At 51.1% G+C, this 69,916-nt stretch overlaps 4 long non-coding RNA genes across 11 annotated transcripts in view; all 4 read left to right on the top strand.

Annotated features, from left to right (window-relative positions):
- The window catches only part of LOC139826759 (uncharacterized), a 3,908-nt gene extending 207 nt beyond the window's left edge, over positions 1 to 3,701 (top strand). The window contains exons 2-3 of the long non-coding RNA XR_011736898.1: positions 805 to 1,047; positions 1,529 to 3,701. This is a non-coding gene — a long non-coding RNA (uncharacterized lncRNA). The remainder of the gene's footprint in view (positions 1 to 804; positions 1,048 to 1,528) is intronic.
- A 42,328-nt stretch (positions 3,702 to 46,029) lies between these two features.
- LOC139826754 (uncharacterized) lies at positions 46,030 to 49,538 on the top strand. Its single transcript, XR_011736884.1, has 3 exons — positions 46,030 to 46,981; positions 47,164 to 47,252; positions 48,172 to 49,538. It is a non-coding gene; the product is annotated as an uncharacterized lncRNA (long non-coding RNA).
- A 3,277-nt stretch (positions 49,539 to 52,815) lies between these two features.
- LOC139826755 (uncharacterized) lies at positions 52,816 to 55,783 on the top strand. The gene is made up of 3 exons (XR_011736885.1): positions 52,816 to 54,014; positions 54,197 to 54,285; positions 55,205 to 55,783. It is a non-coding gene; the product is annotated as an uncharacterized lncRNA (long non-coding RNA).
- A 12,417-nt stretch (positions 55,784 to 68,200) lies between these two features.
- LOC139826758 (uncharacterized) overlaps positions 68,201 to 69,916 on the top strand; it is a 9,001-nt gene continuing 7,285 nt past the window's right edge. For 5 of the 8 annotated variants that reach the window (XR_011736895.1, XR_011736894.1, XR_011736896.1 and 2 more), the window contains exons 1-2: positions 68,265 to 68,485; positions 69,889 to 69,916. The exon at positions 69,889 to 69,916 is cut by the window's right edge and continues 366 nt beyond it. This is a non-coding gene — a long non-coding RNA (uncharacterized lncRNA). Of the gene's footprint in view, positions 68,486 to 69,888 lie in introns of all 8 variants that reach the window. The other 3 variants (XR_011736890.1, XR_011736891.1, XR_011736892.1) reach the window with 3 other exon arrangements.

Genomic DNA, 69,916 nt, shown 5'->3' on the forward strand with positions numbered 1-69,916 from the left:
TGCCATATACGCATTTTTTTCTATAGTAAGCTGTCCCTCTGTCCCTGATGTATCAGTCCTGTATCCTGTATCTTAGTAGTCATAATTTTTCCCCAAGTAGATGAATATTTGCAAGCAGCTTTATCTCCAGTCGTTACCTGTTCATATAATTCTCATTCATCTTTGTGCCATGTCTCCAACTGAAATGTACCAGTTGTAGGAAAGTCTAGCACATGATTAGCAATCCATTGTAATAAACTCACCAATCAGACCCCTGATACATCCTGATTTTGCGTTTGTAGCGCATGTTGAAGGACATCCAGGGTTTGTCTTTGCTTAAGGGATAACTTCCCTCCCATGGTTCCCAATCGCTCACCTTTCGGTGGTGGTGGGCGCGCACTGTCCTGGTTCCCGGTCCTGTTTCCTGGTTCGATTGGGCTTCGCTACCAGAGCGGCTACTGCCTTTATAGGCACGCTGAAAGTCCCTGTTCCAGGGCGCCATTTGTAGCGAATGCGGTACGGACTCTCTTTTAAGGTGCAATGAGAGATGTTTATTACAAATTCAGGCTTGCGTTTATACTCGCTATGATGCTTGCTCAAGCATTTGTTGATTAGCTAAGTTAGTCATTACATAAGTGATGTGTTTTGTGTTCCCACCAAAGTCACTGCCATCAACACCTTTTTTGTCTATCACAAGCTGTCCCTCTGTCCTTGATGCATCAATCCTGTATCAACTCCTCTGTCCTTGATGTATCACATAGCATACAGTCCTTTGTTCTTGTATTTTTCCACTAATGCTTGTTCTCATGCTGTTGACTCTTGCAGTTTCTCATGTGCCCGGTCTTCCGTGTACTGACACAGAAGAGCGATCACGAAAGAGGATTGGAGCGCACCTGTGAGTCAAGCAGAGTCAAGAAAGAAGATGACAGTGGTGGACCTGTGAGTCAGGAGGGGACAAAAGAGGAGAAAGGTGATGGAGCTACGAGTCAAGAGTGAGGAGGAAGATGGGCAGCCTGAGCCAGCGAGAAGGAGAATGTATCCTTAAGCACAGGGAACGATCTGTGATAAGTGCGTCCCCCTCCCACCCCTAGAAACCGTGCTCGGGGGTAAAGTGGTAAAATGGGAGCAGGGGCTGTTGGCTGTGTTTTGGGAGGTGGGGGTGGTGAGCAGGGGCTGGGCTCTTGGACTTGGGAGCAGTTAAGGGAGCAGGGTGGTCATCCCTTGGGAGGTGTCTGTCTGCCAGCAGGTAAAGGAGGGGGAAGAGGATCCTGCCGGGGTGAGGGCCTGGCCAGCTCTCCACTCCCAGGGCTCTTGATGCTGATGTGGTGTGTTGCTGTAAGTGCCAGGGGTGACTGGCAAAGAAAGTCTTTGTGGGGTGCATGCTGGGAAACTGTGCTGCTACGGAGGGGCTGGGTTGGTGGGAAGGCCTGTGCGGGGGGCCGGGGCCAAGGCAAGGTGGGCTTGCTGTGGGATGTGGGGATGCGTCAGCGACCGGACTCACCCCCTATGTGACTGTACGGGCCTGGGGTGGGTGTATTTCTGTCTTCAGGGCATTTCGGTTTGGGTGGAGCAGCTCACAAAGGCGAAAGCAAGAAAGGAAAGTAAGGTTGTGAACTTACGAGAAAGAGTGATCAAGAAAGAGGATTTGAGTTCATCCGGGAGTCGAGGGATCAAGAAAGAAGAGGAGGAAGGTGATGGACGTGCACATTGAAAATGAGAGGGAAGATGGGCAACCTGAAGCATGGAGCAAGGGAATGTCTCCTAGAACAAAGGGACCTTTCTGTAATCAGAGATCCCCCCTCCTACCCTACAAACTGAACAAAGAGGACTGCGAGAGGGAGCGCTCTGACAGGACAAGAGGTATCAGTAAATCTGGCAAGAGGACAGTGGGGGAAGCGCTCTGGCGGATCAACAAGTCTCAATATATGTGGCAAGAGGATGATGGGGGAGAGTTCACCAGTGGTTCAAAAGTCACCCAGAAAAAGGGGAAGAGGATGTCAAGGGGGGAGCGCTCTGGTCGATCACAAGACTCTCCTAAAAAACACAACAGGATGGTGGTGGGGGGGCATGTCCTATATGGGACAAGGGGTCCCGAGAAATCCAGCAAGAGGATGGTGGGGGGGAGCACTCTAGCAGACCAAGAATGTACTAAGGAAAGGCAAAAGGACGGCAGGAGGAGAGACCCAGTGGGTCAAGAGGTACCGAGAAATCCAGCAAGAGGACGACAGGGAGGAGCTCTTTAGCAGGCCAAAATCCCACTGAGGAAAGGCAAGAGGACAGCGGGGGAGAGCGCTCCAGTTCTTCAAGTGACTTCCCAGGCAGAAGGCAGGAGCATGGCGGGGCAGGACTGCGGCAGGTCAAGAATTCTCAGTCTGGCAATAGGATGGCGGGGAGGAGCGTTCCAGCGGGAGATGAGCGCCCTGACTAGAGGCAAGACGAGGGTGAGGGAGAGCACTCGGACGTGTCAAGAAGACTCCCCCAAAAAGTGCAAGAGGAAGGCCGGTGGGGAGAGCAATCCAGCAGATCAGGAAGTCTCGATAAATGCGGTAAGAAGGTGGCAGGTGGGAGCTCTCCAGTGGTTCAAGAGGTCCCAAGATATCCAGCAAGAGAACTGTGAGGGAGAGCGCTCCAACAGGTCAAGCGGTGTCAAGAAATCCAGCAAGACAATGGTGGAAAACGCTCCGGTGAGTCACAAGATTCCCCCAAAAAAAGGCAAGAGAATGGTTAGAGGATGGTAACAGGCAGCTTTGAGAGCACTCTGGTGGATCAAGAAGCACCCAGGAAAAGGGGAAGAAGATGGTGGGGGGGAGCACTCTGGTTGGTCACAAGACTCCCCCAGAAAACACAAGAGGGTGGCAGGGGGAACGCCCTAATGGGTCAAGAGGTTCCAAGAAATCCAGCAGGAGGACGGCGAGGGGGAGCGCTCCAGCAGGCTGAGATTGTACTAAAGAAAGGCAAAAGGACAGCAGGAGGAGAAACCCAGTGGGTCAAGAGGTCCCAAGAAATCCAGTGAGAGGACAACAGGGAGGAGTGCTCTGGCAGGCCAAAATCTCAGTGAAGAAAGGCAAGAGGACAGCAGGGGGGAGTGCTCCAGTTCTTCAAGTGACTTCCCAGGTAGAAGGCAGAAGGACGGTGGGGTAGCGCTGGGACAGGTCGAGAATTCTCAATCTGGCAATAGGACAGCAGGGAGGAGCATCCAGCGGGACAGGAGCGCCCTGAAAATAGGCAAGACAAGGGTGAGTGAGAGCACTCCGAGATGTCAAGAAGTGTCAAAAAATCTGGTAAAGGATGGCAGGGGGGAGTGCTGTGGATATTCAAGAGACTCCCCAGTAAAAGGCAAGAGGACGGCGCGGGGAAGTGCTCCAGCACGTCAAGATCGCACTGAAGAAAGGCAAGGTCACAGTGGGGGGGAGCATTCCCGTTGTTCCAATGGTTCAAAAGGTCCCAAGAAATCCAACAAGAGAACTGCGAGGGGGAGCGCTCTGGCAAGTCAAGCGGTGTCAATAACCCCAGCAAGGCAACGGCGGAGAGCGCTCTGGTGAGTCACGAGACTCCCCTACAAAGGACGAGAGGATGGTGGAGGGGAGCCCACCAGTGGTTCAAGCAGCACCCAGGAAAAGGGGAGGAGGCTGACGAGGGGCAGGCCTCTGGCGGGCCAAGATCCCTGAGGGAAGGTGCGGGGGAGCTTGCTGGTGGCTCAAGAGACCTCTAGAAAAAGGTAAGAGGGCGGCGGGGGGTGGGAGGGTGCCTCAGCTGGTGAAGAGGAACCCCGAAAACAAGGCAAGAGAATGTTGGTGGGGGGAGCGCTCTGGCGGTTCCAGAGGCTCCCCGAGATCCGCTCAGACGGCAGCGGGTAACGCGGCAGCTCAGCGTCAATCAAAGAAGAACAGGAAGGCGGTTGACCTGCAATTCCAGAGCGAGGAGGAAGACTGGCAACCCGAACGAGGAGCAGCAGAACTTGGCATGGCCTCTGAAATCCTCCTTTAATCTGGGCTCAGGTAAGCTGGAAGCAGGGGACATAGGCTGGGGTTTGGGAGGTGGGCAGGTGAGAAATGATCCGCATTTTTGATCTCCTGAGTGACTGAAGCGCCTGGGAGTTCATTTGGAGTCGTTGCCTTACTTGATTTTACACTGACTTTTGCATTATATTTTAATGACGTAGAATTTTCCGTTTTGACATCGAAACCTAAACTTCTTTGGAAATTCATCCTCTGTCCCTTCAGTCTCAGCTCGTGGCACTTCCACTGTCTCGTGGCCCGCGTTTCAATGTACATTAGATCGCTTCCTGGGCCTTGGATTTTAAGTAATGGTCCGTCACAAGTTTGTTTTTCTTGTCCTTAACAGGCAGCTTTGAGAGCTCTCTAAGGAAAAGTGATATCTTTTTACCTTGTTACTGCTCTTTCCATGTTACGAGCAGCCACCCTCTTTATGATCAGTCTCATGCTTTTCTTCCTTTCTTGCCCAGGTTCAGAATACCAGGAATTCCAAGCTTCAAGTTTCCTGTGGAACATTGCGGGAGACCTTGATAACGTGGCAATGAGGGAGGTGATGAAGAGAAACAATACCTGTTCCTTTCCCATTTCAAGACGTTGTTTTTTACCTTCCTGGTAGCTGTGAGATGATTTGCAATCTTGCGCTAGCATCTGCCTGAAAGAGAACACGGACCCTTTGGGTGCCTCCTCAAGAAATACTTGCTCTGTGGTTCTGGCGATGTCCAGGCTTCAAGGGTGGGGCATAGGGGAGTGTAAATCTTAGGGGGCCTCCCGGGATGTCTGCAGGTTTGGGTGACCCGTGGCTGGGACGGGGACGCCGAGGTTGTCAATCTTGCCCTGAATCTCTCGCTCCCTCTCTTGCAGCACCCGAGACCGAATGGAGGAGCAAGTGTACGGGAAGTTCCTGCGCCACGACACAGATCACATTTATCGCTCTCGCCCTGAGAGACCCAGAGAACCAAACCGTTCCCATCGTGCCTTGAAGCAGCCTCTGCTCACGCGCTTCTCCCAGGGAGAAGGCAGAATGGCAGTAGCTCGCCACGTTATACCACAGGGTGCACACTCTGCAGCTTTCAAGCCCAGCTCTGCGTTAGCTCACACCTGCGATTTTGCGCCACACACGCAAATTTGAGTTGTCGCTGGTTGTTGCAGCGTTTGGCTTTGGTGAGGACAGCGTGTTTGTCAGCAGTTGGTGTCGGGTGGAATCTTGAGGAGAAAGTGATATTTCCGTGCCAGAACTGGTTGGTGTTTGCATGGTATTGTGGTAGTTGTTCCCGCAGGTGATCAGTGCTGGAGTGTTATTGCAGGATGAGGGGATTTTGAAGGCTTGTCTGTGAGATGCACTAGAGGCAGCAGTTGCAAACGAAAGGCTGAGATTTGGAGAGTTTGTCGGTGGGTTTTGGACAGTTGTCAGTTGAAAGTTGGTTGTTTGCAGGTGAGGTGTAGAGCAGAGGGTGAAGCTGACTTTGCCTGGGCGGCGCAACTGGATGGGTGTGCAGAGCTGAGGAGAGCGGGCTTCTGCGGGTGACCCTAAAGCTGGAGAACCAGCCAGCGGCAGCTCCAGACACTCCCGCAGGGCCGGGCAGGGCCAGTGTCCTGGGGCACAGTGAGTGTGACCCTCCGCAAGCACCAAACAGCAGGTGAGGACTGTGGGGATTTGTACTGAGCTATGATATCTCTAACCCATGAAACTGGGGTCCAGCCTGAGCAGGGCATGTGCGGAAGCTGTGCTGCAGCGGAGGGGCAGAGCTGAGGATAAGGGCGGTGTGAGGGGCCGGGGCCAAGGCAAGGCGGGCACGCTGTGGGGTGTGGGGAGGTGTCATCCCCCAGATGCAGCCCCCGTCTGACTGTAGTGCCCTGGGGCTGATGTAGCTCAGTCCTCTGTGTGTTTCTCTTCAGGTGGAGCAGCGTGCAAAGGAAAAGCAAGGAAGGAGGCGAACCTGTGAGGAAGAGTGATCGAGAAAGAGGATTGGAGGGCACCTGTGAGTCAAGAGGGATCAAGAAAGAAGACAACGGTGGTGGAACCGCAGGTCAGGAGAGCTCAAGGAAGGAGAAAGGTGATTGTGGCAGTATTCTGACATTGGGCCTATGAGAAACTGTGGGAGTTGACAGCGTGAGAACAATCATTAGTGGAATAACACAAGAAGCAAGTACTGTATGCTACGTGATACATCGAGGACAGAGGGATTGGTACAGGAATGATACATCAAGGGGGATGACGGGGGTAGCTTGTGGTATAGACAACGGTGCTTTTATGGCAGTAACAATATATCACTTATGTTATGACGAACTTACCAAATCAGCAAATGCTTGAGCAAGCATCATAGCGAGTATAAATGCAAACCTGAGTTTGTAACAAATGTCTCTTGTCTCACCTTAAAAGAGAGTCGGTGCCACATTCGCTACAAATGGCACCCGAACAGGGACTTTGAGTGCGGCTGTAAAGGCAGCAGCCGTTCTGGTGGCAAAGCCCAATTGAACAAGGACAGGGAAACAGAGCCAGGAAACAGAAACCACAGCGTGCGCCCATCAGCAAGAAAAGATGAGCAATTTGGAACCATAGGAGGGAAGTTATCCCTTGAACCAAACAAACCCTAGATGTCCTTCAACTTTTATTAAGAAAGCAAAATCACAATGTACCAGTAGTCCGATTAATGACTTTATAAGAAAGGCTTGCTGATCATGTGCTGGACTTTCCTACAACTGGTACATTTTAGTTGGAGGCATGGCAGAAAGTTGAACGAGAATTATATGAACAGGCAGCAACTGGAGATAAAGCTGCTTGTGAATATTTATCTACTTGGGCAAAAATTATGTCTGCTTTAATAGCGACTCAGAAGGAAGTAGTTGCGCGGGTTGCAACTAATTGTGAACCTTCTGCTCCTCCCTTGCCAGGGAAGGAGGGGGATCCTGTAGATAGATTAGGCAAAAATGCACTGACCACAGATGTAGTAGTGGATAAAGGATTGGCTGATAACAAAGCCCCTGCATGTACACTACAGTGAACACTTTTGGCAAATGATGGTTTGTGGGAGTCGCCTGACAAGCCCCTTGATCCTGGCCCGACGGACCCAGAGTAAGAGCCTGATTTATTCCCCCCGGATGTTACTTTGCAACCGAAAGTGCACACTAATTAAACCATGTGGGATAAAGGTAGAGAAGAGGCTTTGAAAACAGGAGACTCGAAAGTGGTTACGGCATGGCCAGTGATCTGTTGTGAACAGCAATCTCCAGGCTTTCAGCAGCTACCGTATGATGTTGTAAAGGAATTACCAACATTAGCTAAAGAAAATGGGGTTACTTTATCATTTGTTATACATTTTTGAAGCATTAAGCTCCTCTTACGAACTTACTCCACATGACTGGCGTTCTTTGTTGAAAATGATCTTAACCGTACAGTATATTGACTAGTAGTTATCTGATTTTTGGGAGGACTGTACTACAGAGACCGTTGATAATGCATATCGGATGAGATGGATTGATTGCAGTCCTTTAGCTGGGGAATGTGCCCACGCTTTGCCAGATAATCAAGTTGCGTAACCCAGAGAGATATATATGTGGTGTAATAGCAAAACTAGCAATGAAAGTGGTTCGGAAGTTACTGGAGGTTGGGAGAGATGCCAATACGTCCTTTTCAAAAATCTTGCAAGGATCACAGGAACCTTATGCGCTGTTTTTAGACCGCTTGCAAACTGCTTTGGAGAGACAAATTGATAATGACACAGCGCATGAGTTGTTACTAAAATAATTGGCTTTTGAGAATGCTAATGCTGATTGTCAGCGTGTGTTGCAGGATTTGGGGAATAGGGAAAGGTGTACTATAGCAGATATGAGAGTGTGTCAAAACATAAGTCAACTGAACATTATACCAGCTCTCTAGCTGCTGCTTTAGCAGCACAGTTACAAGTATTGGGAACAGAACTGAAATCGAATTGTTTTTGTTGTGGGACACTGGGTCGTGTAAAGAAAGATTACACAAAGTATGCACGCCAGACTTCGAAGGCTGTACCTCCTAGAGGTCGTCCAAAATGGGGAAAGGGCAAGCACTGTGTGAGTGAACATCATTCAAGGATTAATGTAAAGGGGGAGCCAATTAACCCTTCCCAGGAGGTGGGGGACAGGACTTCCCCCGCCCCCATCAAATAAATTCAAGTCTAAACTCATGACCCGAGATCTCTTCCCTGGAACAGCTGGAAGTGCAGGGCTGGACTTGGCTGCCAGCCCGTCAGTGATGATAATTAATTACTGCTGTGGTATTGGTTATTCCCAGAGGAGTGTGGGGGCCTTTAGTGCCTAGTGTGCATGCTTTGTTAATAGGTTGATCATCTACTACCAAATTGGGTTTGTTTGTTTTACCTGGAGTAATTGACTCTGATTATCAAGGTGAAATCAAAATTATGGCATGGACACCTGTGCCACCTTGCTACATCCTGAGGATGCCCCCAGATTTGCATTTTGTGTTCCTTCACTTAATCAAGAGGAGCCTATGAAGAGATAGCATTGGGTGGTATCACCACAAGGGATGAGAAATAGTCCAACCATTTGCAAGACAGTAGTTGCAGCAGCTGTACAACCTGTGAGGAAGCTGTACCCCGCAGCTTGTATCTGTCGTTATATGGATGATATCTTGCTTGTCATAAGAGCAGGAACTACAACAAGTAATGCAAGTCCTATGTAACGCTATACAAAAGGCTAGATTACAAATTGCACAAGAAAAAATTCAGAAAACTGCTCCATGGAAATATTTGGGGTGGCAAATAACAGAACAAGAAATCATTCCTTAGCCAGTAACTCTTAAATTCCATAATATCATGACCTTAAATGACTTACAAAATTGCTAGGAGCCATAAATTGGCTCCGACCTATTTTGGGCATTGCCACAGAGGAACTGTGTCTACTTTTTACACTTTTGAAAGGAGACCTGAATTTATTGTCTACTCAGGTATTGGATGACAAAGCTCAGCAGGCCATATAGAAAGTATTCGATGCTGTTGAACAAAAATAGGGATGGGGACGCAATTTGCAGCTGCCAGTTTGGCTGGCACTCATAGCCAATACCGTCCAACCGTTTGCAGTACCGTTTCAATGGGACAAGTCATTAAGTGATTCTTTAAGAGTTGGAATGGGTTTTTCTAGCTCACACACCAATGAAAACAGTTTGGATAATAAAAGAAATGTATGCAAACCCAATAATTAAAGGCAGAGAATGTTTGTATGCTATGTATGGGACAGACTTTGAATGTATATTTATTCCTACAACAAAGGAGAATTTGCAATGGTAATTAACTGAAGATGTGAATTTCCAGATTGCATTGGCAACATATGCAGGGAACATATCAGTTTATTACCCCCAACATAAACTGTGGGCTGAAATTGGTAATTTACCGTTGTAGGGCAAATGCTGCTGTCAGCAACGACCAGTAAGTGACAAGACTGTATTTACTGATGCCTTTGGTCGCTCACGTAAAGTTGTAATTACGTGGCTAAACTCAGATACCCAGTGTTCCAAACACAAGGTAGAAAAAGGAGACCAGGGGTCAAACAAGTTCTTGAGCTGACAGCTGTTAGGATCACTTTTGAGTGTTCTGTAATGAGCCTTTGAATGTTGTAACTGACTCATATTATGCAGCTGGCATACTTAACCGCCTGGAAGCTTCTTTTCTGAAGGAAGAGGATAATCCTCTTTTGATGGCTGAATTGAGAATGCTATGGTTCCTAATAAATCATAGACGTCATGGTTTTTATGCAGCGCACATCCGCTCTCGCGCTGCCCTTCCAGGACCTCTTGCGGAAGGCAATAGGAGGGCCGATGCACGAGCTGTGCCGCTTACTGTGCCTAAAGCCTTGGAGCAAGCTAAATTATCACATAAACTCTTTCACCAGAATGCAAAGTCGTTAAAACGACAATTTCAAATTACAACGGATCAGGCCAGGAGCGTTCTTATGTCCTGCCCTGATTGCCAACAGTCGGCACCCGTGCCATCCAAAGAGGGTGTTAATCCAGGAGGGATTACTGACAAGTACGGCCAGCTGATGTAACGCGTTGTTCTGAAGTGGGTAAATACGTACGTGTTTCTGTAGACGCTCATTCCAGATTTCTCGTTGCGGCTGCACGCACTGGTGAAAGAGCACGGGACGTCTGTAAACAGTGGTTGGCGTGTTTTGCTGTTTCAGGAGTTCCAGGATATGTAAAACCAGAGGAAAGCGGAACGCACGCTGGATTAGAGGAGCGATCCCCCGAGTGCCCAGCGCGCCGTAATAAAAGTGCCTGCTTTTTAACACTTTCAAAACCATGTTAAAGAGTCTGTTTGCCGACTTTTCGGTATCGTTTTCTGGCGACGAGGATGGGATAATCTGCCTGACCTCCCGTGGACCCCAGGATCTCTGGGACCTTGTGCCGGCACCGGGGAATTCCCGGAAGGGATCACGGATCCTCGGGCCAGCTCGGGACGTGGGTAAAACCCCATCAATGAGATAAGGCACTTTCATTGTCTGGTTTGTTTGCAGGCTGCCTGCGCGAGACGTGGGCGACACCAGCGCGTTGGGTCTGCGCGTTTTGGTAAATTGGGTAAATTAAAAAGAAATAAAAAACTAAAGAGGAAAATGAGAAAACAATAAATAAAAGAGAAAAACAAGGGAACAGTAATTTGATAAAGGTACCTTTAGTGATTTTGCTGTTTGTGCCTTAGCAATTGTACAATTGTTTGTGTCTTTAGTGATCTGTTGTTACTTGTGTCTCGGGTGATTTTATAGTCCAATACTTACGGTTAACCAATTGTCTGTTATTGTGATTGTGAAATAGGTAGTGGACAATGGACAGGAGCGATTCGGAAGAAATCCCGCCCGGGCTGTATTTTGTGACAGTGGAAAAGGATCGTTTGACTCCCTGGGGAACAGCAACCAGGGAATATTGTAATTAATGGTGGCCACTGTAAATAATATTAATATGCTGCACAGGTCTGGGTGGGTATACCCGAGATGTGTAGTATAGTAATGCACTACATGTAATATATAATGAGATATGTTTTAAATCATATATTGTCTATTATATAATGCATATTACACAATACAAAATGTTACATACGCATTGTATTTGAAAAAGAATAATCAGGGAAAGAAATTGAAACCAGTAAAAGGTTTGTTGACGAACAGATATTGGTGTAGAATACACAGAGAACATTAGATCAGGATTGTCCCTTGGTGAATGCAGGGTGGCATCCTGATGTCCTTATATCGGGGGACAGGCTGAATTGGTATGGACAGTGCATTTTATACGGGATTGGACACGCTGTGCCTAAAGCTGTAAATACGCCAAAGCCTTCTGAGATAAAACAGGATCGTCTGTGCCTCATTTGCTACACCCCTTTACCTGTTTCCCAAATTGATTTAGACTGTATTTACCATTGTAAAAATAAAGCTTTCCCCCTTTAATTTTTGTCATGTATTGTAATTCATAGAGATATTGGAGCCTGTCCTACCTAAACTGTAGAAAAGACAGCAGCCATGTGTATTTTTAAGTAAAGATTAAATCAAGTCTGCTAGCTCATTATCTTTAAGCGTTCTACTGTGATCACCTCCCTCCCAAGGTTTTGTGTCTATTGTATCAGGGCCTGACACCCACGGCCACAGTGGATGAATCACCATGGGCACAGCACCAGGACCCGCTTGTTGGTGTCCAGGGTATCCACTCCAGCAGACACTGTTAGTAAAAGAGCACATCATGAAACTGGAAAACCATCAAATTGTGTCATTATACACATTCACTGCTCTTTTTTCTGCTTTATACCCCTGGTAGCTTTTTAAAATGGCACAGTTTGAAAAGGATTTCTGTTTTGGCCCTGCACACGGAGGCTGATTTTCCTTTTCTAGGGCCTTCCACCCGGTTCACCGCACCCGTGTGATCACTGCGCTGCACGTGGGCAAAATCAGCTGTGCCCTGTGTTTCTCCCGTAAAATAGTAAGAATGCTAATACAATCGTGCCAGGAACTACCTTCACTGTGAATATTTGAATGTATTGTTAATGGGTACTTGCATTGTGGATTAGATGCAACAAAAATCCATACTTTCTTTTATCCTTTGCTGTACAGGAGGTGGTTGAACTTTTCTATAGCAGATTCAATCACCTGTTGTAAAGCGAGATGGTTGTCTCCTGTGAGGAAGCAGGGTAGATTTACCCATGCTCTATAAGCACCATGGATGAGCTATATAGAGTAACAGCTTAAAAACAAACCAACCAACAACAAGAAGCTAACGATCAAAACAACAAAAGGAAAAAAACCCCAAACAAACCAACCCAAAAGCGCAGAGGCTCCTGAACGCCCCCTCTCAGTGCTGTGATGTCCGTTTCCAGGGAGCCCGTGGGGTGTCCCCACAACCGCAGACACAGGTGACCCGGCTGGGTGGTGCCGGCAGAGAACAGTTGGTGTGACCCAGCCCGCTGCGCTGCCCTGGGAAAGCCGGGGACAAAGGGCCGGGCCGGGGCATGGGGAGGTTGGTTCCAGCTCACGGATCAGCTCACAGCGACTGCGGAAACAGCCCCGAGCCGGGACGGGCCCGGCCGTGTGCTCCTGTCCCCCCGTCGCGGGGTCCTGGCTCTGGACATCGTTGCACAGGATCGTTTGAGAACCGTTCCTGAAGGATGCGCAGCGCCCAGAGCAGCAGCGCCTGCCCGGCTGCTGCTCAGCCGAGGGTAAGGGCTGGAACTGACCCTGTAGCAGCAGCAGAGCTGCCACAGCTGCGGGCGAGCCGAGTTACTGCTGCAGACAAGACACGGGGCACAGGGAGAGGCAATGTATTTTATTAGGACAGAAGGCATCTTTAGGAAAAAAACACATTTTAGCAATGTCGGGCTATTATCTTTTATCAGTGTGTCTGCCATGTGCGCGGCTCTGGGAAAGCGCGTTCGGGGAGCTCAGGCTGCCCACGGGTCAAGAAAAAGCGCCCGCGCTGCGGGGCCCGGGGGCGCTGCGTGACCGCGCTCGGTGCTGCCGTCTGGTGGCCACCGCCCGGAACTGCAGCTGGGGAGCGGCGCCCGGTGCCCGTGCCGCGGGTAAGAGGGGGGCGCTGCCGCTGCGACCGAGGTCGTGCCCGTCAGAAAGGGGGGGGCAGCGGTCGGACGAGCCGCCGGGAAAAAAAGAGGCGCCCGGCTCTCCCGGGGCAGCCCCGCTGCGAGAGGAACGGGCGAGGCGGCAGCAGGAGGCGGCGGCGTCTCCTCGGTCCCGGGCACAGGGGAGAGAAACCTGCCGGCCGGAGCTCCTTAGGGCTCTCTCTGTTCACAATGAATTTAAGGGTAGGTGACCACCCGCCCCGCTTGTCAGCGTAAAGCAAAGGAGCGCGGTTTGTTGTTTCCTTTCAAACGCGGCTGCTGGAAGCCGCGCGGGCAAAGGGCGTGTGGGTCCCGGCAGGGCGGAGAGCAGACGGGTGAGGGTGCAGAGCGGGCCAATCAGATGGCGCGGGAAGGCTGGGGGGGGGGGCGGATCGCTGATAGGCTACCAAGGCACGTCAATTGCCATTCTGTCCACCAATCAGATTGCCGGAGGGGCGGGTGTCGGACGCTCCGTACTGCGCATGCGCAAACTGCGAGTACTGATGGGCCAAGAGAATGATGATTGACTTGTCTTCGGCAGCCAATCGTGTTGCGGAAAGGGGCGGGTGCTGCTCTCTCCCTACTGCGCCTGCCCTCACTGCGAGCTCTGATAGGCGGAGAAAATGGTGATTGACGTGCCTAGGCAGGCTATCATTTTGCCGGAGGGGCGGGCGTTGCTGGCTCCTGGGCACCGGACGGAGCATCCAATAGGAGGACAGTGTGGGGGGGTGGAAAGCAGCCAATCAGCGCGGGTCCTGGCGAGCGGGTCCGTGGTGTCTCGGGGTGGGTACCGGGAATTAACGGGAACGGGGGTCGGGGCGGTTGCGGAGCGGTTGCTGCAACCGGCGCCCGGGGACCTGGAGGTAGGCGGCTCAGGGCAGCCCTTCGTGAGGTCCCCGGAGGCGGCAGAAAGGCAGAGGGGAAGGAGGCGACAGCCGGGGGCCTCCCGCCGCGGAGGTCTCCGGGGCGCGGCGGGTGTCGGTGCCCGCGGAGCCCGGCGGGACGGTGGGAGAGTGCGAGGGGAACGGAGCGGCGAAAGAGGCGGCAGGTGAGTGCGGCCGCGGCGAGGGTGACCGTGCCGTTGGAACGGGAGGAGCGGGAGGGGCCGGCGCGGTGAGGAGGCGTTCGGTTCGGTTTCCCCCCTGCCCTTACGGCCGAGTTGGCGAAGCCGGTGGGAGGTGTGTGACCCCGAGGGCAGGTCCGCCGAAGGCTTGCGGTCTGGAGCCGTGTGTCCCTCCGGGACAGCAGTCCCTCCGGGAGCGGCGCAGCCCCCGTTAGTCGGGGGAGACGTTTCAAACAAGAGCTAAGGCGCGGTGGCAGGCTCGGTGGCGTGGCGGGTCGGGCGCCGCTTCGGCGGGAGCTCGGGGCGAGGCCCGGCGGGTTCTGTGTCCTGTACGTGCGGCTTTCGTTCCGCGGCTCTCTGTGTGCTTTTTTGTTTTGTCGCGTTTGTTTTCTGGGGTTTATTTTGCGGAGTTCCCGCGAAACGCGGCACGACCGCTCGCCCGGGGCTGCCGCGGCGGTCTCAGTGCTGCCGCCCTGTGGCGAAACTCGGGTACTGCAGCGCACGGCCGGGGGAAGAGGCGCCGTTTGACCCGAAGCGGTCAGGAGTGCCAGAAACCAACGCCAGAACCGGCAGGAGCTGCGGCTTCGCAGTTCTGTCAGCATTGATCTTAGGACTCTGATTTTGATGCTAGTCGTTTTTACTTACATTACGCTACAGTGTTCTGTTTGGTACCGCTAGTGGGTAACAAATAATTGTGCTGTACCACAACCCGAGATGATAATATTTCGTAGATTTATACTGCCAAAGAGTTTGCAAGTATATTGAAAAGGGGGGAATTCAAGAGAAGCTACCAAGTTAATGTATACTGCGATGAAGTTATAGAAGATGTACCCTTCATTAACCGGTTCACGTGGGGTAAATGCTTTCTGACCGCCTGCACGATGAGGGGATGTTTTTCACCTTTTAGATCCTTCTGCATGACAAGAGGGAGACAGAAGATTGAATAACACATTGTTTAGAAGCTGAGAGCTTAGTTTATTTTTAACTAATAGATGTGTTGTCAGTGAGAAACTAAACACTTATAACTAACTTCATCAATTATTTCTTAGGCTAGATATATTGTATGTTTAAAATTTAAAACAATTGTAATTAATGTGTAGCAGCTGTGTGACTATAAGCAATGCAAGAGCATCCAGTCGTGGGAGCACTTACAGAGGACGACCCCCAGAGCTCCCCAGTGCAGATGAAAGAAACATTGCCTGCTTAACGGTGTAATTGACTCTGCTGTCAAGCTTATTTCTCCGTTTCAGTACGAGCCCGTCCTGTGGCCTCACAGGGCTGTGTCCTGTGGCGGTGCTGTGGGGAAGGGGCGAGATGCTTTCCTGCACCGGTGGATGTGTTTGCTTTTATGCTGAGCGTGTCCTAAACGGTGTCAGTTTGTCTTAATGCTGTCTGGCGTTGCTGCAGTTGCTCTGATTTTTTGAGGATGCCTTGTGTGTTGAGGTGGCCCGTTTCCCTCGAATCCTCCGTTAGCTCAGCTGCTCTCCTGTCCCTTATTCTGACTAATTCCTCTGCTTTCTCCTGCTCTATATTTTTCAGAGGCTGAACTCTAATTTGGAATTTCTGTGTTTCTGAGGGGGAGCTGTGAACGCCCGATGCTCAGCAGACCCGCCAGCCCAGGCGGGGAATGGAACCTGGGGAGCAGCGCCCGGGTGGGAGACGCGGCGCCGTCCTCCGTCCCCAGCGTGCAGCAGAGGAGCAGGAGGCGACAGCCGGCCGGGGGCAGACGCCGGGTGCGTCCCCAGCTCGCCAGAGCTCCCCCCGAGCCTCCTCCCGCGGCCCCGCTCGCCCCGTGCAGCCGCCCCCAGCTCCGGCAGCTCCTGCGAGCCCGTCCCGTGTTCCTGGGCCGCTCCCTAGCCCCGTCGTGAAGGCGGCAAGCCGGCCCTCGGCACCTCTCCGGTGGCCCCTGCGGAAGGAGCAGGCTGGGGCAGGGGTGAGCTACGGTGCTAACGGCCGCTGCTTCTTCTCTCCCTCTCCCAGAGGCCGCGCTGAGGATGTGGCCGTTCGCTCCCATCCTGGGGGATGCCGTTGGCTGCGCCCGCCTCGGGCTGGCGAGGCTCGTCTGGCAGCGTGGCGGGAGAAGGGACAGGGGAGCACGTCCCGTGCGTGGACGGGGGCTGCTGCTGCTGGAGCCAGAGAGGTTGGGGAGAGGTAAAGAGGAAGAAATGCGGGGCCGTCGGCCCAACGTCCGCTTCCTGCGGCGGGCGAGAGAGCGAGCCCCTCTCTCCGGGTGGCGAAGGCTCCCTCTGCGCGGCGTGCGGCGGGCCGGGGGCCAACGTGCGCGGCAGGGTCCGTGCGCGTATCCTGGAGCGGGACGGCTGCCTGGCGAGCGAGCCAGCGAGGCTCCATGTCCCCGAAGCCTCGTCTCGTAGGAGCCCTGACACCCCACCGTGTTCTCCTAGGCTGAGGACGGCCGAGCGCCCCAAGTTACCGGAGAGGAAGGGAGGAGAGAAGGAGACGGGAGCGTCTGAGCTGTTAGAAGCCTCCTGGCAGCCACCGAAAGCGAGAGCCGCTGTGAGTCCCTGGCCCTCGGGGCCTCGTCCCCCAATTGCACGTCCTAGTGCCTCCCTGCCCCTCCTTGGTGGTGGTTTTGGTTTATTATTATTATTTTAAAATTTTGCTTCCCTATACCTCTCCTTTTCTCTCTATTTTTGTGTCCTGCTCCATCTTCTATAGCTGTTTTTCCCTTTTCCATATCTTTGTCTTGATCTGCATCAGTCTCTTTTTTTCCCCACAGTTTCTCTGGCCTGTTCCCTGCTGTTCTTTTCTTCTCAGTACCTGTACGTGCAGGTCTTATCTCCCACCTTCCTATCTCTCTTCTTCCTGCCTTGCCCTTCTCTCTCTATTCGTTTGTCTCGCTCACTGTTGCTGGCGTTTTTTGTTCAGCATCTCGGCGTTCCATTCCTCCTTCCTGTTCATCTCTTATTCTTTCTGACCTTTAATGCTGCTCCCTGTCCCATTGTTTCTCGCTGTATCCCTGTGTCCTGCTCCCTACCCACAGTCATATTCTTCCCTGTCCTGTTGGCCATCCCAGGTTTCTTCCTCCATCTCCATCCTCGCCCCATCTCTTGGTCCTGCTCCCTACCCACCCCGGTTCCTGTTTCTCTGCCCTTCTCCTTGTCTTACTCCTGGTTTCTCTGTCCTCTTCCCTCTTTGTTTTTGTTTCTCTGTCGCTCTGCCCTGCTCCCTGTCACTGCGTTTCCTCCTTCCTGTCTCTGTCCCGCAGCCCGGCGCCCACTTCTCCTTTGTCTGTCTCTCCTACTGCCCATTCAAGGATTTTTCCCACCGTCTCTGTCTCCTGCTCCTTGTCTCTCATTTTGGCCTCTTCTTCCCTTTGCCCTGCTCCCTGGCCCTTTTGCCCCTCTCTCTGTGTCACCTTGTCTTGCTCCCTGTCGCTATCTTTCTCTGGCAAGCTTACCCTCCTTTTCAAAGGAATCACAAAATCACTTTGTTGGAAAAGATAACTGCAATTTAAAATATCTTTACCCTTTGAAGAAACAGCCTGGAAAAGATAATTTTTTTTTTTTTTCAGTGGGGCGGTTCACGAGGACGGATGGGCTGCTGGGCTCTTCAATGACAGCATCCAGGGCGAGGAAGGAAATCTTGGCTATACTTGGGTGATATCTGTGTCTGTGTTCTGTGTGTATCTGGGAAAATGTGTTCTAGGGAACTCAGACTGCCAATGAGTCAAAAATGGCCTGGTTATCCAAAAAACGCAAACGCTCCAGTGGCCGTATCAACAGCTGTACTGAAGATGGTGCAAAATACTTTTTTCTCCACTCAACTGTAGCCTTCACAAGAAAAAAGGAAGTGTCAGGTTCCTCTCCAGCTTTGTTCTGAAGGGCTTTTCCTCTTTCAGCTGGATGTCTGCTGCCACCGTTTCACCGCGGTTGCCCCGTCTTCTGCTACAGAAGTACCAGACAGACAGAAGGAATCCAGAGCGGTCTGCCCGTACAAGGTACGGCTAGGACGCGTGTCTGCACTTTTCCTGAGGTACTTGTAGAGTGGACTTTAAAGTTAACATTAAGAATGCACCGACTCTCCTTCTATATTTTTAATACGAAATATTTTACCAGGAGTACTAAAAATAAGGTCTGTTCTGGAGCACGGTACACCTGTGCAGAGCTCACCTCCCTCTGGTTATTTTCTCTTCCTGAAAGCGTAATCTTCTGTTTCTGTGGGCTTACTATTGAATGATACTATGGAAATGATTTTGTACTAAAAGAGGAAAGGAGGTGTTTGTAAGAGTTCAGATGTCCAGAAGAAACAACCTGATTCAATGACAAATGCTTTGTTCTTTTTCACTCAATAGGTTTTTAAAATATCTTAGAATAGTACTCAAAAAGCTGACAGAGATACAGGCACCTGGGCAAATCGGTTTTGTTCTGCGTGTTTGCCAGGTGATCCCAAGAAGCACTTTCAGCCTCGTAACTGGTGGCGGTGAGTCCATGTGTGGTTTGGATGAGTTATTGTTTCAATAGTGACTTTTTTCTCTTAACCTACAGTGTGTAGTTCTGACTTCAGTTGGTAAGAAATCTTCCAAAACGGCAGCATTCCTCATTCCAAGAAGCTGCATTTTATGAACCTGCCCTCCGAGTGGATCTTCCCAGGTGATGTAGTGGGCAGTGGCCGCATCAACAACAGGACTGTTCATTTTCTTTGAAACAACCAACCAAAGTCCATTTCCTTCCGCAGAGCCCAGCACGGCAGGCCTGGCAAAGGTTGGTGGCACCGCTGGGCTTTGGGTTCCCGGTTGCGACAGTCGAGCTGTCACGGTCACAGAAACGTGTTCCCCTGTGTGCTGCAGTGCAGCCAAAAGTGTTCGTGAGTCTGACGCTCCTTTTTCGTAGCCTTATGCTGCACTGCAGGAATGGGGATATTTATTTATTTTTTAAAGTAAACCCATGTCTTCTATCTCACTGATTTTCCTATCAATGAAACTTAAATTTACATGTTGACTTCCATAGTTAAGAGTAATTGTTGAGTAGGTGCAGCATATAATTTATTAGGTGTACTTAAGCAGATGGGTATTTGTTCTAAAAATTGAAAAAGAGAGGCAACTGGATGCTACGAGTGTTTCCCCAATATCTGACAGCGTGCTCTGACGTACTTTGTTTCTGTCTGGCTCTCAGTGGCGCTTTTCCCTGGCAGGTCGGGGTGTCCCTCGTGCTTGAGCCGTGCAGCTGGCCACGTGTCACTGCTCATCGTGCCACACGCCAAGTGTGAATCGATAGCTCTGTCTAAATATACATAAATGTAATAATATGATTGTAACAATATGCCAACATCTGCAAGTCTAGAAAGATATTTGTGTCCAAAGAGAAGGCTAAACAGGTGCGTAAGTATAAATGGATATTCTAGATAATAAGTGGTGATATATATAAGCATAAACAGATATTCTGTATAAGTTTAAGCAGATATATACATGTAAATGCATACGCAAGTGTGTAGATGTCTAAGTAGATATATATTACAGTGGAAATAGATGATATATATGAATCAAATATATTCCCTAAATACATACGTATGTGTAAAAAGAGACATAGGAGTCAATGTCAGTTATGTACAAGGTATTTAAAATGCAAAGAAATTCTGTTTATAGAAAGGATTAAAAAACTCATCCTTACCCGGAAATGTCTCTGGCGGGTGCACTTGAGGGAAAGGCCTGAGCTGCCCCCAGGGAGCAGAACGGCACCCGCACCTGCTCAGCGGTGGGAGCAGGGGCTGGGGGGCTCTGTGTGCGAGCCAGACGCTTCGTTCCATAACTGCGGCAGCCGGGGAGCTGCTGCGAGCTCTCTGCTGAGTGACTGACTGTGTGGTGATGGTTTTTACTACTCACAGGGCACTGGGCGAGCCCAATTTAGTTTTCTTGTAATCTAACTTAAGTAAAAGCGTACTGAATAGAATTAATCACCCGACTTACAAGGCTGTGTGTCGTCTTTGTGTTTGTGGTTTGTTTTTTTTTTTTTTGTTTGAGTACGCTCTCTGCTTCATGTTGCTGGGAAAACCGTGTGCTGTAAAGTTCTGCTCATATTTACCAAAAGCAGCTGCAGGTTACACTGGACATCTGTGAGATCAGGTGTGGTTTGTACTTCGCAGGGAAAGAAACAGAAAACAGGAAAAGAAATAGAACGAGAATTAATAGAAGTAGAAATAATAGAAATAGATGGGGTCGAATAGAAACAGAACAGAGCAGAGCGTTGTGCCGGATATGCAAATCTCCTCGGGGCTTGGGCAGGGAGGTGAGTAGGCGGGGAGAATGCAAATTGAGATTCGAAGCCTGCAAATCAGATTGCGAGAGATAAGAGGAGGGGCGGGGCGCGTGGGAACGACAGGCGAGGCGAGGATGGGGCGGAGAAATGCAAATCAGAGGCGTGGCTACGCAAATAGGGCACTAGAGAGCTCGAACGGGCCGCCGGGAGGTTCCGCCGAGGAGGGTTCTCTGGGTGGGGTGGTTCTCTAGAGCGGATTCTCTGTTCCGCGTTGTCCCGGGTGACTCGTTTGCTGTGGGTGATCCCGGGTGGTCACCCCGGTGCAGGTCACCCCCGCACGCACGCGGACGTTCAGCCCCGGTTCCGCGCATGCGCGGTGGCGCCCCGGTGCTCCCGCGGTGCACCGCCCGCCGGGTGTCGCTGGTGCTGCCGCCCGGTGGCCACAGCGCGGTACTGCAGCCCGGCGCGGGGAGTGCGGCATCGGGCTCAAACCAGAGCTCAAGCCCTGCGCTTGTGGGACGGCCTAGTAGAGCTGGGCTTCGGTTTGGAGGAGTTTTAATGCACGTGTTAAATTCCAGAGGAAAACTTTGTCTAGTCAGTTAATTGATACGGTTTTAGTGGCATGTATTACATGTTAATATACAAAGCAGAGTTACAGTGTTCTGTAACATGCATAGGAGGATGTATATTTAAGACAATTCTAGATGTAAACAAGCATTATGGTTCTTATTGGGATATTTTGGCATCTAAACTCTTAAATGGGGGAAAACGTGTGAAGCTCCTGCTAGAACCGCTGCAGGGTGGTGAAGAATGAATGTGGGACAGATCACGTTTAGATGCTTCACTCCTGTCACTTTCAGTCCATAAAGAAGCCAAATAACATGTTTGTGATTTATAAACGTTACTTTAATGTTCATGGTTTTTGCAGGTCACACATCCCAGGGTCTCAGCTGCTGCAGTTCACATCATGTACAGTGAACAGGAGGCGCTGGGTGTCCCCAAAGCGCGCTTCAAATCTGTAGGGTACTCTTACCTGGAACCCTCATTTGACATTTACCGTCTTTGGTTTTCTGAGTGTATTCAACTAAGTAGTAGTTTATTTTTAATGCATCATATTCAATTTATGTTAAAACACTTTCTTTCTAATCTGTGAAAGTATGCAACGTGACTCAATATGTTTGAATTGTAATTATTGGCCAGGTGACACGTAGTGGAAATAATCTTTATTATGATAGTGATGTTTTTCTCAAGGATTTTGCTAAGAAAAGCGAATTTCTCAGATTAAATGGGTAGAAGTCAGCCAATACCTTTTTCAAAGAATGTGAGTTTGTCTCTACCTCTGTGACTAGTTGGAAGTATTCGGGTGTACATAATGTATACATTAAAAACAAATAAAGGCATCACTGATGTTCTGTTGTTGTGTATGGGTGTTTTTTCCTGTTGCTTCATAGTGGTCCAGACAAACTAAACAGAACACAACAGCAGAGTATGAGTCAGTGCACCTGGAGCTGGATCGTGTCATCTTGATCTTTATCACAAGAGACGTGTGATTCAATCACACTAAAAGAATATTACCAAATTGATATATGTCCACCTGTAAAATAATCGCTACATGCTTCGGTACAGTCTGTGTAGTTATGACAACATAATTTAGATAGCAGCAATTTTTAACCTGTTTTTTCCCTGGTAAATAATTTGTGAAGATAGAATGGAAGACAAAGATTAACAAAAGTTCATAAAAAAAAAAATAGATTTTGTTATGATTTCCATTCAATTTCTGATCTGTTTACTTTTGTTTTACAGTTATCTCAAAATTCCTGGATACAGAGCAACTGCTTTCCATTTCGGCACAGGTTCCAAAGCAGGATAAGGTATGTTTCAAAATGCACCTTAGATGAGCAGTTACCTGGCTATATAGAAGTGTGGCACCTATGCATGATATGGTAGGAAAAAGACTGCGCCTTACAAAGACACGGACTAATGTTGTCATAGTCTGAGAGTGTATCTTATTGTACAGCAGCAGGAGATTCTATAGGAGAACGTTAGAAACATTTGGGTTTGCTTCAATATCACGTTTATCTTAATTTATACAAACTGACTGCAAAAGCTGTTGACTTTTTCATCACTCCCCACTCTCATTCTCTGTAAATGTTCATCCTGTTTGACAGTACCGGGATGAGAGAGGAATTTTCTTCACATCAGCATAAAAGGAAAAAGTGTTAACAGACATTTACTCTCTTATTTTTGGAGGTTAATACAATTTTTAATAGCCAAAAGAAAATTAGGCATCTTTCTTACTAGAAATTAAATACTTTCTTAGCTTTTAGGTAAGACAAATTAAGATAAATCAGTCTTTATTGTCTAGAAAGATCATTTTGAAAATGGTTCTTAAGAAGCACTCTTGACCTGGCTCGGCTGTGCTTGTAATGCAGATAAACCTGTATCGATCACTGAGTCAGCTGTGTGAACACGCGAGGTCAGCGATGGGACGTGGCTGTCGGTTCCCGTGACACAGACGCTGCACGAGCCAAGCGCAGGTTTTTCGTGCAGATGTTCCGTGTTCCCCCCGCACAGCACCGGACAGAAAACGAAGCACGTCCTGGCAGAGCATCAGCCAGAACAGTGTCTGGCAGCCCCTTCTGCGGGCGGTTCTCACCTCGGCCCGTGCTTTTCTGCTGGGCTGTGAATGCAAGGAGCAGCAATGTAGTGAAGAACTGATTCCTGTGAAGTTTTCCCAGGGTCCTGTCTTAGGGATTAAAAGAGTGCCCTGCTCTTATCTGTCACCTTCAATCACATGTCTTACCAGGTGCACCAAAATGAAATGTGGATAAAAGCGCTTATTGCTAAAAGCATAAATAGACAATAGAGCTATAAATGCTTATAACAAGATAGTTTCCTTGAAGGACAAGCAATAGTTGCTGTGTTGATGTTAAAGCTTCATCAGGAAGGCATTTTCTCCCTCAGCGCAGGTTCAGTCTGTGAGCGCGTTGTGCCCCGTGTTGTAGCCCCTGGAGCCTCAGGAGCTGGTGAACAGGGGAGGCTCCATCACAGAGCGCCCGGGAGAGCTACTGAATGTTCTTCAGGTTCATGTTCCTTACAACCCCCTCTTTCCCCCTCAGGATTTATAGAGAATTTCACCTCTGAAGTCTTCTGGGAGCTGGAGACAGACAGAATCTTTGCCTTGAAAATCACTCCAGTGATCACTTCAGGATCTTTCAGAGAGAGATTTTGTTCATCAGACCTTGTCTTGTATATTGATCTGTACGTTAACACATGCACTACAAATATCAAACCAAGATAAACACGTGTAGCTCACTACTGGATCTGGGTTAGACCACACACAGCAGTAACCGCTGTGCGCCTGAGGCAGCGGAACCTCAGCTTTTTTCTACCAAGCATATTGTAACCGTTCCATTATAAGTTGCATTTGCCTGCTGTACCTGAGTAGGATATTTCTGCCAATGCGTTGGAGGCTTCTGCTTGCCTGTGTTCGTGCTGGTGTGCCAGCATCCTAGGGACTTACAACTTTGTCACCTCTCCGTGTCTTCTCGCGGGCTGACTTGACTGCTTCCTCAATGACTTATCTAATGCCAGTTAAAGCAATCAGGTACAGGCTCGGTCAAGGTTGTAGTAAATGCAGAAAAATCTCTTTAATGACACATCAGAAAGCTGAATGTTTGTTGCTCCCAGCTTTCATTGCAGAGATCTGTAACACGAAGGAAAGATCAGGTGCGTGACTAAAGCTGGCTGGATGTCTTCGTGTATACAGAGGACCATGCACACCGAACTTTTAACTGCGCTGTTTCCAATCGCAACTGGCCACAATATAGCAGAGCATGTTATCAATGTTAATTCAAGAGCTAACTCCATTGCTTTTATTAAATGCTGGATTGACCTATTCAGTGTGTTCCCCTCTCCATACAAGTTTTCATTGCAGAACGTCCCCAGCTGTCCGTGTGTGGGGAGGTGACTCCGATTCAGGTCCCCTTAGTTAGAAAAGAGTATATGGGGTACTCAAGGACCATAAACAAAAAAACCCCAACACCTTTTATTTTGCAGCTTGGCCCAATTAGCAGGAAGATTTACGCTACTTAAGCCAAATTGGTGAACAGTTTAACAGCCAAAGGGTTTACACAAAGGAGTTTTGTGGCTCTAAGCCTTAGGTTATACTGCTCATAGAGGGAGAGGAGATGAAATAAGGGTGTAGGAAAGGAAAAGAGAAGCAAAGAAGAACGAAAGGCCCGTCCCCTCCCATGTCAGCCCGCGGCCTTTGTCTGCGGGCCTCGGCTGGTGTTGGGATGTAAATCGCGATTCACCTTCTCCTGAGTGCCCCATCTGCTGCTGGACACGGTGTCCATACGGGATTGTTTTCGCTCTGGGTCGTTTTCGCTCTGAGTGACCCATCGCTGCGGGATGAGCTGTTGTTGCCATAATGTCTGAGACATAATTCTGTTGAGTCTCTGGCGCAGGAGGCAGATGGTGCTTGTCTGAAAAACCCCCAGTTTCAATCACTACAAGTGTTCATGGTTTGTTCAACATGAACGTTCTCTCATCCTAAGGGGACTGTCAATTGGCAATCTTGGTGAGATGCGTTACTGGAGAAATCGTGTCATCGGTGAAATCAAGTGCTTCCTCTTATGAAATCTGTGTATATAAGCAAATTAAAGGTATCTGGACAAAACAAAACATCCTTAAGAGACCCTCCTGTCTCAGTCATTCTGGCCGGGGTCTGAGTGGCTGGAACATGAGGGTGGGCAGGATCAGGGCAGTGAGCAGCAGGGAACACCAAGAGTCACTCGTCCTTTCTTCTCAGGGCAGCACCGCACTGTGATCATCTGCAGTGCTCAGAATCCTGTGATTTAACAGCACAAATTCTTCTATCATGCAATAGTTCCCACATCTGGTATCTTCTCAGCCAGGAACAAGATGGGTTTAGGGAGGGGATTGCAGATGTAAAGCGTTACCCGCAGTGTGTGGAAAGAAGATGCTCAGAGCCATGAACTGGTTGAGAACTGGGGGTCCCCGGTCTGCAGTTGGTGTTTTGTCTGCTCATCAGACACTGGCGCTAAGCGCTCAAGCAAACTTTCCTTTCCACAGCCAGGCCCACCTGGGAGTTGGTTGAATGCATGAGCTGTCTTTAAAGAACACGTGAATTTATCTGATTCTCCGCTGGATTTTTTTCCCCCGTAGCTTTATGCCACCAGATTTGTTGCATTAATATGTTACTTAGAGAATTCCCTGCAGACCCACCTCTCAAGCCTCTTGTCATGTTACTTACCTGACACATTCAATGCCTATACATCTCAGTAACAGTGTGCATCTTTGTACAACACAAACATGTGCGTGTGTGTATGCACATAAAGGTATGTAATTTGGGTCAAATCTTTATTTGCTGTATGTAGGTATGATAACACAACTTGCAGAAAAACACAACCTACCAATGAAAACAAGTTTCAGCTCTGCCCATGGGTGTTTTACCCGGATGACTGTTGATTGTTCACCGTTACCCACCGGCGTCCTTTAAAACTCACAAAGGTATTGGGACTAGATTTGTTTTTTCATAACATGTTTGTATACTTAATGTATAACACATCAATAAAGTGCACATTATACAGTAATTTAAGAAACAAAATAATTTCAGTGGAGATTTCTGGAAGTAAATGAAGGTATAACTGACGTATTTTATAGCTGCCCAATTTGTAGTTAATATGGTCAAAAATGTGCGATTACATGCAGTTATGTTGTGTGTAAATGTGCAGTTGTATACCTTGCTGATAAGTGCATCCTATTGTGGGTATTTTCATAAGAATTGATATGGGAAAATGAATCCAGGTGGTGTTTCTTCCACTCCCCCCTCCCATATTGTTGTGTTTGCTCTTCAGAAACTGTTTCTGATAATACGGCAAGTTGTTATTGTTGGTTTGAATTCCCTGTAGATCACTGAAATGAAACACACACAGCTTCATTTCAGCAGGTTTAATAGAAATGAATGAGAGATATCAGGAGACCCTGAGGGAAATGTATCACATGAACTACTTGTGAGACCATTTAAAACTATTTATTATGTGCTAACTACACTTATTTTGTCCAATTAATAGCTAATTGCACGCTTTCTTAAAGCTATCTTTCTGTTGAGTTATGGCTCCTTACAGAAATAACCCAAAGCACACTGATCCAGTGTCCTTCTTGAGCCAAAAAACCCTCACAAAGTGTGTTTTATTAAACATGACTACAAACATATAGGCATTTATCAGTAAGGGTGGCCTTCATATTTACTGATTTTTATGGGTGAATTATCTACACAAAGTGACACAATGCATTAATTCTGTAATGCAGAATGGTTACTTTTAGTCCGTTCCCTGCGTTTCCAGCAGAACTGTCTGTTCTGTGTCGTCCTTGCTGCGGGTCGGTTGCTCTGCCGTCTGGTTCAGGAGACTCACTGAGGGTAATGTCGCATGTCAATTTTATGGACATTCTTTCTAGAAACTCTGTGGGGTTTCTATTAACGTGAGGGCCTAGGGGAATTAGAGTTGCATTTGATGTATTGATAAAACACACTTGATTCCATAGCTGTATGTTTAGTTCATTCTCTTGTGAAGCTTTCTTATGAGCTGTTGGCATTTGAGCTGTGTGTCCTGTGTCTGATAGCAGAATTTGACCTGAGATGACGGTATAAACTTGGAATTTGCTTCAAATAAATATGTGCATTTGCCTGTATCTGGCAGAGATGATTGCATTTTATGAGTAACCTCCTATCCTGATGTATGGAGTATGAACTTTATGAGCTTGCTTTGTTTCTCCAAGTTGTGTAAAGTGACAGTATGTGCTGTGCAACAGTTAAATCAGTGTCTCTTTTCAGAATAGTGTGTAAAGTATTGAACAAGACCCGTGAGCGTGTTCATTGTCTGTACAAACTCTGACACCGTGTCGGTGCTGGATTTGCTGCTCTCATTGCCCACGCCTGCACTCTGTCTGATGATGGTGAGTTTCTCCATTGATGACATGATCATGGCCAGATAAAGACCCTCCTGGTGGAGAATAACCAGGCTGTTTGGTCTGGTTCCCCAACTGCTAAGCCCACGCGACGACTTTTTTTGGTCTCCGTAGGCTTTAGGTGGGTGTCTCTGGTCTGTCATTGCTGCTTTTGTGCTGATCTTCTTTCTGTCTCCATTCACTGGAATCACATGCTCCATTCAACTGCTGCAAGTCTGCACAGCCAGTCTGTTCAAGACAGCCAGTTTAAGCGTATTCTATTCAAAAGAAAGAAGTCTTTGGACACTCTGAGTTTACAGCTCTGTTCCGAAAGGGCACAAGTTAATACAGGTGGATCAACATTATGTAAATGCCATAGGACAAAATGTGGCTACTGTTGTTTATCTGCTACAATTTCTGCAGCATTTTCAGACAATTTTAGAAGTAGACTCTTGTAAGGAATCCAGGATCTTGTGCTTACCTGCATATTGCTCATTCTGCACATTGTCTTCAATTAATGCTGACCTGAGGTATTTATCTGCAGTACAACACAGTGTAGATACTAAATCAGGTCTGGAAGCCATCTCAGGAGATGTATTAGCTCATAATTACATCAAAAATAGAAGGAATGCTACTTCCTTGTTTCCTGTGCTTATTGTAATAAGGCACATATGTGGTAGCAAGAGTTCGTGACCCCCATACTTCATATGCTTATAGCAGTGTACAAATAAGTTATTAAAATTAAACTGGCTTTCAGATCTTCTGTTTTAATTACTTTTCCAATTTGACTCTTTGTGTTTTTCTTTATCACTGGAGTCCAACCCCACTCACTGTCCCGCGACTGGGGACTCCAGACAAGGCGACACAGACGTGGGGGTGGCTGCACAGTGGAGCTCAGCGGACTTGAGAACCACTCAGCTGGTGTGAGGATCAGAGACGTACAAAGCAACTTTGCTTTTTAAATGATGAGGATGATGTGCTTTGTTTTGGAAGACATCAGATTTTGAATGTTTAAGGAAGCTGTAACTACCTCGATGTTTCCTTCTTACCGCAGTCGGATTTCTGGTTCTGTCTGTCGAGTTGTGCTCCTCTCCCGCACCAAGTGGTGATCGTGGGGCTCAGGGTGAGGGGGGGCAAGGAGGGCGGGTGTGTCCGTGGACTTGAATAAGTTTTGTTTGGGGTTTTTTAGACGCCTCTGTTGACACATTGTATAAAAACTGATTGCTGCAGTGCTAATGAATGAACAGGATGATAAGCAACAGATTTGAGAACCTGTTTGGGTTTTGGTTTATTGAAAAATTATTATTTAACTCAAAAAGCAATAAGATCTTGCAGTGGTCTTCTAATACTTACCGGTAGCTTTTTAATGTACTGGTTTGGAACTTTGAGATTATATTTGATATGAAGTGGCTGTTCCATCGTGGAATATTGCAGGAGTAAACTCTTGCATTTCAGCATTCCTGGCAGATCTGCAGCTTGATAAAGACCTGAGGCTGTTTAGTTTAATCAGACTTTTGTAGATCCCACCTTCACTGTTCAAAGCACTGGCTGTCAATGTGTTTTCTGGTGTTGTCACTTCTTTCTGAACAAAGACGACAGAGGTACACAGCTCTACTGGTATTGTCTGTTTTATTTAAACATGGAACTTTAACTTGAAAGCTTAGAAAGCTGTGGTCTGTGGTATATCTTTGTAATGTTTGTAAATTCTTATGCAGATACTCTTATGCCAACCAGCACGAACTTTTGTGAGTGTGAACTGCTGTGCAGTTAGAAAGAAGAAAGGTGTGTGAGCTAAACCAGCAGGAAGGCTGCAGCCGTGTAACCTGGGGAGTGCAAACGGCACGAAACGGGCTGCAGCGGCGGAGCCCTCGGTCCCAGGCTGTCCCGGGCAGGCGGCAGAGCCCTCGGTCCCGGGCAGACGCAGCCTGAAAGCTCCCGGCCCCGCCCTGCGGGCGGACAGCGCCGCTCTGCGGCCGCCGGTGGCTCCGGGACAGGAGGCGAGGGGCAGGGGGGGCCAGTGCCGGACGCGGAGGCGGGGGGGGGGGGGGGCGCAGCCCGGTGGCGGACGCGGACGGGATTGGCTCCTGCGCGGGATGGGCGGGGACACGCTGCGTAAGTGCGCGGGCCGCGGAGCGCGTGCCGGAGGTGCGGCGGCTGGAGCAGCGCGCGAGGAACGGCGGGGCCGGCGGTGAGCGAGGGGCGGGCGGACAGCGGGGAGGCTGGACGGGGCCGGCCCGGGACCGGCTGAGGGGCGAGGCTGGAGGGTGACAGACGGGCTGGTTTCGGAAGGAGGAAGGCGAGGGGCAGCCAGCCGCAACAGCGCGGCCCCAGGCCGGGGCGAGGGGGAAACACGCGGGCGGCTGTGAGGGAAGGGAGCCCCGCGCTGAGCGCTGCGCGGGGCTCGGGCGGGGCCGTGGGGCGGAGGGGGAGCCCCCGTAGTGACACAGGACAGAGGGAGGAAAGCGAGCGGGAGGGGGCAGCGGCGGGTCGGGAGCGCCAAGGGGGGGCGCGAGGGGCGGGGGGGGCCGGGAACGGAGGGAGCGGCGGAGGAACCTGAGGGCGGGACGGCGCGGGAGGAGCTTAGGCGGGAAAAGCTGAGGTACCTCGGGGAGGGGATGATATCGGGGGAGGCTTTGACAGGAAAGGCTGAGGTACCTCGGGGAGGGGATGATATCGGGGGAGGCTTTGACAGGAAAGGCTGAGGTACCTCGGGGAGGGGATGATATCGGGGGAGGCTTTGATGGGAAAGGCTGAGGTACCTCGGGGAGGGGATGATATCGGGGGAGGCTTTGACAGGAAAGGCTGAGGTACCTCGGGGAGGAGATGACATCGGGGGAGGCTTTGGCGGGAAAGGGTGAGGGACTTAAAGGAGAGGACGGAAGGGAGAGAGGTTTTGGTGGTAAAGGCTGAGGTACCTCAGGGAGGAGATGGCATCGCAGAGGCTGCAGTGGGAAATGCTGAGGTAGCTCTGGGACGGGATGGCACTAAGGTGTGGTTTCAAAGGGAAATGCTGAGGTACTTTGAGGAAAGGATGCTGGGCTAGGAACTATGAACACATCAGATCGGTTAAGAGAATGTTGATGACAGAAATTTCTACAGTAAAGTATTCCAGCAAAGACAGGGAGATGAGCAAAATTATATCAGGCCTCCTAGGATTCCTGCAGATTAGGGGTCAGGGATGATGAGGTTGTTAACTCGGTCCTAACTTTTTCTTTCTCTCCTTCTCTTGCAGCACCAGACTGAATGGAGAAGCAAGTGTACGGGAAGTTCCTGCGCCACGACACAGACCACATTTATTACTCTCGCCCTCCGAGACCCGGAGAACCGAACCGTTCTCATCGTGCCTTGAAGCAACCTCTGCTCATGCGCTTCTCCCAGGGAGAAGGCAGAATGGGAGTGACTCGCCACGTTAAACAACAGGGTGTACACTCTGCAGCTTTCAAGCCCAGCTCTGCGTTAGCTCACCCCTGCAATTTTGCACCGCCCATGCAAATTTGAGTTGTCGCTGGTTGTTGCAGCGTTTGGCTTTGGTGAGGACAGCGTGTGTTTGTCAGCAGTTGGTGTAGGGTGGAATCTTGAGGAGAAAGTGATATTTCCGTGCCAGAACTGGTTGGTGTTTGCATGGTATTGTGGTAGTTGTTCCCACAGGTGATCAGTGCTGGAGTGTTATTGCAGGATGAGGGGATTTTGAAGGCTTGTCTGTGAGATGCACTAGAGGCAGCAGTTGCAAACGAAAGGCTGAGGTGTGGAGAGTTTGTCGGTGGGTTTTGGACAGTTGTCAGTTGAAGAGTTGGTTGTTTGCAGGTGAGGTGTAGAGCAGAGGGTGAAGCTGACTTTGCCTGGGCGGCGCAACTGGATGGGTGTGCAGAGCTGAGGAGAGCGGGCTTCTGCGGGTGACCCTAAAGCTGGAGAACCAGCCAGCGGCAGCTCCAGACAGTCCCGCTGCCGAGCTTGGCCGTGTAGGGCCAGTGCCCTGGGGCACAGGGAGTGTGACCCTCCGCAAGCACCAAACAGCAGGTGAGGACTGTGGGGATTTGTACTGAGCTATGATATCTCTAAGGCATGTGCGAGGGGCCGGGGCCAAGGCAAGGTGGGCTCGTTGTGGGGTGTGGGGAGGTGTCAGCCCCCGGACTCAGCCCCTGTCTGATTGTAGTGCCCTTGGGCTGGTGTAGCTCAGTCCTCTGTGTGTTTCTCTTCAGGTGGAGCAGCGTGCAAAGGAAAAGCAAGGAAGGAGAGGAAGGTGGTGAACCTATGAGGAAGAGTGTAGCGAATCTGGCGTGGACTCACGGTAAGGTGCCATGAGAGACATTTATTATAAACTCAGGTTTGCATTTATACTCGCTATGATGCTTGCTCAAGCATTTGCTCTTTAGCTAAGTTAGACATTACACGAGCGATGTAACTGCCATATACGCATTTTTTTCTATAGTAAGCTGTCCCTCTGTCCCTGATGTATCAGTCCTTTATCCTGTATCTTAGTAGTCATAATTTTTCCCCAAGTAGATGAATATTTTGCAAGCAGCTTTATCTCCAGTCGTTACCTGTTCATATAATTCTCGTTCATCTTTGTGCCATGTCTCCAACTGAAATGTACCAGTTGTAGGAAAGTCTAGCACATGATTAGCAATCCATTGTAATAAACTCACCAATCAGACCCCTGATACCTCCTGATTTTGCGTTTGTAGCGCATGTTGAAGGACATCCAGGGTTTGTCTTTGCTTAAGGGATAACTTCCCTCCCATGGTTCCCAATCGCTCACCTTTCGTTGGTGGTGGGCGCGCACTGTCCTGGTTCCCGGTCCTGTTTCCTGGTTCGATTGGGCTTCGCTACCAGAGCGGCTACTGCCTTTATAGGCACGCTGAAAGTCCCTGTTCCAGGGCGCCATTTGTAGCGAATGCGGTACGGACTCTCTTTTAAGGTGCAATGAGAGATGTTTATTACAAATTCAGGCTTGCGTTTATACTCGCTATGATGCTTGCTCAAGCATTTGTTGATTAGCTAAGTTAGTCATTACATAAGTGATGTGTTTTGTGTTCCCACCAAAGTCACTGCCATAAACACCTTTTTTGTCTATCACAAGCTGTCCCTCTGTCCTTGATGCATCAATCCTGTATCAACTCCTCTGTCCTTGATGTATCACATAGCATACAGTCCTTTGTTCTTGTATTTTTCCACTAATGCTTGTTCTCATGCTGTTGACTCTTGCAGTTTCTCATGTGCCCAGTCTTCCGTGTACTGACACAGAAGAGCGATCACGAAAGAGGATTGGAGCGCACCTGTGAGTCAAGCAGAGTCAAGAAAGAAGATGACAGTGGTGGACCTGTGAGTCAGGAGGGGACAAAAGAGGAGACAGGTGATGGAGCTACGAGTCAAGAGTGAGGAGGAAGATGGGCAGCCTGAGCCAGCGAGAAGGAGAATGTATCCTTAAGCACAGGGAACGATCTGTGATTAGTGCGTCCCCCTCCCACCCCTAGAAACCGTGCTCGGGGGTAAAGTGGTAAAATGGGAGCAGGGGCTGTTGGCTGTGTTTTGGGAGGTGGGGGTGGTGAGCAGGGGCTGGGCTCTTGGACTTGGGAGCAGTTAAGGGAGCAGGGTGGTCATCCCTTGGGAGGTGTCTGTCTGCCAGCAGGTAAAGGAGGGGGAAGAGGATCCTGCCGGGGTGAGGGCCTGGCCAGCTCTCCACTCCCAGGGCTCTTGATGCTGGTGTGGTGTGTTGCTGTAAGTGCCAGGGGTGACTGGCAAAGAAAGTCTTTGTGGGGTGCATGCTGGGAAACTGTGCTGCTACGGAGGGGCTGGGTTGGTGGGAAGGCCTGTGCGGGGGGCCGGGGCCAAGGCAAGGTGGCCTTGTGGTGAGGTGTGGGGATGCGTCAGCGACCGGACTCGCCCCCTCGTGTGACTGTACGGGCCTGGGGTGGGTATATTTTTGTTTTCTGTGCATCTCTGTTCGGGTGGAGCAGCTCGCAAAGGTGAAAGCAAGAAAGAAGAGGAAGGTGGTGAACCTACGAGGAAGAGCGATCAAGAAAGAGGATTGGAGTGCATCTGCAAGTCAACAGGGATCAAGAAAGAAGATGACGGTGGTAGACCTGTGAGTCAGGAGGGATCAAGAAAGAAGAGTAGGAAGGTGATGGAGCTGCGAGTCAGGAGTGAGGAGGAAGAAAATGTCCCCCTTGGGACAGGGACCTCCCTGTAATCAGGACTGCGCCCTCCCACCCCTGGAAACTGCTCAGGGGCCCAGACATCCATGGGAAGGTTGTGTCCGACAACACGAGCCAGGTCTTCAGCACTGGCTGCTGTTCAGCTGGGAGCAGGGGCTGCTGGTGGGGTTTTGGGAGGCGGGGTGGGTGAGTAGAGGCTGGGCTTTTGTACTCATGAGTGGTTGAGAGAGAGGGCTGGACACCTCTTGGGAGGTGTCTTGTCTGTCTGCCATCAGCTAAAGGAGGGGGAAGAGGATCCTGCCGGGGTGAGGGCCTGGCCAGCTCTCCACTCCCAGGGCTCTTGATGCTGATGTGGTGTGTTGCTGTAAGTGCCAGGGGTGACTGGCAAAGAAAGTCTTTGTGGGGTGCATGCTGGGAAACTGTGCTGTTACGGAGGGGCTGGGTTGGTGGGAAGGCCTGTGCGGGGGGCCGGGGCCAAGGCAAGGTGGGCTTGCTGTGGGATGTGGGGATGCGTCAGCGACCGGACTCACCCCCTATGTGACTGTACGGGCTTGGGGTGGGTGTATTTATTTCTGTCTTCAGGGCATTTCGGTTTGGGTGGAGCAGCTCACAAAGGCGAAAGCAAGAAAGGAAAGTAAGGTTGTGAACTTACGAGAAAGAGTGATCAAGAAAGAGGATTTGAGTTCATCCGGGAGTCGAGGGATCAAGAAAGAAGAGGAGGAAGGTGATGGACGTGCATATTGAAAATGAGAGGGAAGATGGGCAACCTGAAGCATGGAGCAAGGGAATGTCTCCTAGAACAAAGGGACCTTTCTGTAATCAGAGATCCCCCCTCCTACCCTACAAACTGAACAAAGAGGACTGCGAGAGGGAGCGCTCTGACAGGACAAGAGGTATCAGTAAATCTGGCAAGAGGACAGTGGGGGAAGCGCTCTGGCGGATCAACAAGTCTCAATATATGTGGCAAGAGGATGATGGGGGAGAGTTCACCAGTGGTTCAAAAGTCACCCAGAAAAAGGGGAAGAGGATGTCAAGGGGGGAGCGCTCTGGTCGATCACAAGACTCTCCTAAAAAACACAACAGGATGGTGGTGGGGGGGAATGTCCTATATGGGACAAGGGGTCCCGAGAAATCCAGCAAGAGGATGGTGGGGGGGAGCACTCCAGCAGACCAAGAATGTACTAAGGAAAGGCAAAAGGACGGCAGGAGGAGAGACCCAGTGGGTCAAGAGGTACCGAGAAATCCAGCAAGAGGACGACAGGGAGGAGCTCTTTAGCAGGCCAAAATCCCACTGAGGAAAGGCAAGAGGACAGCGGGGGAGAGCGCTCCAGTTCTTCAAGTGACTTCCCAGGCAGAAGGCAGGAGCATGGCAGGGCAGGACTGCGGCAGGTCAAGAATTCTCAGTCTGGCAATAGGATGGCGGGGAGGAGCGTTCCAGCGGGAGAAGAGCGCCCTGACTAGAGGCAAGACGAGGGTGAGGGAGAGCACTCGGACGTGTCAAGAAGACTCCCCCAAAAAGTGCAAGAGGAAGGCCGGTGGGGAGAGCAATCCAGCAGATCAGGAAGTCTCAATAAATGCGGTAAGAAGGTGGCAGGTGGGAGCTCCCCAGTGGTTCAAGAGGTCCCAAGATATCCAGCAAGAGAACTGTGAGGGAGAGCGCTCCAACAGGTCAAGCGGTGTCAAGAAATCCAGCAAGACAATGGTGGAAAACGCTCCGGTGAGTCACAAGATTCCCCCAAAAAAAGGCAAGAGAATGGTGCAGGGGAGCACTCTGGTGGATCAAGAAGCACCCAGGAAAAGGGGAAGAAGATGGTGGGGGGGAGCACTCTGGTTGGTCACAAGACTCCCCCAGAAAACACAAGAGGGTGGCAGGGGGAACGCCCTAATGGGTCAAGAGGACCCAAGAAATCCAGCAAGAGGACGGCGAGGGGGAGCGCTCCAGCAGATCAGGAAGTCTCAATAAATGCGGTAAGAGCATGGTGGGTGGGAGGCCCCCAGTGGTCCAAGAGGTCCCAAGAAATCCAGCAAGTGGGCGGCGAGGGGGAGCGCTCTGGCAGATCAGGACGTCTCAATAAATGCGGTAAAAGGATGGTGGGTGGGAGCCCCCCAGTGGTTCACAAGGTTCCAGGAAATCCAGCAAGAGGACGGCGTGGGGGAGCGCTGTGGCAGATGAAGAACCCTCAGTACATCTGGCAAGAGGACGGTGAGGGGGTGCTCTGATGGGTCAAGGTTGCTCTGAAAAAAGCCCAAGAGGGTGGTAAGGAGAAGCTCACCGGTGATTCACGAATCACCCAGAAAAAAGGGAAGAGGACAGTGCGGGGGAGCTCTTCAGTTGTTGAAGAGAATCCCCAGAAAAAGGCAGGAGGATGATGAGGGGGAACACTCTGGCAGGTCAAGAAGTCTCAATAAGTCCGGCAAGAAGACGGTGGGGAGGAGAGCTCGTGTGGGTCAAGAGGTCCCAAGAAACCCAGCAAGAGGACAGCAGGGGCGAGCGCTCCGGCAGATCAGGAAATCTCGATAAATGCAGTTAGAGGATGGTGGGTGTGAGCCCCTCAGTTGTTTAAGACGTCCCAAGAAATCCAGCAAGAGAACTGCGAGGGGGAGCGCTCCGGCAGGTCAAGCGATGTCAAGAAATCCAGCAAGACAATGGTGGAGAACTCTCCGGCGAGTCACAAGACTCTCCCAAAAAAGGCAAAAGAATGGTGCAGGGGAGCACTCTGGTGGATCAAGAAGCACCCAGGAAAAGGGGAAGAGGATGGTGGGGGGAAACGGCCTGGTTGGTCACAAGACTCCCCCAAAAACCACAAGAGGGTGGCAGGGGGAACGCCCTAATGGGTCAAGAAGTCCCAAGAAATCCAGCAAGAGGACGACAGGGAGGAGCTCTTTAGCAGGCCAAAATCCCACTGAGGAAAGGCAAGAGGACAGCGGGGGAGAGCGCTCCAGTTCTTCAAGTGACTTCCCAGGCAGAAGGCAGGAGCATGGCGGGGCAGGACTGCGGCAGGTCAAGAATTCTCAGTCTGGCAATAGGATGGCGGGGAGGAGCGTTCCAGCGGGAGAAGAGCGCCCTGACTAGAGGCAAGACAAGGGTGAGGGAGAGCGCTCGGATGTGTGAAGAAGACTCCCCCAAAAAAGTGCAAGAGGAAGGCCAGGGGGAGAGCAATCCAGCAGATCAGGAAGTCTCAATAAATGCGGTAAGAGGATGGCGGGTGGGAGCCCCCCCAGTGGTCCAAGAGATCCCAAGAAATCCAGCAAGAGGACGGCAAGGGGGAGCGCTCCAGCAGATCAGGAAATCTCGATAAATGCGGTTAGAGGATGGTGGGTGGGAGCCCCACAGTTGTTTAAGGCATCCCAAGAAATCCAGCAAAAGGACGGCGAGGGGGAACGCTCTGGCAGATCAGGACGTCTCAATAAATGCGGTAAGAGGATGGCGGGGGGGAGCCCCCCAGTGGTTCAAAATGTCCCAAGATATCCAGGAAGAGAACTGTGAGGGGGAGCGCTCCGGCAGGTCAAGCGATGTCAACAAATCCAGCAAGACAATGGTGGAGAACGCTCCGGTGAGTCACAAGACTCCACCAAAAAAGGCAAGAGAATGGTGCAGGGGAGCACTCTGGTGGATCAAGAAGCACCCAGGAAAAGGGGAAGAGGATGGTGGGGGGAAACGGCCTGGTTGATCACAAGACTCCCCCAAAAACCACAAGAGGGTGGCAGGGGGAACGCCCTAAGGGGTCAAGAGGTTCCAAGAAATCCAGCAGGAGGACGGCGAGGGGGAGCGCTCCAGCAGGCTGAGATTGTACTAAAGAAAGGCAAAAGGACAGCAGGAGGAGAAACCCAGTGGGTCAAGAGGTCCCAAGAAATCCAGTGAGAGGACAACAGGGAGGAGTGCTCTGGCAGGCCAAAATCTCAGTGAAGAAAGGCAAGAGGACAGCAGGGGGGAGTGCTCCAGTTCTTCAAGTGACTTCCCAGGTAGAAGTCAGAAGGACGGTGGGGTAGCGCTGGGACAGGTCGAGAATTCTCAATCTGGCAATAGGACAGCAGGGAGGAGCATCCAGCGGGACAGGAGCGCCCTGAAAATAGGCAAGACAAGGGTGAGTGAGAGCACTCCGAGATGTCAAGAAGCGTCAAAAAATCTGGTAAAGGATGGCAGGGGGGAGTGCTGTGGATATTCAAGAGACTCCCCAGTAAAAGGCAAGAGGACAGCGCGGGGAAGTGCTCCAGCACGTCAAGATCGCACTGAAGAAAGGCAAGGTCACAGTGGGGGGGAGCATTCCCGTTGTTCCAACGGTTCAAAAGGTCCCAAGAAATCCAACAAGAGAACTGCGAGGGGGAGCGCTCTGGCAAGTCAAGCGGTGTCAATAACCCCAGCAAGGCAACGGCGGAGAGCGCTCTGGTGAGTCACGAGACTCCCCTACAAAGGACGAGAGGATGGTGGAGGGGAGCCCACCAGTGGTTCAAGCAGCACCCAGGAAAAGGGGAGGAGGCTGACGAGGGGCAGGCCTCTGGCGGGCCAAGATCACTGAGGGAAGGTGCGGGGGAGCTTGCTGGTGGCTCAAGAGACCTCTAGAAAAAGGTAAGAGGGCGGCGGGGGGTGGGAGGGCGCCTCAGCTGGTGAAGAGGAACCCCGAAAACAAGGCAAGAGAATGTTGGTGGGGGGAGCGCTCTGGCGGTTCCAGAGGCTCCCCGAGATCCGCTCAGACGGCAGCGGGTAACGCGGCAGCTCAGCGTCCATCAAAGAAGAACAGGAAGGCGGTTGACCTGCAATTCCAGAGCGAGGAGGAAGACTGGCAACCCGAACGAGGAGCAGCAGAACTTGGCATGGCCTCTGAAATCCTCCTGTAATCTGGGCTCAGGTAAGCTGGAAGCAGGGGACATAGGCTGGGGTTTGGGAGGTGGGCAGGTGAGAATTGATCCGCATTTTTGATCTGCTGAGTGACTGAAGCGCCTGGGAGTTCATTTGGAGTCGTTGCCTTACTTGATTTTACACTGACTTTTGCATTATATTTTAATGACGTAGAATTTTCCGTTTTGACATCGAAACCTAAACTTCTTTGGAAATTCATCCTCTGTCCCTTCAGTCTCAGCTCGTGGCACTTCCACTGTCTCGTGGCCCGCGTTTCAATGTACATTAGATCGCTTCCTGGGCCTTGGATTTTAAGTAATGGTCCGTCACAAGTTTGTTTTTCTTGTCCTTAACAGGCAGCTTTGAGAGCTCTCTAAGGAAAAGTGATATCTTTTTACCTTGTTACTGCTCTTTCCATGTTACGAGCAGCCACCCTCTTTATGATCAGTCTCATGCTTTTCTTCCTTTCTTGCCCAGGTTCAGAATACCAGGAATTCCAAGCTTCAAGTTTCCTGTGGAACATTGCGGGAGACCTTGATAACGTGGCAATGAGGGAGGTGATGAAGAGAAACAATACCTGTTCCTTTCCCATTTCAAGACGTTTTTTACCTTCCTGGTAGCTGTGAGATGATTTGCAATCTTGCGCTAGCATCTGCCTGAAAGAGAACACGGACCCTTTGGGTGCCTCCTCAAGAAATACTTGCTCTATGGTTCTGGCGATGTCCAGGCTTCAAGGGTGGGGCATAGGGGAGTGTAAATCTTAGGGGGCCTCCCGGGATGTCTGCAGGTTTGGGTGACCCGTGGCTGGGACGGGGACGCCGAGGTTGTCAATCTTGCCCTGAATCTCTCGCTCCCTCTCTTGCAGCACCCGAGACCGAATGGAGGAGCAAGTGTACGGGAAGTTCCTGCGCCACGACACAGATCACATTTATCGCTCTCGCCCTGAGAGACCCGGAGAACCAAACCGTTCCCATCGTGCCTTGAAGCAGCCTCTGCTCACGCGCTTCTCCCAGGGAGAAGGCAGAATGGCAGTAGCTCGCCACGTTATACCACAGGGTGCACACTCTGCAGCTTTCAAGCCCAGCTCTGCGTTAGCTCACCCCTGCAATTTTGCACCGCCCACGCAAATTTGAGTTGTCGCTGGTTGTTGCAGCGTTTGGCTTTGGTGAGGACAGCGTGTGTTTGTCAGCAGTTGGTGTAGGGTGGAATCTTGAGGAGAAAGTGATATTTCCGTGCCAGAACTGGTTGGTGTTTGCATGGTATTGTGGTAGTTGTTCCCGCAGGTGATCAGTGCTGGAGTGTTATTGCAGGATGAGGGGATTTTGAAGGCTTGTCTGTGAGATGCACTAGAGGCAGCAGTTGCAAACGAAAGGCTGAGGTGTGGAGAGTTTGTCGGTGGGTTTTGGACAGTTGTCAGTTGAAGAGTTGGTTGTTTGCAGGTGAGGTGTAGAGCGGAGGGTGAAGCTGACTTTGCCTGGGCGGCGCAACTGGATGGGTGTGCAGAGCTGAGGAGAGCGGGCTTCTGCGGGTGACCCTAAAGCTGGAGAACCAGCCAGCGGCAGCTCCAGACAGTCCCGCTGCCGAGCTTGGCCGTGTAGGGCCAGTGCCCTGGGGCACAGGGAGTGTGACCCTCCGCAAGCACCAAACAGCAGGTGAGGACTGTGGGGATTTGTACTGAGCTATGATATCTCTAAGGCATGTGCGAGGGGCCGGGGCCAAGGCAAGGTGGGCTCGTTGTGGGGTGTGGGGAGGTGTCAACCCCCGGACTCAGCCCCTGTCTGATTGTAGTGCCCTTGGGCTGGTGTAGCTCAGTCCTCTGTGTGTTTCTCTTCAGGTGGAGCAGCGTGCAAAGGAAAAGCAAGGAAGGAGAGGAAGGTGGTGAACCTATGAGGAAGAGTGTAGCGAATCTGGCGTGGACTCACGGTAAGGTGCCATGAGAGACATTTATTACAAACTCAGGTTTGCATTTATACTCGCTATGATGCTTGCTCAAGCATTTGCTCTTTAGCTAAGTTAGACATGACATGAGCGATGTAACTGCCATATACGCATTTTTTTCTATAGTAAGCTGTCCCTCTGTCCCTGATGTATCAGTCCTGTATCCTGTATCTTAGTAGTCATAATTTTTCCCCAAGTAGATGAATATTTGCAAGCAGCTTTATCTCCAGTCGTTACCTGTTCATATAATTCTCATTCATCTTTGTGCCATGTCTCCAACTGAAATGTACCAGTTGTAGGAAAGTCTAGCACATGATTAGCAATCCATTGTAATAAACTCACCAATCAGACCCCTGATACATCCTGATTTTGCGTTTGTAGCGCATGTTGAAGGACATCCAGGGTTTGTCTTTGCTTAAGGGATAACTTCCCTCCCATGGTTCCCAATCGCTCACCTTTCGTTGGTGGTGGGCGCGCACTGTCCTGGTTCCCGGTCCTGTTTCCTGGTTCGATTGGGCTTCGCTACCAGAGCGGCTACTGCCTTTATAGGCACGCTGAAAGTCCCTGTTCCAGGGCGCCATTTTTAGCGAATGCGGTACGGACTCTCTTTTAAGGTGCAATGAGAGATGTTTATTACAAATTCAGGCTTGCGTTTATACTCGCTATGATGCTTGCTCAAGCATTTGTTGATTAGCTAAGTTAGTCATTACATAAGTGATGTGTTTTGTGTTCCCACCAAAGTCACTGCCATCAACACCTTTTTTGTCTATCACAAGCTGTCCCTCTGTCCTTGATGCATCAATCCTGTATCAACTCCTCTGTCCTTGATGTATCACATAGCATACAGTCCTTTGTTCTTGTATTTTTCCACTAATGCTTGTTCTCATGCTGTTGACTCTTGCAGTTTCTCACGTGCCCGGTCTTCCGTGTACTGACACAGAAGAGCGATCACGAAAGAGGATTGGAGCGCACCTGTGAGTCAAGCAGAGTCAAGAAAGAAGATGACAGTGGTGGACCTGTGAGTCAGGAGGGGACAAAAGAGGAGAAAGGTGATGGAGCTACGAGTCAAGAGTGAGGAGGAAGATGGGCAGGCTGAGCCAGCGAGAAGGAGAATGTATCCTTAAGCACAGGGAACGATCTGTGATTAGTGCGTCCCCCTCCCACCCCTAGAAACCGTGCTCGGGGGTAAAGTGGTAAAATGGGAGCAGGGGCTGTTGGCTGTGTTTTGGGAGGTGGGGGTGGTGAGCAGGGGCTGGGCTCTTGGACTTGGGAGCAGTTAAGGGAGCAGGGTGGTCATCCCTTGGGAGGTGTCTGTCTGCCAGCAGGTAAAGGAGGGGGAAGAGGATCCTGCCGGGGTGAGGGCCTGGCCAGCTCTCCACTCCCAGGGCTCTTGATGCTGGTGTGGTGTGTTGCTGTAAGTGCCAGGGGTGACTGGCAAAGAAAGTCTTTGTGGGGTGCATGCTGGGAAACTGTGCTGCTCCGGAGGGGCTGGGTTGGTGGGAAGGCCTGTGCGGGGGGCCGGGGCCAAGGCAAGGTGGCCTTGTGGTGGGGTGTGGGGATGCGTCAGCGACCGGACTCGCCCCCTGGTGTGACTGTAGGGGCCTGGGGTGGGTATATTTTTGTTTTCTGTGCATCTCTGTTCGGGTGGAGCAGCTCGCAAAGGCGAAAGCAAGAAAGAAGAGGAAGGTGGTGAACCTACGAGGAAGAGCGATCAAGAAAGAGGATTGGAGTGCATCTGCAAGTCAACAGGGATCAAGAAAGAAGATGACGGTGGTAGACCTGCGAGTCAGGAGGGATCAAGAAAGAAGAGGAGGAAGGTGATGGAGCTGCGAGTCAGGAGTGAGGAGGAAGAAAATGTCCCCCTTGCGACAGGGACCTCCCTGTAATCAGGACTGCGCCCTCCCACCCCTGGAAAGTGCTCAGGGGCCCAGACATCCATGGGAAGGTTGTGTCCGACAACACGAGCCAGATCTTCAGCACTGGCTGCTGTTCAGCTGGGACCAGGGGCTGCTGGTGGGGTTTTGGGAGGCGGGGTGGGTGAGTAGAGGCTGGGCTTTTGTACTCATGAGTGGTTGAGAGAGAGGGCTGGACACCTCTTGGGAGGTGTCTTGTCTGTCTGCCAGCAGGTAAAGGAGGGGGAAGAGGATCCTGCCGGGGTGAGGGCCTGGCCAGCTCTCCACTCCCAGGGCTCTTGATGCTGATGTGGTGTGTTGCTGTAAGTGCCAGGGGTGACTGGCAAAGAAAGTCTTTGTGGGGTGCATGCTGGGAAACTGTTCTGCTGCGGAGGGGCTGGGTTGGTGGGAAGGCCTGTGCGGGGGGCCGGGGCCAAGGCAAGGTGGGCTTGCTGTGGGATGTGGGGATGCGTCAGCGAGCGGACTCACCCCCTATGTGACTGTACGGGCTTGGGGTGGGTGTATTTCTGTCTTCAGGGCATTTCGGTTTGGGTGGAGCAGCTCACAAAGGCGAAAGCAAGAAAGGAAAGTAAGGTTGTGAACTTACGAGAAAGAGTGATCAAGAAAGAGGATTTGAGTTCATCCGGGAGTCGAGGGATCAAGAAAGAAGAGGAGGAAGGTGATGGACGTGCATATTGAAAATGAGAGGGAAGATGGGCAACCTGAAGCATGGAGCAAGGGAATGTCTCCTAGAACAAAGGGACCTTTCTGTAATCAGAGATCCCCCCTCCTACCCTACAAACTGAACAAAGAGGACTGCGAGAGGGAGCGCTCTGACAGGACAAGAGGTATCAGTAAATCTGGCAAGAGGACAGTGGGGGAAACGCTCTGGCGGATCAACAAGTCTCAATATATGTGGCAAGAGGATGATGGGGGAGAGTTCACCAGTGGTTCAAAAGTCACCCAGAAAAAGGGGAAGAGGATGTCAAGGGGGGAGCGCTCTGGTCGATCACAAGACTCTCCTAAAAAACACAACAGGATGGTGGTGGGGGGGAATGTCCTATATGGGACAAGGGGTCCCGAGAAATCCAGCAAGAGGATGGTGGGGGGGAGCACTCCAGCAGACCAAGAATGTACTAAGGAAAGGCAAAAGGACGGCAGGAGGAGAGACCCAGTGGGTCAAGAGGTACCGAGAAATCCAGCAAGAGGACGACAGGGAGGAGCTCTTTAGCAGGCCAAAATCCCACTGAGGAAAGGCAAGAGGACAGCGGGGGAGAGCGCTCCAGTTCTTCAAGTGACTTCCCAGGCAGAAGGCAGGAGCATGGCGGGGCAGGACTGCGGCAGGTCAAGAATTCTCAGTCTGGCAATAGGATGGCGGGGAGGAGCGTTCCAGCGGGAGAAGAGCGCCCTGACTAGAGGCAAGACAAGGGTGAGGGAGAGCGCTCGGATGTGTGAAGAAGACTCCCCCAAAAAAGTGCAAGAGGAAGGCCAGGGGGAGAGCAATCCAGCAGATCAGGAAGTCTCAATAAATGCGGTAAGAGGAGGGCGGGTGGGAGCCCCCCCAGTGGTCCAAGAGATCCCAAGAAATCCAGCAAGAGGACGGCAAGGGGGAGCGCTCCAGCAGATCAGGAAATCTCGATAAATGCGGTTAGAGGATGGTGGGTGGGAGCCCCACAGTTGTTTAAGGCATCCCAAGAAATCCAGCAAAAGGACGGCGAGGGGGAACGCTCTGGCAGATCAGGACGTCTCAATAAATGCGGTAAGAGGATGGCGGGGGGGAGCCCCCCAGTGGTTCAAAATGTCCCAAGATATCCAGGAAGAGAACTGTGAGGGGGAGCGCTCCGGCAGGTCAAGCGATGTCAACAAATCCAGCAAGACAATGGTGGAGAACGCTCCGGTGAGTCACAAGACTCCACCAAAAAAGGCAAGAGAATGGTTAGAGGATGGTAACAGGCAGCTTTGAGAGCACTCTGGTGGATCAAGAAGCACCCAGGAAAAGGGGAAGAGGATGGTGGGGGGAAACGGCCTGGTTGATGACAAGACTCCCCCAAAAACCACAAGAGGGTGGCAGGGGGAACGCCCTAAGGGGTCAAGAGGTTCCAAGAAATCCAGCAGGAGGACGGCGAGGGGGAGCGCTCCAGCAGGCTGAGATTGTACTAAAGAAAGGCAAAAGGACAGCAGGAGGAGAAACCCAGTGGGTCAAGAGGTCCCAAGAAATCCAGTGAGAGGACAACAGGGAGGAGTGCTCTGGCAGGCCAAAATCTCAGTGAAGAAAGGCAAGAGGACAGCAGGGGGGAGTGCTCCAGTTCTTCAAGTGACTTCCCAGGTAGAAGGCAGAAGGACGGTGGGGTAGCGCTGGGACAGGTCGAGAATTCTCAATCTGGCAATAGGACAGCAGGGAGGAGCATCCAGCGGGACAGGAGCGCCCTGAAAATAGGCAAGACAAGGGTGAGTGAGAGCACTCCGAGATGTCAAGAAGTGTCAAAAAATCTGGTAAAGGATGGCAGGGGGGAGTGCTGTGGATATTCAAGAGACTCCCCAGTAAAAGGCAAGAGGACGGCGCGGGGAAGTGCTCCAGCACGTCAAGATCGCACTGAAGAAAGGCAAGGTCACAGTGGGGGGGAGCATTCCCGTTGTTCCACTGGTTCAAAAGGTCCCAAGAAATCCAACAAGAGAACTGCGAGGGGGAGCGCTCTGGCAAGTCAAGCGGTGTCAATAACCCCAGCAAGGCAACGGCGGAGAGCGCTCTGGTGAGTCACGAGACTGCCCTACAAAGGACGAGAGGATGGTGGAGGGGAGCCCACCAGTGGTTCAAGCAGCACCCAGGAAAAGGGGAGGAGGCTGGCGAGGGGCAGGCCTCTGGCGGGCCAAGATCGCTGAGGGAAGGTGCGGGGGAGCTTGCTGGTGGCTCAAGAGACCTCTAGAAAAAGGTAAGAGGGCGGCGGGGGATGGGAGGGCGCCTCAGCTGGTGAAGAGGAACCCCGAAAACAAGGCAAGAGAATGTTGGTGGGGGGAGCGCTCTGGCGGTTCCAGAGGCTCCCCGAGATCCGCTCAGACGGCAGCGGGTAACGCGGCAGCTCAGCGTCAATCAAAGAAGAACAGGAAGGCGGTTGACCTGCAATTCCAGAGCGAGGAGGAAGACTGGCAACCCGAACGAGGAGCAGCAGAACTTGGCATGGCCTCTGAAATCCTCCTTTAATCTGGGCTCAGGTAAGCTGGAAGCAGGGGACATAGGCTGGGGTTTGGGAGGTGGGCAGGTGAGAAATGATCCTCATTTTTGATCTCCTGAGTGACTGAAGCGCCTGGGAGTTCATTTGGAGTCGTTGCCTTACTTGATTTTACACTGACTTTTGCATTATATTTTAATGACGTAGAATTTTCCGTTTTGACATCGAAACCTAAACTTCTTTGGAAATTCATCCTCTGTCCCTTCAGTCTCAGCTCGTGGCACTTCCACTGTCTCGTGGCCCGCGTTTCAATGTACATTAGATCGCTCCCTGGGCCTTGGATTTTAAGTAATGGTCCGTCACAAGTTTGTTTTTCTTGTCCTTAACAGGCAGCTTTGAGAGCTCTCTAAGGAAAAGTGATATCTTTTTACCTTGTTACTGCTCTTTCCATGTTACGAGCAGCCACCCTCTTTATGATCAGTCTCATGCTTTTCTTCCTTTCTTGCCCAGGTTCAGAATACCAGGAATTCCAAGCTTCAAGTTTCCTGTGGAACATTGCGGGAGACCTTGATAACGTGGCAATGAGGGAGGTGATGAAGAGAAACAATACCTGTTCCTTTCCCATTTCAAGACGTTGTTTTTTACCTTCCTGGTAGCTGTGAGATGATTTGCAATCTTGCGCTAGCATCTGCCTGAAAGAGAACACGGAGCCTTTGGGTGCCTCCTCAAGAAATACTTGCTCTATGGTTCTGGCGATGTCCAGGCTTCAAGGGTGGGGCATAGGGCAGTGTAAATCTTAGGGGGCCTCCCGGGATGTCTGCAGGTTTGGGTGACCCGTGGCTGGGACGGGGACGCCGAGGTTGTCAATCTTGCCCTGAATCTCTCGCTCCCTCTCTTGCAGCACCCGAGACCGAATGGAGGAGCAAGTGTACGGGAAGTTCCTGCGCCACGACACAGATCACATTTATCGCTCTCGCCCTGAGAGACCCGGAGAACCAAACCGTTCCCATCGTGCCTTGAAGCAGCCTCTGCTCACGCGCTTCTCCCAGGGAGAAGGCAGAATGGCAGTAGCTCGCCACGTTATACCACAGGGTGCACACTCTGCAGCTTTCAAGCCCAGCTCTGCGTTAGCTCACCCCTGCAATTTTGCACCGCCCACGCAAATTTGAGTTGTCGCTGGTTGTTGCAGCGTTTGGCTTTGGTGAGGACAGCGTGTGTTTGTCAGCAGTTGGTGTAGGGTGGAATCTTGAGGAGAAAGTGATATTTCCGTGCCAGAACTGGTTGGTGTTTGCATGGTATTGTGGTAGTTGTTCCCACAGGTGATCAGTGCTGGAGTGTTATTGCAGGATGAGGGGATTTTGAAGGCTTGTCTGTGAGATGCACTAGAGGCAGCAGTTGTAAACGAAAGGCTGAGGTGTGGAGAGTTTGTCGGTGGGTTTTGGACAGTTGTCAGTTGAAGAGTTGGTTGTTTGCAGGTGAGGTGTAGAGCAGAGGGTGGAGCTGACTTTGCCTGGGCGGCGCAACTGGATGGGTGTGCAGAGCTGAGGAGAGCGGGCTTCTGCGGGTGACCCTAAAGCTGGAGAACCAGCCAGCGGCAGCTCCAGACAGTCCCGCTGCCGAGCTTGGCCGTGTAGGGCCAGTGCCCTGGGGCACAGGGAGTGTGACCCTCCGCAAGCACCAAACAGCAGGTGAGGACTGTGGGGATTTGTACTGAGCTATGATATCTCTAAGGCATGTGCGAGGGGCCGGGGCCAAGGCAAGGTGGGCTCGTTGTGGGGTGTGGGGAGGTGTCAGCCCCCGGACTCAGCCCCTGTCTGATTGTAGTGCCCTTGGGCTGGTGTAGCTCAGTCCTCTGTGTGTTTCTCTTCAGGTGGAGCAGCATGCAAAGGAAAAGCAAGGAAGGAGAGGAAGGTGGTGAACCTATGAGGAAGAGTGTAGCGAATCTGGCGTGGACTCACGGTAAGGTGCCATGAGAGACATTTATTACAAACTCAGGTTTGCATTTATACTCGCTATGATGCTTGCTCAAGCATTTGCTCTTTAGCTAAGTTAGACATGACATGAGCGATGTAACTGCCATATACGCATTTTTTTCTATAGTAAGCTGTCCCTCTGTCCCTGATGTATCAGTCCTGTATCCTGTATCTTAGTAGTCATAATTTTTCCCCAAGTAGATGAATATTTGCAAGCAGCTTTATCTCCAGTCGTTACCTGTTCATATAATTCTCATTCATCTTTGTGCCATGTCTCCAATTGAAATGTACTAGTTGTAGGAAAGTCTAGCACATGATTAGCAATCCATTGTAATAAACTCACCAATCAGACCCCTGATACATCCTGATTTTGCGTTTGTAGCGCATGTTGAAGGACATCCAGGGTTTGTCTTTGCTTAAGGGATAACTTCCCTCCCATGGTTCCCAATCGCTCACCTTTCGTTGGTGGTGGGCGCGCACTGTCCTGGTTCCCGGTCCTGTTTCCTGGTTTGATTGGGCTTCGCTACCAGAGCGGCTACTGCCTTTATAGGCACGCTGAAAGTCCCTGTTCCAGGGCGCCTTTTGTAGCGAATGCAGTACGGACTCTCTTTTAAGGTGCAATGAGAGATGTTTATTACAAATTCAGGCTTGCGTTTATACTCGCTATGATGCTTGCTCAAGCATTTGTTGATTAGCTAAGTTAGTCATTACATAAGTGATGTGTTTTGTGTTCCCACCAAAGTCACTGCCATCAACACCTTTTTTGTCTATCACAAGCTGTCCCTCTGTCCTTGATGCATCAATCCTGTATCAACTCCTCTTTCCTTGATGTATCACATAGCATACAGTCCTTTGTTCTTGTATTTTTCCACTAATGCTTGTTCTCATGCTGTTGACTCTTGCAGTTTCTCATGTGCCCGGTCTTCCGTGTACTGACACAGAAGAGCGATCACGAAAGAGGATTGGAGCGCACCTGTGAGTCAAGCAGAGTCAAGAAAGAAGATGACAGTGGTGGACCTGTGAGTCAGGAGGGGACAAAAGAGGAGAAAGGTGATGGAGCTACGAGTCAAGAGTGAGGAGGAAGATGGGCAGGCTGAGCCAGCGAGAAGGAGAATGTATCCTTAAGCACAGGGAACGATCTGTGATTAGTGCATCCCCCTCCCACCCCTAGAAACCGTGCTCGGGGGTAAAGTGGTAAAATGGGAGCAGGGGCTGTTGGCTGTGTTTTGGGAGGTGGGGGTGGTGAGCAGGGGCTGGGCTCTTGGACTTGGGAGCAGTTAAGGGAGCAGGGTGGTCATCCCTTGGGAGGTGTCTGTCTGCCAGCAGGTAAAGGAGGGGGAAGAGGATCCTGCCGGGGTGAGGGCCTGGCCAGCTCTCCACTCCCAGGGCTCTTGATGCTGGTGTGGTGTGTTGCTGTAAGTGCCAGGGGTGACTGGCAAAGAAAGTCTTTGTGGGGTGCATGCTGGGAAACTGTGCTGCTACGGAGGGGCTGGGTTGGTGGGAAGGCCTGTGCGGGGGGCCGGGGCCAAGGCAAGGTGGCCTTGTGGTGGGGTGTGGGGATGCGTCAGCGACCGGACTCGCCCCCTGGTGTGACTGTAGGGGCCTGGGGTGGGTATATTTTTGTTTTCTGTGCATCTCTGTTCGGGTGGAGCAGCTCGCAAAGGCGAAAGCAAGAAAGAAGAGGAAGGTGGTGAACCTACGAGGAAGAGCGATCAAGAAAGAGGATTGGAGTGCATCTGCAAGTCAACAGGGATCAAGAAAGAAGATGACGGTGGTAGACCTGCGAGTCAGGAGGGATCAAGAAAGAAGAGGAGGAAGGTGATGGAGCTGCGAGTCAGGAGTGAGGAGGAAGAAAATGTCCCCCTTGCGACAGGGACCTCCCTGTAATCAGGACTGCGCCCTCCCACCCCTGGAAAGTGCTCAGGGGCCCAGACATCCATGGGAAGGTTGTGTCCGACAACACGAGCCAGATCTTCAGCACTGGCTGCTGTTCAGCTGGGACCAGGGGCTGCTGGTGGGGTTTTGGGAGGCGGGGTGGGTGAGTAGAGGCTGGGCTTTTGTACTCATGAGTGGTTGAGAGAGAGGGCTGGACACCTCTTGGGAGGTGTCTTGTCTGTCTGCCAGCAGGTAAAGGAGGGGGAAGAGGATCCTGCCGGGGTGAGGGCCTGGCCAGCTCTCCACTCCCAGGGCTCTTGATGCTGATGTGGTGTGTTGCTGTAAGTGCCAGGGGTGACTGGCAAAGAAAGTCTTTGTGGGGTGCATGCTGGGAAACTGTGCTGCTGCGGAGGGGCTGGGTTGGTGGGAAGGCCTGTGCGGGGGGCCGGGGCCAAGGCAAGGTGGGCTTGCTGTGGGATGTGGGGATGCGTCAGCGAGCGGACTCACCCCCTATGTGACTGTACGGGCTTGGGGTGGGTGTATTTCTGTCTTCAGGGCATTTCGGTTTGGGTGGAGCAGCTCACAAAGGCGAAAGCAAGAAAGGAAAGTAAGGTTGTGAACTTACGAGAAAGAGTGATCAAGAAAGAGGATTTGAGTTCATCCGGGAGTCGAGGGATCAAGAAAGAAGAGGAGGAAGGTGATGGACGTGCATATTGAAAATGAGAGGGAAGATGGGCAACCTGAAGCATGGAGCAAGGGAATGTCTCCTAGAACAAAGGGACCTTTCTGTAATCAGAGATCCCCCCTCCTACCCTACAAACTGAACAAAGAGGACTGCGAGAGGGAGCGCTCTGACAGGACAAGAGGTATCAGTAAATCTGGCAAGAGGACAGTGGGGGAAGCGCTCTGGCGGATCAACAAGTCTCAATATATGTGGCAAGAGGATGATGGGGGAGAGTTCACCAGTGGTTCAAAAGTCACCCAGAAAAAGGGGAAGAGGATGTCAAGGGGGGAGCGCTCTGGTCGATCACAAGACTCTCCTAAAAAACACAACAGGATGGTGGTGGGGGGGAATGTCCTATATGGGACAAGGGGTCCCGAGAAATCCAGCAAGAGGATGGTGGGGGGGAGCACTCCAGCAGACCAAGAATGTACTAAGGAAAGGCAAAAGGACGGCAGGAGGAGAGACCCAGTGGGTCAAGAGGTACCGAGAAATCCAGCAAGAGGACGACAGGGAGGAGCTCTTTAGCAGGCCAAAATCCCACTGAGGAAAGGCAAGAGGACAGCGGGGGAGAGCGCTCCAGTTCTTCAAGTGACTTCCCAGGCAGAAGGCAGGAGCATGGCGGGGCAGGACTGCGGCAGGTCAAGAATTCTCAGTCTGGCAATAGGATGGCGGGGAGGAGCGTTCCAGCGGGAGAAGAGCGCCCTGACTAGAGGCAAGACAAGGGTGAGGGAGAGCGCTCGGATGTGTGAAGAAGACTCCCCCAAAAAAGTGCAAGAGGAAGGCCAGGGGGAGAGCAATCCAGCAGATCAGGAAGTCTCAATAAATGCGGTAAGAGGAGGGCGGGTGGGAGCCCCCCCAGTGGTCCAAGAGATCCCAAGAAATCCAGCAAGAGGACGGCAAGGGGGAGCGCTCCAGCAGATCAGGAAATCTCGATAAATGCGGTTAGAGGATGGTGGGTGGGAGCCCCACAGTTGTTTAAGGCATCCCAAGAAATCCAGCAAAAGGACGGCGAGGGGGAACGCTCTGGCAGATCAGGACGTCTCAATAAATGCGGTAAGAGGATGGCGGTGGGGAGCCCCCCAGTGGTTCAAAATGTCCCAAGATATCCAGGAAGAGAACTGTGAGGGGGAGCGCTCCGGCAGGTCAAGCGATGTCAACAAATCCAGCAAGACAATGGTGGAGAACGCTCCGGTGAGTCACAAGACTCCACCAAAAAAGGCAAGAGAATGGTTAGAGGATGGTAACAGGCAGCTTTGAGAGCACTCTGGTGGATCAAGAAGCACCCAGGAAAAGGGGAAGAGGATGGTGGGGGGAAACGGCCTGGTTGATGACAAGACTCCCCCAAAAACCACAAGAGGGTGGCAGGGGGAACGCCCTAAGGGGTCAAGAGGTTCCAAGAAATCCAGCAGGAGGACGGCGAGGGGGAGCGCTCCAGCAGGCTGAGATTGTACTAAAGAAAGGCAAAAGGACAGCAGGAGGAGAAACCCAGTGGGTCAAGAGGTCCCAAGAAATCCAGTGAGAGGACAACAGGGAGGAGTGCTCTGGCAGGCCAAAATCTCAGTGAAGAAAGGCAAGAGGACAGCAGGGGGGAGTGCTCCAGTTCTTCAAGTGACTTCCCAGGTAGAAGGCAGAAGGACGGTGGGGTAGCGCTGGGACAGGTCGAGAATTCTCAATCTGGCAATAGGACAGCAGGGAGGAGCATCCAGCGGGACAGGAGCGCCCTGAAAATAGGCAAGACAAGGGTGAGTGAGAGCACTCCGAGATGTCAAGAAGTGTCAAAAAATCTGGTAAAGGATGGCAGGGGGGAGTGCTGTGGATATTCAAGAGACTCCCCAGTAAAAGGCAAGAGGACGGCGCGGGGAAGTGCTCCAGCACGTCAAGATCGCACTGAAGAAAGGCAAGGTCACAGTGGGGGGGAGCATTCCCGTTGTTCCACTGGTTCAAAAGGTCCCAAGAAATCCAACAAGAGAACTGCGAGGGGGAGCGCTCTGGCAAGTCAAGCGGTGTCAATAACCCCAGCAAGGCAACGGCGGAGAGCGCTCTGGTGAGTCACGAGACTGCCCTACAAAGGACGAGAGGATGGTGGAGGGGAGCCCACCAGTGGTTCAAGCAGCACCCAGGAAAAGGGGAGGAGGCTGGCGAGGGGCAGGCCTCTGGCGGGCCAAGATCGCTGAGGGAAGGTGCGGGGGAGCTTGCTGGTGGCTCAAGAGACCTCTAGAAAAAGGTAAGAGGGCGGCGGGGGATGGGAGGGCGCCTCAGCTGGTGAAGAGGAACCCCGAAAACAAGGCAAGAGAATGTTGGTGGGGGGAGCGCTCTGGCGGTTCCAGAGGCTCCCCGAGATCCGCTCAGACGGCAGCGGGTAACGCGGCAGCTCAGCGTCAATCAAAGAAGAACAGGAAGGCGGTTGACCTGCAATTCCAGAGCGAGGAGGAAGACTGGCAACCCGAACGAGGAGCAGCAGAACTTGGCATGGCCTCTGAAATCCTCCTTTAATCTGGGCTCAGGTAAGCTGGAAGCAGGGGACATAGGCTGGGGTTTGGGAGGTGGGCAGGTGAGAAATGATCCTCATTTTTGATCTCCTGAGTGACTGAAGCGCCTGGGAGTTCATTTGGAGTCGTTGCCTTACTTGATTTTACACTGACTTTTGCATTATATTTTAATGACGTAGAATTTTCCGTTTTGACATCGAAACCTAAACTTCTTTGGAAATTCATCCTCTGTCCCTTCAGTCTCAGCTCGTGGCACTTCCACTGTCTCGTGGCCCGCGTTTCAATGTACATTAGATCGCTCCCTGGGCCTTGGATTTTAAGTAATGGTCCGTCACAAGTTTGTTTTTCTTGTCCTTAACAGGCAGCTTTGAGAGCTCTCTAAGGAAAAGTGATATCTTTTTACCTTGTTACTGCTCTTTCCATGTTACGAGCAGCCACCCTCTTTATGATCAGTCTCATGCTTTTCTTCCTTTCTTGCCCAGGTTCAGAATACCAGGAATTCCAAGCTTCAAGTTTCCTGTGGAACATTGCGGGAGACCTTGATAACGTGGCAATGAGGGAGGTGATGAAGAGAAACAATACCTGTTCCTTTCCCATTTCAAGACGTTGTTTTTTACCTTCCTGGTAGCTGTGAGATGATTTGCAATCTTGCGCTAGCATCTGCCTGAAAGAGAACACGGACCCTTTGGGTGCCTCCTCAAGAAATACTTGCTCTATGGTTCTGGCGATGTCCAGGCTTCAAGGGTGGGGCATAGGGCAGTGTAAATCTTAGGGGGCCTCCCGGGATGTCTGCAGGTTTGGGTGACCCGTGGCTGGGACGGGGACGCCGAGGTTGTCAATCTTGCCCTGAATCTCTCGCTCCCTCTCTTGCAGCACCCGAGACCGAATGGAGGAGCAAGTGTACGGGAAGTTCCTGCGCCACGACACAGATCACATTTATCGCTCTCGCCCTGAGAGACCCGGAGAACCAAACCGTTCCCATCGTGCCTTGAAGCAGCCTCTGCTCACGCGCTTCTCCCAGGGAGAAGGCAGAATGGCAGTAGCTCGCCACGTTATACCACAGGGTGCACACTCTGCAGCTTTCAAGCCCAGCTCTGCGTTAGCTCACCCCTGCAATTTTGCACCGCCCACGCAAATTTGAGTTGTCGCTGGTTGTTGCAGCGTTTGGCTTTGGTGAGGACAGCGTGTGTTTGTCAGCAGTTGGTGTAGGGTGGAATCTTGAGGAGAAAGTGATATTTCCGTGCCAGAACTGGTTGGTGTTTGCATTGTATTGTGGTAGTTGTTCCCACAGGTGATCAGTGCTGGAGTGTTATTGCAGGATGAGGGGATTTTGAAGGCTTGTCTGTGAGATGCACTAGAGGCAGCAGTTGCAAACGAAAGGCTGAGGTGTGGAGAGTTTGTCGGTGGGTTTTGGACAGTTGTCAGTTGAAGAGTTGGTTGTTTGCAGGTGAGGTGTAGAGCAGAGGGTGGAGCTGACTTTGCCTGGGCGGCGCAACTGGATGGGTGTGCAGAGCTGAGGAGAGCGGGCTTCTGCGGGTGACCCTAAAGCTGGAGAACCAGCCAGCGGCAGCTCCAGACAGTCCCGCTGCCGAGCTTGGCCGTGTAGGGCCAGTGCCCTGGGGCACAGGGAGTGTGACCCTCCGCAAGCACCAAACAGCAGGTGAGGACTGTGGGGATTTGTACTGAGCTATGATATCTCTAAGGCATGTGCGAGGGGCCGGGGCCAAGGCAAGGTGGGCTCGTTGTGGGGTGTGGGGAGGTGTCAGCCCCCGGACTCAGCCCCTGTCTGATTGTAGTGCCCTTGGGCTGGTGTAGCTCAGTCCTCTGTGTGTTTCTCTTCAGGTGGAGCAGCATGCAAAGGAAAAGCAAGGAAGGAGAGGAAGGTGGTGAACCTATGAGGAAGAGTGTAGCGAATCTGGCGTGGACTCACGGTAAGGTGCCATGAGAGACATTTATTACAAACTCAGGTTTGCATTTATACTCGCTATGATGCTTGCTCAAGCATTTGCTCTTTAGCTAAGTTAGACATGACATGAGCGATGTAACTGCCATATACGCATTTTTTTCTATAGTAAGCTGTCCCTCTGTCCCTGATGTATCAGTCCTGTATCCTGTATCTTAGTAGTCATAATTTTTCCCCAAGTAGATGAATATTTGCAAGCAGCTTTATCTCCAGTCGTTACCTGTTCATATAATTCTCATTCATCTTTGTGCCATGTCTCCAATTGAAATGTACTAGTTGTAGGAAAGTCTAGCACATGATTAGCAATCCATTGTAATAAACTCACCAATCAGACCCCTGATACATCCTGATTTTGCGTTTGTAGCGCATGTTGAAGGACATCCAGGGTTTGTCTTTGCTTAAGGGATAACTTCCCTCCCATGGTTCCCAATCGCTCACCTTTCGTTGGTGGTGGGCGCGCACTGTCCTGGTTCCCGGTCCTGTTTCCTGGTTCGATTGGGCTTCGCTACCAGAGCGGCTACTGCCTTTATAGGCACGCTGAAAGTCCCTGTTCCAGGGCGCCTTTTGTAGCGAATGCAGTACGGACTCTCTTTTAAGGTGCAATGAGAGATGTTTATTACAAATTCAGGCTTGCGTTTATACTCGCTATGATGCTTGCTCAAGCATTTGTTGATTAGCTAAGTTAGTCATTACATAAGTGATGTGTTTTGTGTTCCCACCAAAGTCACTGCCATAAACACCTTTTTTGTCTATCACAAGCTGTCCCTCTGTCCTTGATGCATCAATCCTGTATCAACTCCTCTTTCCTTGATGTATCACATAGCATACAGTCCTTTGTTCTTGTATTTTTCCACTAATGCTTGTTCTCATGCTGTTGACTCTTGCAGTTTCTCATGTGCCCGGTCTTCCGTGTACTGACACAGAAGAGCGATCACGAAAGAGGATTGGAGCGCACCTGTGAGTCAAGCAGAGTCAAGAAAGAAGATGACAGTGGTGGACCTGTGAGTCAGGAGGGGACAAAAGAGGAGAAAGGTGATGGAGCTACGAGTCAAGAGTGAGGAGGAAGATGGGCAGGCTGAGCCAGCGAGAAGGAGAATGTATCCTTAAGCACAGGGAACGATCTGTGATTAGTGCATCCCCCTCCCACCCCTAGAAACCGTGCTCGGGGGTAAAGTGGTAAAATGGGAGCAGGGGCTGTTGGCTGTGTTTTGGGAGGTGGGGGTGGTGAGCAGGGGCTGGGCTCTTGGACTTGGGAGCAGTTAAGGGAGCAGGGTGGTCATCCCTTGGGAGGTGTCTGTCTGCCAGCAGGTAAAGGAGGGGGAAGAGGATCCTGCCGGGGTGAGGGCCTGGCCAGCTCTCCACTCCCAGGGCTCTTGATGCTGGTGTGGTGTGTTGCTGTAAGTGCCAGGGGTGACTGGCAAAGAAAGTCTTTGTGGGGTGCATGCTGGGAAACTGTGCTGCTACGGAGGGGCTGGGTTGGTGGGAAGGCCTGTGCGGGGGGCTGGGGCCAAGGCAAGGTGGCCTTGTGGTGGGGTGTGGGGATGCGTCAGCGACCGGACTCGCCCCCTGGTGTGACTGTAGGGGCCTGGGGTGGGTATATTTTTGTTTTCTGTGCATCTCTGTTCGGGTGGAGCAGCTCGCAAAGGCGAAAGCAAGAAAGAAGAGGAAGGTGGTGAACCTACGAGGAAGAGCGATCAAGAAAGAGGATTGGAGTGCATCTGCAAGTCAACAGGGATCAAGAAAGAAGATGACGGTGGTAGACCTGCGAGTCAGGAGGGATCAAGAAAGAAGAGGAGGAAGGTGATGGAGCTGCGAGTCAGGAGTGAGGAGGAAGAAAATGTCCCCCTTGGGACAGGGACCTCCCTGTAATCAGGACTGCGCCCTCCCACCCCTGGAAAGTGCTCAGGGGCCCAGACATCCATGGGAAGGTTGTGTCCGACAACACGAGCCAGATCTTCAGCACTGGCTGCTGTTCAGCTGGGACCAGGGGCTGCTGGTGGGGTTTTGGGAGGCGGGGTGGGTGAGTAGAGGCTGGGCTTTTGTACTCATGAGTGGTTGAGAGAGAGGGCTGGACACCTCTTGGGAGGTGTCTTGTCTGTCTGCCATCAGCTAAAGGAGGGGGAAGAGGATCCTGCCGGGGTGAGGGCCTGGCCAGCTCTCCACTCCCAGGGCTCTTGATGCTGATGTGGTGTGTTGCTGTAAGTGCCAGGGGTGACTGGCAAAGAAAGTCTTTGTGGGGTGCATGCTGGGAAACTGTGCTGCTACGGAGGGGCTGGGTTGGTGGGAAGGCCTGTGCGAGGGGCCGGGGCCAAGGCAAGGTGGGCTTGCTGTGGGATGTGGGGATGCGTCAGCGAGCGGACTCACCCCCTATGTGACTGTACGGGCTTGGGGTGGGTGTATTTCTGTCTTCAGGGCATTTCGGTTTGGGTGGAGCAGCTCACAAAGGCGAAAGCAAGAAAGGAAAGTAAGGTTGTGAACTTACGAGAAAGAGTGATCAAGAAAGAGGATTTGAGTTCATCCGGGAGTCGAGGGATCAAGAAAGAAGAGGAGGAAGGTGATGGACGTGCATATTGAAAATGAGAGGGAAGATGGGCAACCTGAAGCATGGAGCAAGGGAATGTCTCCTAGAACAAAGGGACCTTTCTGTAATCAGAGATCCCCCCTCCTACCCTACAAACTGAACAAAGAGGACTGCGAGAGGGAGCGCTCTGACAGGACAAGAGGTATCAGTAAATCTGGCAAGAGGACAGTGGGGGAAGCGCTCTGGCGGATCAACAAGTCTCAATATATGTGGCAAGAGGATGATGGGGGAGAGTTCACCAGTGGTTCAAAAGTCACCCAGAAAAAGGGGAAGAGGATGTCAAGGGGGGAGCGCTCTGGTCGATCACAAGACTCTCCTAAAAAACACAACAGGATGGTGGTGGGGGGGAATGTCCTATATGGGACAAGGGGTCCCGAGAAATCCAGCAAGAGGATGGTGGGGGGGAGCACTCCAGCAGACCAAGAATGTACTAAGGAAAGGCAAAAGGACGGCAGGAGGAGAGACCCAGTGGGTCAAGAGGTACCGAGAAATCCAGCAAGAGGACAACAGGGAGGAGTGCTCTGGCAGGCCAAAATCTCAGTGAAGAAAGGCAAGAGGACAGCAGGGGGGAGTGCTCCAGTTCTTCAAGTGACTTCCCAGGTAGAAGGCAGAAGGACGGTGGGGTAGCGCTGGGACAGGTCGAGAATTCTCAATCTGGCAATAGGATGGCAGGGAGGAGCATCCAGCGGGACAGGAGCGCCCTGAAAATAGGCAAGACAAGGGTGAGTGAGAGCACTCCGAGATGTCAAGAAGTGTCAAAAAATCTGGTAAAGGATGGCAGGGGGGAGTGCTGTGGATATTCAAGAGACTCCCCAGTAAAAGGCAAGAGGACGGCGCGGGGAAGTGCTCCAGCACGTCAAGATCGCACTGAAGAAAGGCAAGGTCACAGTGGGGGGGAGCATTCCCGTTGTTCCAACGGTTCAAAAGGTCCCAAGAAATCCAACAAGAGAACTGCGAGGGGGAGCGCTCTGGCAAGTCAAGCGGTGTCAATAACCCCAGCAAGGCAACGGCGGAGAGCGCTCTGGTGAGTCACGAGACTGCCCTACAAAGGACGAGAGGATGGTGGAGGGGAGCCCACCAGTGGTTCAAGCAGCACCCAGGAAAAGGGGAGGAGGCTGGCGAGGGGCAGGCCTCTGGCGGGCCAAGATCGCTGAGGGAAGGTGCGGGGGAGCTTGCTGGTGGCTCAAGAGACCTCTAGAAAAAGGTAAGAGGGCGGCGGGGGGTGGGAGGGCGCCTCAGCTGGTGAAGAGGAACCCCGAAAACAAGGCAAGAGAATGTTGGTGGGGGGAGCGCTCTGGCGGTTCCAGAGGCTCCCCGAGATCCGCTCAGACGGCAGCGGGTAACGCGGCAGCTCAGCGTCAATCAAAGAAGAACAGGAAGGCGGTTGACCTGCAATTCCAGAGCGAGGAGGAAGACTGGCAACCCGAACGAGGAGCAGCAGAACTTGGCATGGCCTCTGAAATCCTCCTTTAATCTGGGCTCAGGTAAGCTGGAAGCAGGGGACATAGGCTGGGGTTTGGGAGGTGGGCAGGTGAGAAATGATCCGCATTTTTGATCTCCTGAGTGACTGAAGCGCCTGGGAGTTCATTTAGAGTCGTTGCCTTACTTGATTTTACACTGACTTTTGCATTATATTTTAATGACGTAGAATTTTCCGTTTTGACATCGAAACCTAAACTTCTTTGGAAATTCATCCTCTGTCCCTTCAGTCTCAGCTCGTGGCACTTCCACTGTCTCGTGGCCCGCGTTTCAATGTACATTAGATCGCTCCCTGGGCCTTGGATTTTAAGTAATGGTCCGTCACAAGTTTGTTTTTCTTGTCCTTAACAGGCAGCTTTGAGAGCTCTCTAAGGAAAAGTGATATCTTTTTACCTTGTTACTGCTCTTTCCATGTTACGAGCAGCCACCCTCTTTATGATCAGTCTCATGCTTTTCTTCCTTTCTTGCCCAGGTTCAGAATACCAGGAATTCCAAGCTTCAAGTTTCCTGTGGAACATTGCGGGAGACCTTGATAACGTGGCAATGAGGGAGGTGATGAAGAGAAACAATACCTGTTCCTTTCCCATTTCAAGACGTTGTTTTTTACCTTCCTGGTAGCTGTGAGATGATTTGCAATCTTGCGCTAGCATCTGCCTGAAAGAGAACACGGACCCTTTGGGTGCCTCCTCAAGAAATACTTGCTCTATGGTTCTGGCGATGTCCAGGCTTCAAGGGTGGGGCATAGGGCAGTGTAAATCTTAGGGGGCCTCCCGGGATGTCTGCAGGTTTGGGTGACCCGTGGCTGGGACGGGGACGCCGAGGTTGTCAATCTTGCCCTGAATCTCTCGCTCCCTCTCTTGCAGCACCCGAGACCGAATGGAGGAGCAAGTGTACGGGAAGTTCCTGCGCCACGACACAGATCACATTTATCGCTCTCGCCCTGAGAGACCCGGAGAACCAAACCGTTCCCATCGTGCCTTGAAGCAGCCTCTGCTCACGCGCTTCTCCCAGGGAGAAGGCAGAATGGCAGTAGCTCGCCACGTTATACCACAGGGTGCACACTCTGCAGCTTTCAAGCCCAGCTCTGCGTTAGCTCACCCCTGCAATTTTGCACCGCCCACGCAAATTTGAGTTGTCGCTGGTTGTTACAGCGTTTGGCTTTGGTGAGGACAGCGTGTGTTTGTCAGCAGTTGGTGTAGGGTGGAATCTTGAGGAGAAAGTGATATTTCCGTGCCAGAACTGGTTGGTGTTTGCCTGGTATTGTGGTAGTTGTTCCCGCAGGTGATCAGTGCTGGAGTGTTATTGCAGGATGAGGGGATTTTGAAGGCTTGTCTGTGAGATGCACTAGAGGCAGCAGTTGCAAGCGAAAGGCTGAGATTTGGAGAGTTTGTCGGTGGGTTTTGGACAGTTGTCAGTTGAAAGTTGGTTGTTTGCAGGTGAGGTGTAGAGCAGAGGGTGAAGCTGACTTTGCCTGGGCGGCGCAACTGGATGGGTGTGCAGAGCTGAGGAGAGCGGGCTTCTGCGGGTGACGCTAAAGCTGGAGAACCAGCCGGCAGCTCCAGACACTCCCGCAGGGCCGGGCAGGGCCAGTGCCCTGGGGCACAGTGAGTGTGACCCTCCGCAAGCACCAAACAGCAGGTGAGGACCGTGGGGATTTGTACTGAGCTATGATATCTCTAACCCATGAAACTGGGGTCCAGCCTGAGCAGGGCATGTGCGGAAGCTGTGCTGCAGCGGAGGGGCAGAGCTGAGGGGAAGGGCTGTGTGAGGGGCCGGGGCCAAGGCAAGGTGGGCACGCTGTGGGGTGTGGGGAGGTGTCAGCCCCCAGATTCAGCCCCCGTCTGACTGTAGTGCCCTGGGGCTGATGTAGCTCAGTCCTCTGTGTGTTTCTCTTCAGGTGGAGCAGCGTGCAAAGGAAAAGCAAGGAAGGAGGCGAACCTGTGAGGAATAGTGATCGAGAAAGAGGATTGGAGGGCACCTGTGAGTCAAGAGGGATCAAGAAAGAAGACAACGGTGGTGGAACCGCAGGTCAGGAGAGCTCAAGGAAGGAGAAAGTTGATTGTGGCAGTATTCTGACATTGGGCCTATGAGAAACTGTGAGAGTTGACAGCGTGAGAACAATCATTAGTGGAATAACACAAGAAGCAAGTACTGTATGCTACGTGATACATCGAGGACAGAGGGATTGGTACAGGAATGATACATCAAGGGGGATGACGGGGGTAGCTTGTGGTATAGACAACGATGCTTTTATGGCAGTAACAATATATCACTTATGTTATGACGAACTTACCAAATCAGCAAATGCTTGAGCAAGCATCATAGCGAGTATAAATGCAAACCTGAGTTTGTAACAAATGTCTCTTGTCTCACCTTAAAAGAGAGTCGGTGCCACATTCACTACAAATGGCACCCGAACAGGGACTTTGAGTGCGGCTGTAAAGGCAGCAGCCGTTCTGGTGGCAAAGCCCAATTGAACAAGGACAGGGAAACAGAGCCAGGAAACAGAAACCACAGCGTGCGCCCATCAGCAAGAAAAGATGAGCAATTTGGAACCATAGGAGGGAAGTTATCCCTTGAACCAAACAAACCCTAGATGTCCTTCAACTTTTATTAAGAAAGCAAAATCACAATGTACCAGTAGTCCGATTAATGACTTTATAAGAAAGGCTTGCTGATCATGTGCTGGACTTTCCTACAACTGGTACATTTTAGTTGGAGGCATGGCAGAAAGTTGAACGAGAATTATATGAACAGGCAGCAACTGGAGATAAAGCTGCTTGTGAATATTTATCTACTTGGGCAAAAATTATGTCTGCTTTAATAGCGACTCAGAAGGAAGTAGTTGCGCGGGTTGCAACTAATTGTGAACCTTCTGCTCCTCCCTTGCCAGGGAAGGAGGGGGATCCTGTAGATAGATTAGGCAAAAATGCACTGACCACAGATGTAGTAGTGGATAAAGGATTGGCTGATAACAAAGCCCCTGCATGTACACTACAGTGAACACTTTTGGCAAATGATGGTTTGTGGGAGTCGCCTGACAAGCCCCTTGATCCTGGCCCGATGGACCCAGAGTAAGAGCCTGATTTATTCCCCCCGGATCTTACTTTGCAACCGAAAGTGCACACTAATTAAACCATGTGGGATAAATGTAGAGAAGAGGCTTTGAAAACAGGAGACTCGAAAGTGGTTACGGCATGGCCAGTGATCTGTTGTGAACAGCAATCTCCAGGCTTTCAGCAGCTACCATATGATGTTGTAAAGGAATTACCAACATTAGCTAAAGAAAATGGGGTTACTTTATCATTTGTTATACATTTTTGAAGCATTAAGCTCCTCTTACGAACTTACTCCACATGACTGGCGTTCTTTGTTGAAAATGATCTTAACCATACAGTATATTGACTAGTAGTTATCTGATTTTTGGGAGAACTGTACTATAGAGACCGTTGATAATGCATATCGGATGAGATGGATTGATTGCAGTCCTTTAGCTGGGGAATGTGCCCATGCTTTGCCAGATAATCAAGTTGCGTAACCCAGAGAGATATATATGTGGTGTAATAGCAAAACTAGCAATGAAAGTGGTTCGGAAGTTACTGGAGGTTGGGAGAGATGCCAATACGTCCTTTTCAAAAATCTTGCAAGGATCACAGGAACCTTATGCGCTGTTTTTAGACCGCTTGCAAACTGCTTTGGAGAGACAAATTGATAATGACACAGCGCATGAGTTGTTACTAAAATAATTGGCTTTTGAGAATGCTAATGCTGATTGTCAGCGTGTGTTGCAGGATTTGGGGAATAGGGAAAGGTGTACTATAGCAGATATGAGAGTGTGTCAAAACATAAGTCAACTGAACATTATACCAGCTCTCTAGCTGCTGCTTTAGCAGCACAGTTACAAGTATTGGGAACAGAACTGAAATCGAATTGTTTTTGTTGTGGGACACTGGGTTGTGTAAAGAAAGATTACACAAAGTATGCACGCCAGACTTCGAAGGCTGTACCTCCCAGAGATCGTCCAAAATGGGGAAAGGGCAAGCACTGTGTGAGTGAACATCATTCAAGGATTAATGTAAAGGGGGAGCCAATTAACCCTTCCCAGGAGGTGGGGGACAGGACTTCCCCCACCCCCATCAAATAAATTCAAGTCTAAACTCATGACCCGAGATCTCTTCCCTGGAACAGCTGGAAGTGCAGGGCTGGACTTGGCTGCCAGCCCGTCAGTGATGATAATTAATTACTGCTGTGGTATTGCTTATTCCCAGAGGAGTGTGGGGGCCTTTAGTGCCTAGTGTGCATGCTTTGTTAATAGGTTGATCATCTACTACCAAATTGGGTTTGTTTGTTTTACCTGGAGTAATTGACTCTGATTATCAAGGTGAAATCAAAATTATGGCATGGACACCTGTGCCACCTTGCTACATCCTGAGGATGCCCCCAGATTTGCATTTTGTGTTCCTTCACTTAATCAAGAGGAGCCTATGAAGAGATAGCATTGGGTGGTATCACCACAAGGGATGAGAAATAGTCCAACCATTTGCAAGACAGTAGTTGCAGCAGCTGTACAACCTGTGAGGAAGCTGTACCCCGCAGCTTGTATCTGTCGTTATATGGATGATATCTTGCTTGTCATGTTATAAGAGCAGGAACTACAACAAGTAATGCAAGTCCTATGTAACGCTATACAAAAGGCTAGATTACAAATTGCACAAGAAAAAATTCAGAAAACTGCTCCATGGAAATATTTGGGGTGGCAAATAACAGAACAAGAAATCATTCCTTAGCCAGTAACTCTTAAATTCCATAATATCATGACCTTAAATGACTTACAAAATTGCTAGGAGCCATAAATTGGCTCCGACCTATTTTGGGCATTGCCACAGAGGAACTGTGTCTACTTTTTACACTTTTGAAAGGAGACCTGAATTTATTGTCTACTCAGGTATTGGATGACAAAGCTCAGCAGGCCATATAGAAAGTATTCGATGCTGTTGAACAAAAATAGGGATGGGGACGCAATTTGCAGCTGCCAGTTTGGCTGGCACTCATAGCCAATACCGTCCAACCGTTTGCAGTACCGTTTCAATGGGACAAGTCATTAAGTGATTCTTTAAGAGTTGGAATGGGTTTTTCTAGCTCACACACCAATGAAAACAGTTTGGATAATAAAAGAAATGTATGCAAAACCAATAATTAAAGGCAGAGAATGTTTGTATGCTATGTATGGGACAGACTTTGAATGTATATTTATTCCTACAACAAAGGAGAATTTGCAATGGTAATTAACTGAAGATGTGAATTTCCAGATTGCATTGGCAACATATGCAGGGAACATATCAGTTTATTACCCCCAACATAAACTGTGGGCTGAAATTGGTAATTTACCGTTGTAGGGCAAATGCTGCTGTCAGCAACGACCAGTAAGTGACAAGACTGTATTTACTGATGCCTTTGGTCGCTCACGTAAAGTTGTAATTATGTGGCTAAACTCAGATACCCAGTGTTCCAAACACAAGGTAGAAAAAGGAGACCAAGGGTCAAACAAGTTCTTGAGCTGACAGCTGTTAGGATCGCTTTTGAGTGTTCTGTAATGAGCCTTTGAATGTTGTAACTGACTCATATTATGCAGCTGGCATACTTAACCGCCTGGAAGCTTCTTTTCTGAAGGAAGAGGATAATCCTCTTTTGATGGCTGAATTGAGAATGCTATGGTTCCTAATAAATCATAGACGTCATGGTTTTTATGCAGCGCACATCCGCTCTCGCGCTGCTCTTCCAGGACCTCTTGCGGAAGGCAATAGGAGGGCCGATGCACGAGCTGTGCCGCTTACTGTGCCTAAAGCCTTGGAGCAAGCTAAATTATCACATAAACTCTTTCACCAGAATGCAAAGTCATTAAAACGACAATTTCAAATTACAACGGATCAGGCCAGGAGCGTTCTTATGTCCTGCCCTGATTGCCAACAGTCGGCACCCGTGCCATCCAAAGAGGGTGTTAATCCAGGAGGGATTACTGACAAGTACGGCCAGCTGATGTAACGCGTTGTTCTGAAGTGGGTAAATACGTACGTGTTTCTGTAGACGCTCATTCCAGATTTCTCGTTGCGGCTGCACGCACTGGTGAAAGAGCACGGGACGTCTGTAAACAGTGGTTGGCGTGTTTTGCTGTTTCAGGAGTTCCAGGATATGTAAAACCAGAGGAAAGCGGAACGCACGCTGGATTAGAGGAGCGATCCCCCGAGTGCCCAGCGCGCCGTAATAAAAGTGCCTGCTTTTTAACACTTTCAAAACAGTGTTAGAGAGTCTGTTTGCCGACTTTTCGGTATCATTTTCTGGCGACGAGGATGGGATAATCTGCCTGACCTCCCGTGGACCCCAGGATCTCTGGGACCTTGTGCCGGCACCGGGGAATTCCCGGAAGGGATCACAGATCCTCGGGCCAGCTCGGGACGTGGGTAAAACCCCATCAATGAGATAAGGCACTTTCATTGTCTGGTTTGTTTGCAGGCTGCCTGCGCGAGACGTGGGCGACACCAGCGCGTTGGGTCTGCGCGTTTTGGTAAATTGGGTAAATTAAAAAGAAATAAAAAACTAAAGAGGAAAATGAGAAAACAATAAAAGAGAAAAACGAGGGAACAGTAATTTGATAAAGGTACCTTTAGTGATTTTGCTGTTTGTGCCTTAGCAATTGTATGATTGTTTGTGTCTTTAGTGATTTGTTGTTGTTGTTACTTGTGTCTTGGGTGATTTTGTAGTCCAATACTTATGGCTCACCAATTGTCTGTTATTGTGATTGTAAAATAGGTAGTGGACAATGGACAGGAGCGATTCGGAAGAAATCCCGCCCGGGCTGTGTTTTGTGATATTGGAAAAGGATCGTTTGACTCCCTGGGGAACAGCAACCAGGGAATATTGTAATTAATGGTGGCCACTGTAAATAATATTAATATGCTGCACAGGTCTGGGTGGGTATACCCGAGATGTGTAGTATAGCAATGCACTACATGCAATATATAATGAGATATGTTTTAAATCATATATTGTCTATTATATAATGCATATTACACAATACAAAATGTTAGATATGCATTGTATTTGAAAAAGCATAATCAGAGAAAGAAATTGAAACCAGTAAAAGGTTTGTTGACGAACAGATATTGGTGTACAATACACAGAGAACATTAGATCAGGATTGTCCCTTGGTGAATGCAGGGTGGCATCCTGATGTCCTTATATCGGGGGACAGGCTGAATTGGTATGGACAGTGCATTTTATACGGGATTGGACACGCTGTGCCTAAAGCTGTAAATACGCCAAAGCCTTCTGAGATAAAACAGGATCGTCTGTGCCTCATTTGCTACACCCCTTTACCTGTTTCCCAAATTGATTTAGACTGTATTTACCATTGTAAAAATAGAGCTTTCCCCCTTTAATTTTTGTCATGTATTGTAATTCATAGAGATATTGGAGCCCGTCCTACCTAAACTGTAGAAAAGACAGCAGCCATGTGTATTTTTAAATAAAGATTAAATCAAGTCTGCTAGCTCATTATCTTTAAGCGTTCTACTGTGATCACCTCCCTCCCAAGGTTTTGTGTCTATTGTATCAGGGCCTGACACCCACGGCCACAGTGGATGAATCACCATGGGCACAGCACCAGGACCCGCTTGTTGGTGTCCAGGGTATCCACTCCAGCAGACACTGTTAGTAAAAGAGCACATCATGGAACTGGAGAACCATCGAATTGTGTCATTATACACATTCACTGCTCTTTTTTCTGCTTTATACCCCTGGTAGCTTTTTAAAATGGCACAGTTTGAAAAGGATTTCTGTTTTGGCCCTGCACACGGAGGCTGATTTTCCTTTTCTAGGGCCTTCCACCCGGTTCACCGCACCCGTGTGATCACTGCGCTGCACGTGGGCAAAATCAGCTGTGCCCTGTGTTTCTCCCGTAAAATAGTAAGAACGCTAATACAATCGTGCCAGGAACTACCTTCACTGTGAATATTTGAAGGAACCCACTGCTAATGTATTGTTAATGGGTACTTGCATTGGGGATTAGATGCAACAAAAATCCATACTTTCTTTTATCCTTTGCTGTACAGGAGGTGGTTGAACTTTTCTATAGCAGATTCAATCACCTGTTGTAAAGCGAGATGGTTGTCTCCTGTGAGGAAGCAGGGTAGATTTACCCATGCTCTATAAGCACCATGGATGAGCTATATAGAGTAACAGCTTAAAAACAAACCAACCGACAACAAGAAGCTAACGATCAAAACAACAAAAGGAAAAAAACCCCAAACAAACCAACCCAAAAGCGCAGAGGCTCCTGAACGCCCCCTCTCAGTGCTGTGATGTCCGTTTCCAGGGAGCCCGTGGGGTGTCCCCACAACCGCAGACACAGGTGACCCGGCTGGGTGGTGCCAGCAGAGAACAGTTGGTGTGACCCAGCCCGCTGCGCTGCCCTGGGAAAGCCGGGGACAAAGGGCCGGGCCGGGGCATGGGGAGGTTGGTTCCAGCTCACGGACCAACTCACAGCGACTGCGGAAACAGCCCCGAGCCGGGAAGGGCCCGGCCGTGTGCTCCTGTCCCCCCGCCGCGGGGTCCTGGCTCTGGACATCGTTGCACAGGATCGTTTGAGAACCATTCCTGAAGGATGCGCAGCGCCCAGAGCAGCAGCGCCTGCCCGGCTGCTGCTCAGCCGAGGGTAAGGGCTGGAACTGACCCTGTAACAGCAGCAGAGCTGCCGCAGCTGCGGGCGAGCCGAGTTACTGCTGCAGACAAGGCACGGGGCACAGGGAGAGGCAATGTATTTTATTAGGACAGAAGGCATCTTTAGGAAAAAAACACATTTTAGCAATGTCGGGCTATTATCTTTTATCAGTGTGTCTGCCATGTGCGCGGCTCTGGGAAAGCGCGTTCGGGGAGCTCAGGCTGCCCACGGGTCAAGAAAAAGCGCCCGCGCTGCGGGGCCCGTGGGCGCTGCGTGACCGCGCTCGGTGCTGCCGTCTGGTGGCCACAGCCCGGAACTGCAGCTGGGGAGCGGCGCCCGGTGCCCGTGCCGGGGGTAAGAGGGGGGCGCTGCCGCTGCGACCGAGGTCGTGCCCGTCAGAAAGGGGGGGGCAGCGGTCGGACGAGCCGCCGGGAAAAAAAGAGGCGCCCGGCTCTCCCGGGGCGGCCCCGCTGCGAGAGGAACGGGCGAGGCGGCAGCAGGAGGCGGCGGCGTCTCCTCGGTCCCGGGCACAGGGGAGAGAAACCTGCCGGCCGGAGCTCCTTAGGGCTCTCTCTGTTCACAATGAATTTAAGGGTAGGTGACCACCCGCCCCCCTTGTCAGCGTAAAGCAAAGGAGCGCGGTTTGTTGTTTCCTTTCAAACGCGGCTGCTGGAAGCCGCGCGGGCAAAGGGCGTGGGGGTCCCGGCAGGGCGGAGAGCAGACGGGTGAGGGTGCAGAGCGGGCCAATCAGATGGCGCGGGAAGGCTGGGGGGGGGGGCGGATCGCTGATAGGCTGCCAAGGCACGTCAATTGCCATTCTGTCCGCCAATCAGATTGCCGGAGGGGCGGGTGTCGGACGCTCCGTACTGCGCATGAGCAAACTGCGAGTACTGATGGGCCAAGAGAATGATGATTGACTTGTCTTCGGCAGTCAATCGTGTTGCGGAAAGGGGCGGGTGCTGCTCTCTCCCTACTGCGCCTGCCCTCACTGCGAGCTCTGATAGGCGGAGAAAATGGTGATTGACGTGCCTAGGCAGGCTATCATTTTGCCGGAGGGGCGGGCGTTGCGGGCCTCTGGGCGCCGGACGGAGCATCCAATAGGAGGACAGCGTGATGGGGTGGAAAGCAGCCAATCAGCGCGGGTCCTGGCGAGCGGGTCTGTGGTGTCTCGGGGTGGGTACCGGGAATTAACGGGAACGCGGGTCGGGGCGGTTGCGGAGCGGTTGCTGCAACCGGCGCCCGGGGACCTGGAGGTAGGCGGCTCAGGGCAGCCCTTTGTGAGGTCCCCGGAGGCGGCAGAAAGGCAGAGGGGAAGGAGGCGACAGCCGGGGGCCTCCCGCCGCGGGACGGTGGGAGAGTGCGAGGGGAACGGAGCGGCGAAAGAGGCGGCAGGTGACTGCGTCCGCGGCGAGGGTGACCGTGCCGTTGGAACGGGGGGAGTGGGATGGGCCGGCGCGGTGAGGAGGCGTTCGGTTCGGTTTTCCCGCTGCCCTTACGGCCGAGCTGGCGAAGCTGGTGGGAGCGAAGGCGCGGTTGCAGGCTCGGTGGCGTGGCGGGTCGGGCGCCGCTTCGCCGGGAGCTCGGGGCGAGGCCCGGCGGGTTCTGTGTCCTGTACGTGCGGCTTTCGTTCCGCGGCTCTCTGTGTGCTTTTTTGTTTTGTCGCGTTTGTTTTCTGGGGTTTATTTTGCGGGGTTCCCGCGAAACGCGGCACGACCGCTCGCCCGGCGCTGCCGCGGCGGTCTCAGTGCTGCCGCCCTGTGGCGAAACTCGGGTACTGCAGCGCACGGCCGGGGGAAGAGGCGCCGTTTGACCCGAAGCGGTCAGAAGTGCCAGAAACCAACGCCAGAACCGGCAGGAGCTGCGGCTTCGCAGTTCTGTCAGCATTGATCTTAGGACTCTGATTTTGATGCTAGTCGTTTTTACTTACATTACGCTACAGTGTTCTGTTTGGTACTGCTAGTGGGTAACAAATGATAATATTTCGTAGATTTATACTGCCAAAGAGTTTGCAAGTATATTGAAAAGGGGGAAATTCAAGAGAAGCTACCAAGTTAATGTATACTGCGATGAAGTTATAGAAGATGTACCCTTCATTAACCGGTTCACGTGAGGTAAATGCTTTCTGACCGCCTGCACGATGAGGGGATGTTTTTCACCTTTTAGATCCTTCTGCACGACAAGAGGGAGACAGAAGATTTAATAACACATTGTTTAGAAGCTGAGAGCTTAGTTTATATTTAACTAATAGATGTGTTGTGAGTGAGAAACTAAACATTTATAAGTAACTTCATCAATTATTTCTTAGGCTAGATATATTGTATGTTCAAAATTTAAAACAATTGTAATTAATATGTAGCAGCTGTGTGACTATAAGCAATGCAAGAGTATCCAGTCGTGGGAGCACTTACAGAGGACGACCCCCAGAGCTCCCCAGTGCAGATGAAAGAAACATTGCCTGCTTAACGGTGTAATTGACTCTGCTGTCAAGCTTATTTCTCCGTGTCAGTACTAGCCCATCCCGTGGCCTCACAGGGCTGTGTCCTGTGGCGGTGCTGTGGGGAAGGGGTGAGATGCTTTCCTGCACCGGTGGATGTGTTTGCTTTTATGCTGAGCGTGTCCTAAACGGTGTCAGTTTGTCTTAATGCTGTCTGGCGTTGCTGCAGTTGCTCTGGTTTTTTGAGGATGCCTTGTGTTTTGAGGTGGCCCGTTTCCCTCGAATCCTCCGTTAGCTCAGCTGCTCTCCTGTCCCTTCTTCTGACTAATTCCTCTGCTTTCTCCTGCTCTATTTTTTTCAGAGGCTGAACTCTAATTTGGAATTTCTGT

This window comes from Patagioenas fasciata, unplaced genomic scaffold (assembly GCF_037038585.1).
Source record: "Patagioenas fasciata isolate bPatFas1 unplaced genomic scaffold, bPatFas1.hap1 Unplaced_140, whole genome shotgun sequence".
In the NCBI taxonomy this organism is placed as follows: Eukaryota; Metazoa; Chordata; class Aves; order Columbiformes; family Columbidae; genus Patagioenas; species Patagioenas fasciata.